General features: G+C 40.9%; 1 protein-coding gene across 1 annotated transcript; it reads right to left on the bottom strand.

Annotated features, from left to right (window-relative positions):
- Nucleotides 1–22,393: 22,393 nt before the first annotated feature.
- On the bottom strand, nucleotides 22,394–30,854 carry irf2bp2b (interferon regulatory factor 2 binding protein 2b). The gene is made up of 2 exons (XM_041784613.1): nucleotides 29,846–30,854; nucleotides 22,394–23,227 (listed from the first exon to the last, which is right to left on the bottom strand). The coding sequence occupies exons 1-2, from the start codon at nucleotides 30,606–30,608 to the stop codon at nucleotides 23,097–23,099; spliced, it is 894 nt and encodes a 297-aa protein (XP_041640547.1). The 5' UTR covers nucleotides 30,609–30,854; the 3' UTR covers nucleotides 22,394–23,096.
- Between the last annotated feature and the right edge of the window lie 41,235 nt (nucleotides 30,855–72,089).

Consider the following 72,089-nt stretch of genomic DNA (forward strand, 5'->3'; position numbering starts at 1 on the left):
TGATGTCATCAGAGCTTATTTAACATTCCGTCCTCTGCCTTTGAAGATTATGTCATCAGAGCTTATTTAACATTCCGTCCTCTGCCTTTGAAGATGATGTCATCAGATCTTATTTAACATTCCGTCCTCTGTCTTTCTAGATTATGTCATCGGATCTTATAAAACATTCCGTCCTCTGTCTTTTTAGATGATGTCATCAGATCTTATAAAACATTCCATCCTCTGTCTTTGAAGATGATGTCATCTACACTTACAAAACATTCCATCCTCTGCCTTTGAAGATTATGTCATCAGATCTTATTTAACATTCCGTCCTCTGTCTTTTTAGATGATGTCATCGGATCTTATAAAACATTCCGTCCTCTGTCTTTTTAGATGATGTCATCAGATCTTATAAAACATTCCGTCTTCTGTCTTTGAAGATGATGTCATCAGAGCTAATTAAACATTCTGTCATCTGTTTTTGAAGATGATGGCATCAGAGCTTATTAAACATTTTGACATCTATCATTGAAGATGATGTCATCAGGGCTTATAAAACATTCCATCCTCTGTCTTTGAAGATGATGTCATCTACACTTACAAAACATTCCATCCTCTGCCTTTGAAGATGATGTCATCAGAGCTTATTTAACATTCCGTCCTCTGCCTTTGAAGATGATGTCATCAGAGCTTATAAAACATTCCGTCCTCTGTCTTTTTAGATGATGTCATCAGCTCTTATAAAACATTCTGTCTTCTGCCTTTGAAGATGATGTCATCAGAGATTATGAATCATTCCATCCTCTGACTTTGAAGATTATGTCATCAGATCTTATTTAACATTCCGTCCTCTGTCTTTTTAGATGATGTCATCAGATCTTATAAAACATTCCGTCTTCTGTCTTTGAAGATGATGTCATCAGAGCTAATTAAACATTCTGTCATCTGTTTTTGAAGATGATGGCATCAGACCTTATTAAACATTTTGACATCTATCATTGAAGATGATGTCATCAGGGCTTATAAAACATTCCATCCTCTGTCTTTGAAGATGATGTCATCTACACTTACAAAACATTCCATCCTCTGCCTTTGAAGATGATGTCATCAGAGCTTATTTAACATTCCGTCCTCTGCCTTTGAAGATGATGTCATCAGAGCTTATAAAACATTCCGTCCTCTGTCTTTTTAGATGATGTCATCAGCTCTTATAAAACATTCTGTCTTCTGCCTTTGAAGATGATGTCATCAGAGATTATGAATCATTCCATCCTCTGACTTTGAAGATTATGTCATCAGATCTTATTTAACATTCCGTCCTCTGTCTTTTTAGATGATGTCATCAGATCTTATAAAACATTCCATCCCCTGTCTTTGAAGATGACGTCATCTACACTTACAAAACATTCCATCCTCTGCCTTTGAAGATTATGTCATCAGATCTTATTTAACATTCCGTCTTCTGTCTTTTTAGATGATGTCATCAGATCTTATAAAACATTCCGTCTTCTGTCTTTGAAGATGACGTCATCAGAGCTTATAAAACATTCTGTCTCTTCCTTGGAACATAAGGCCCCTGGTCTTTGCATACCTTTGCCTGATGATAAACCCACCTTCGTCTTTGACAGCCAGCCTTCTTCAGCCAATGAGAGTGACCAGAACAGAGTCACCAATCAGATGTTTGGTAGTGTTTTAGCTCACAAGTATGTAATCTAATAAAGTATATCTTCTTCTTATTAATGAGGAATGTTTGATAAGTGGCCTCCATGTGAATCGGGGCATTCAGGATGGATTTATTGGAAGGATTTGTCTAACAGTTTGAGTTTCATTCCCAGCAGGTCTGAGGAAGTTTTCCTTGTTTTTTGTGAACAGCCAGTGTTTGTTGTTTGTTGCTGGCTGTGTTTGCTCTTTTTCCCAACCAATCAGTGGAAGACTTCATCCAGGGAAGAGGAGGAAGAGGAGGAGGAGGAGGAGGAAGAGGAGGAGGAGAGCTGTGGGCGAGGGACAGCTGAACAAACAGAGAGAGAGAGGATAAGAGGGGGAGAAAGCCCGTGTTTTTCTCTGAGTGTGCCACGTAACTTGAGCGAGGCCGTTCCTCTCTCTGGGTGTCGAGTTTCAGTGACAGATGAAAAGAAACGAGCTGTCTCGGCTGGAATCTGAAGCCGACCTCACGCCAGAGAGGAACTGACCGGCCTAAGAGAGAGAGAGGGCGGAGGTCTGGATGTGGTTTAGAGCTGCCGTCTGATTGGCTGGCAGACTTCAAAAGGAGCAGCAGACCGAAGCTTTAACCCATCCCAGTGTTTGAGCTGCTTGTTTAGAGGAATGTGAGCGCTGAACTGGGACTCTCTGGAATTCTCCTACCCTGAGAAAAATCCTTCTAGAGGATTCCATCACACCAGAATTTCAAACTTCTATGTCAAATATGCAAAACAGAAAAATATCAACACTAGTTTTGATACCAAGGTGAAAAAGGAGAAGTCCTGGGCCCCAGCATCAGGTTTTTTCTTGATTTATCACCCAAAGATGCAGGCAAACTGTTGAAACCGAACAAAAACACTCCTGTGTTAAAACATTGCTGGTGTTCTTGTGAAATTTAGGCCTTCTGCAGGAACGTGTGTGCGACATCTGATGGATTATTCCTCTACAAAGCTCCTGCGTTCAGAAACAGATGACCTTTTTTAAATCTACTGTATGACTTTAGCAATGACTGAAATGACAGACGTGTTGATTTAGGGTGTGGTATGAACCTCATGTAGCCCCGTAGACCTGACTTTAGCATCTCCTTGTCCTGTTATCGTAAACAAAGACTCCGGCCGACTGTTGAACCTACAGGAGGAACAATGTGGACTCTGTCCTGGTTGTAGGAAAGTGGATCCGCTTTTTCCCCTTGCAGGTCTTCTTCAGGGATCATGGGAGTTTGCTCTATCATGACCCTCAGGGGTTCATGTGGGGGGCTACTGTGGGAGTATGGGGTCCTGAGACCGCTGCGGCGAACCATCAGGTCCCTGTATCACCACAGTGAGAATTGTGTTATTCTCAGCAAAAATTCAGACACTGGCTCTGATTCTGGTTGGGATTTTCACAGACCTGATCTCGAGATGCACCCAGGGAAGGAGGGTTTCTGGTTTGGGGAGGTCAGGGTTTCATCCCTGCTTTTTTCAGATGATGTGGTTCTCCCTCAGCTGGTTGTCTCCAGCAGGCACTGGGACAGTTTGCAGCTGGGATAAGAATGAGACTAATAACACTGCACAAAAGCTTTGGATTAACCGGCCGGTCTTGGTTCCAGCCCTCACCTGTGGTCATAAACTTTGGGTAAGGACTGAAAGAACCCTCTGGAGAGTGTCTGGGCTCAGCCTCAGAGACAGTAGACCTGCTGCTTAGGTGGTTCAGGTGTCTGACTAGGACGCCTCCTGGTCGCCTCAAAGAGATCTTCCTGGTTGGTCCGACTGGGGGGAGACTTCAGGGTAGTCCCTGGACTTGCTGGAGGGATTATATATATCTTATCTGGTCTGGAAATGCCTCAGAATCCCCCAGGAGGGTCTGGAGAACGTCAGTGGGGAGAGGGATGAGGGAGATTAAGAACAGAGTACTGCGAAGGCTCTAGTCAATATAAAAGAGAGGTCCATCAGGACCAGAACCTCTCACTGTAAGAACAGGTTCTTTCCTCTGCTGTCAGCCTCATGAACAGTACTCCGGCCATCCCCCCTGACAGGACCCTGAGGTCCATCAGGACCAGAACCTCTCACTGTAAGAACAGGTTCTTTCCTCTGCTGTCAGTCTCATGAACAGTACTCTGGCCCTCCCCCTGACAGGAACCTGAGGTCCATCAGGACCAGAACCTCTCACTGTAAGAACAGGTTCTTTCCTCTGCTGTCAGCCTCATGAACAGTACTCTGGCCCTCCCCCCTGACAGGAACCTGAGGTCCATCAGGACCAGAACCTCTCACTGTAAGAACAGTTTCTTTCCTCTGCTGTCAGTCTCATGAACAGTACTCTGGCCCTCCCCCTGACAGGAACCTGAGGTCCATCAGGACCAGAACCTCTCACTGTAAGAACAGGTTCTTTCCTCTGCTGTCAGCCTCATGAACAGTACTCTGGCCCTCCCCCTGACAGGACCCTGAGGTCGTTTAGGACCTCCTTAAGATGGTGGATTTTTAAAATGTTACAAAATGATGGAAAACGTAGAAAAGAGTTTGGGGTTAATGGGGGTTAATGTTATTTTCAACTGCTATTTTACTTGTTTTGCACCAAACTCCAAATCAGAAGTCTTGAATACATATATACTGTGTTTGGCTCCAGCTCTGAAATACTGAGGCATAGATCACACTCATGGATAGAAATATCAAGAGAATCATCTGGAAGCTTCCAGATTAAAGACTGAGATATCTATCATGGACAACCATTCAGCCAAAGCCTATCAGATATACTGTCTAAACTCTACGTATGCTGGATATCACCAATGAGCTAAGATTACCCTGCCGCAGCTATAGTCTTCCATTAGGTCCTCATCAGGCTGATACCACAGAGCCCAGTCTGGATGCTTCTGCATGAGCATCTGTTAAGCCCTGACTTTATGTCTTTAAAACACAGAGATCTAAACCAGCCCCTGATCCTCGCCCCCGCCTGTGGAGCGAGGAAAGGGTTAAGGTTTCCTCCTGGCTGCAGCTCTGAATGGCGGCTGAAAGCGACAGGGGCCCGGGCAAAAACACACACAGGTCCCCATTCATCCACTCGCTGTGTGATCAACCCTGAACAGTGGAAGGCGTGTTATTGCAGCAGTGGGTGTGGGGGGGGTGACTCAGGAATTCCACCGAGGAGCACGTGACCTCTGAACAAGGCATTTATATCCTCGCTCTCCCCTTTACGCTCCGGCAGGGGCCTCTCCGCGCGCCTTCGCGTTATTTTTGTTTTTCTGCAGGCAAAAGAAGCTGAACGTGACAGAGGGAGAGAATCCAGCACCTACATACCACAGACAGCCGACACAGAGCCTTAAAGGGCAATTCTGCTTTTTAATGCCAGACTCTGTTTTAACATTTTGGAATTATTCCAAGATAAACCTAAATTAGTATTATAAATATTATTATTACTATCATATTATTATAAATATTATTAATACTATCATCATTATTATTATTGTTGTTATAAATATCATTGTAATTGCTTTCATTATTATTATTCTTGTTCATTCTTTCATCCTGCAGCAACAAAACCAGCTATAATTGGTGCAACATAATCATAAAAATCTGCTGGTTTAGTCACTGACAGGCTCACTTTGCTTTTTTGGTGTCTGACAATATCACAGAAATAATAATGAGCAGATTTTAGATTGAATTTGCCAATAAATTAGCCATTACATAACTAATTTTAGCAGAAATCCAACCATACTGAAACCTTCTTAAATAAAGCAGCAAGCCCCAAAGTCATGTTTGATTTTAGATCCACATTTCTAGTTTGCTTAAAATTTTAAAAATTAAAATGTAAAAATACACAGAATAACAAACCCTGATACGTGGGAGCTGTTGGTCCATGTTACTTTAAAACTGTAGTTCATCATCTCACTCTTATACTGTCGTCTCACAACTAAAGATTTAAAATTCAATGACCCAGTAACACAAAGGAGCAGATTTAAGCAGCAGGAAGTTCTTTTACAGGGTAACTGAAATGGCACTTAGGAGATGTTGTGTATCGTTGCATGTTTCTACTATCATTTTAAACATGTGAATGCAAAAATCCCTCTAAACTACCAACAACCGCCCTGATAAAGGCAGCGGACCACAGAGTCCTTTTATACTGGCTAAAATGAAATCACATGGGAGCTGTTGGACTACCGTTAGCCCTGGTTTTTAACTTTCAGTCATCATGTTACTGAAATATTGTGTCTTCTCCAAACTAAATATTTCACATTCAGAGTCACACAAAAACATCATCAAACCCTGAGATGAGGGCAGCAGCAGACCAGTAAATCCAGTGCTGTCTGGCTACGACCCTGGTGATCTGACTGGTGTATGTATGTGTGAGCCATGAGGCAGCAGATGGGTTTATAATCCTGTTTCCCTCTCTGGGATCCTTTCTGTCATGATGTCAGACACGGAGAAGAACCATGAGAGCGTGATTTAGGGCCAGCCTCTGACAACAATTAGAGCGTCTTTAGCATGGATAGCATGAATATGCTAGAACACTGATAGCATCGTGAGCATATATAGCATATATAGCATTCATAGCATCACTAGCATATATAGCATTTATAGCATTACTAGCATATATAGCATTTATAGCATATATAGCATTACTAGCATATATAGCATATGTAGCATTACTAGCATATATAGCATTTATAGCATTACTAGCATTTATAGCATATATAGCATTTATAGCATTTATAGCATTCATAGCATTACTAGCATATATAGCATTTATAGCATTCATAGCATTACTAGCATATATAGCATTTATAGCATTTATAGCATCACCAGCATATATAGCATTTATAGCATTACTAGCATATATAGCATTTATAGCATTCATAGCATTACTAGCATATATAGCATTACTAGCATATATAGCATTTATAGCATTACTAGCATATATAGCATTTATAGCATTTATAGCATTCATAGCATTACTAGCATATATAGCATTTATAGCATTACTAGCATTTATAGCATTTATAGCATTACTAGCATATATAGCATTTATAGCATTTATAGCATTCATAGCATTACTAGCATATATAGCATTTATAGCATTTATAGCATTACTAGCATTTATAGCATTTATAGCATTACTAGCATTTATAGTATTTATAGCATTTATAGCATTACTAGCATATGTAGCATTTATAGCATCACCAGCATATATAGCATTTATAGCATTACTAGCATATATAGCATTTATAGCATTACTAGCATTTATAGCATTCATGGCATATATAGCATTTATAGCATTACTAGCATTTATAGCATTTATAGCATTACTAGCATATATAGCATTCATAGCATCACTAGCATATATAGCATTTATAGCATTACTAGCATATATAGCATTTATAGCATTACTAGCATTTATAGCATTGATAGCATTTATAGCATTACTAGCATATATAGCATTTATAGCATTAATAGCATTACTAGCATTTATAGCATTCATAGCATATGTAGCATTTATAGCATTCATAGCATTACTAGCATATATAGCATTTATAGCATTACTAGCATTGATAGCATTTATAGCATTTATAGCATTACTAGCATTTATAGGATTACTAGCATATATAGCATTAATAGCATCACTAGCATATATAGCATATATAGCATTTATAGCATTACTAACATATATAGCATATATAGCATTTATAGCATTACTAACATTTATAGCATTACTAGCATTTATAGCATTAATAGCATCACTAGCATATATAGCATATATAGCATTTATAGCATTACTAGCATATATAGCATTTATAGCATTACTAACATTTATAGCATTACTAGAATTTATAGCATTTATAGCATTACTAGCATATGTAGCATTTATAGCATTTATAGCATTACTAGCATTACTAGCATATATAGCATATATAGCATTTATAGCATTACTAGCATTTATAGCATTTATAGCATTACTAGCATATATAGCATTCATAGCATCACTAGCATATATAGCATTTATAGCATTACTAGCATATATAGCATTTATAGCATTACTAGCATTTATAGCATTGATAGCATTGATAGCATTACTAGCATATATAGCATTTATAGCATTAATAGCATTACTAGCATTTATAGCATTCATAGCATATGTAGCATTTATAGCATTCATAGCATTACTAGCATATATAGCATTTATAGCATTACTAGCATTGATAGCATTTATAGCATTTATAGCATTACTAGCATTTATAGGATTACTAGCATATATAGCATTAATAGCATCACTAGCATATATAGCATATATAGCATTTATAGCATTACTAACATATATAGCATATATAGCATTTATAGCATTACTAACATTTATAGCATTACTAGCATTTATAGCATTAATAGCATCACTAGCATATATAGCATATATAGCATTTATAGCATTACTAGCATATATAGCATTTATAGCATTACTAACATTTATAGCATTACTAGAATTTATAGCATTTATAGCATTACTAGCATATATAGCATTTATAGCATATATAGCATTAATAGCATATATAGCATTTATAGCATTCATAGCATTACTAGCATATATAGCATTTATAGCATTACTAGCATTTATAGCATTTATAGCATTACTAGCATTGATAGCATTTATAGCATTACTAGCATATATAGCATTTATAGCATTACTAGCATTAATAGCATTTATAGCATTTATAGCATTTATAGCATTACTAGCATATGTAGCATTTATAGCATTTATAACATTACGAGCATATATAGCATTTATAGCATTTATAGCATTACTAGCATATGTAGCATTTATAGCATTTAAAGCATCAATAGCATGTTTAGCGCCTTTATTATTAGCATTGATAGCATGTTAAATGCTGATAGCATGTTTAGCACCTTTATTTTTAGCATTGATAGCATGTTAAATGCTGATAGCATGTTAAACACTGATAGCATGTTTAGCACCTTTCTTTTTAGCATTGATAGCATGTTAAATGCTGATAGCATGTTAAACACTGATAGCATGTTTAGCACCTTTCTTTTTAGCATTGATAGCATGTTAAATGCTGATAGCATGTTAAACACTGATAGCATGTTTAGCGCCTTTATTTTTAGCATTGATAGCATGTTAAACACTGATAGCATGTTAAATGCTGATAGCATGTTAAACACTGATAGCATGTTTAGCGCCTTTATTTTTAGCATTGATAGCATGTTAAACGCTGATAGCATGTTAAACACTGATAGCATGTTTAGCACCTTTATTTTTAGCATTGATAGCATGTTAAACACTGATAGCATGTTAAATGCTGATAGCATGTTAAACACTGATAGCATGTCTAGCACCTTTATTTTTAGCATTGATAGCATGTTAAATGCTGATAGCATGTTAAATGCTGATAGCATGTTTAGCACCTTTATTTTTAGCATTGATAGCATGTTAAATGCTGATAGCATGTTAAACACTGATAGCATGTTTAGCACCTTTATTTTTAGCATTGATAGCATGTTAAACACTGATAGCATGTTTAGCGCCTTTATTTTTAGCATTGATAGCATGTTAAACACTGATAGCATGTTTAGCACCTTTATTTTTAGCATTGATAGCATGTTAAACGCTGATAGCATGTTAAACACTGATAGCATGTTTAGCACCTTTATTTTTAGCATTGATAGCATGTTAAACGCTGATAGCATGTTAAACACTGATAGCATGTTTAGCGCCTTTATTTTTAGCATTGATAGCATGTTAAACACTGATAGCATGTTAAGCGCCTTTATTTTTAGCATTGATAGCATGTTAAACACTGATAGCATGTTAAATGCTGATAGCATGTTAAACACTGATAGCATGTTTAGCGCCTTTATTTTTAGCATTGATAGCATGTTAAATGCTGATAGCATGTTAAACACTGATAGCATGTTTAGCACCTTTCTTTTTAGCATTGATAGCATGTTAAACACTGATAGCATGTTTAGCGCCTTTATTTTTAGCATTGATAGCATGTTAAACACTGATAGCATGTCTAGCACCTTTATTTTTAGCATTGATAGCATGTTAAACACTGATAGCATGTCTAGCACCTTTATTTTTAGCATTGATAGCATGTTAAACACTGATAGCATGTTTAGCACCTTTATTTTTAGCATTGATAGCATGTTAAACACTGATAGCATGTTTAGCACCTTTATTTTTAGCATTGATAGCATGTTAAACACTGATAGCATGTTAAACACTGATAGCATGTTTAGCACCTTTATTTTTAGCATTGATAGCATGTTAAACACTGATAGCATGTTTAGCACCTTTATTTTTAGCATTGATAGCATGTTAAACACTGATAGCATGTTTAGCACCTTTATTTTTAGCATTGATAGCATGTTAAACACTGATAGCATGTCTAGCACCTTTATTTTTAGCATTGATAGCATGTTAAACACTGATAGCATGTTAAACACTGATAGCATGTTTAGCACCTTTATTTTTAGCATTGATAGCATGTTAAACACTGATAGCATGTTAAACACTGATAGCATGTTTAGCACCTTTATTTTTAGCATTGATAGCATGTTAAACACTGATAGCATGTTTGGCACCTTTATTTTTAGCATTGATAGCATGTTAAACACTGATAGCATGTTTAGCACCTTTATTTTTAGCATTGATAGCATGTTAAACACTGATAGCATGTTTAGCACCTTTATTTTTAGCATTGATAGCATGTTAAATGCTGATAGCATGTTAAACACTGATAGCATGTCTAGCACCTTTATTTTTAGCATTGATAGCATGTTAAATGCTGATAGCATGTTTAGCACCTTTATTTTTAGCATTGATAGCATGTTAAATGCTGATAGCATGTTAAACACTGATAGCATGTTTAGCACCTTTATTTTTAGCATTGATAGCATGTTAAACACTGATAGCATGTTTAGCGCCTTTATTTTTAGCATTGATAGCATGTTAAACACTGATAGCATGTTTAGCGCCTTTATTTTTAGCATTGATAGCATGTTAAACACTGATAGCATGTTTAGCGCCTTTATTTTTAGCATTGATAGCATGTTAAACGCTGATAGCATGTTAAACACTGATAGCATGTTTAGCGCCTTTATTTTTAGCATTGATAGCATGTTAAACACTGATAGCATGTTTAGCGCCTTTATTTTTAGCATTGATAGCATGTTAAACACTGATAGCATGTTTAGCACCTTTATTTTTAGCATTGATAGCATGTTAAACACTGATAGCATGTTTAGCACCTTTATTTTTAGCATTGATAGCATGTTAAACACTGATAGCATGTTTAGCACCTTTATTTTTAGCATTGATAGCATGTTAAACACTGATAGCATGTTTAGCACCTTTATTTTTAGCATTGATAGCATGTTAAACACTGATAGCATGTTTAGCACCTTTATTTTTAGCATTGATAGCATGTTAAACACTGATAGCATGTTTAGCACCTTTATTTTTAGCATTGATAGCATGTTAAACACTGATAGCATGTTTGGCACCTTTATTTTTAGCATTGATAGCATGTTAAACACTGATAGCATGTTTGGCACCTTTATTTTTAGCATTGATAGCATGTTAAACACTGATAGCATGTTTAGCACCTTTATTTTTAGCATTGATAGCATGTTAAACACTGATAGCATGTTTAGCGCCTTTATTTTTAGCATTGATAGCATGTTAAATGCTGATAGCATGTTAAACACTGATAGCATGTCTAGCACCTTTATTTTTAGCATTGATAGCATGTTAAATGCTGATAGCATGTTTAGCACCTTTATTTTTAGCATTGATAGCATGTTAAATGCTGATAGCATGTTAAACACTGATAGCATGTTTAGCACCTTTATTTTTAGCATTGATAGCATGTTAAACACTGATAGCATGTTTAGCGCCTTTATTTTTAGCATTGATAGCATGTTAAACACTGATAGCATGTTTAGCACCTTTATTTTTAGCATTGATAGCATGTTAAACACTGATAGCATGTTTAGCGCCTTTATTTTTAGCATTGATAGCATGTTAAACACTGATAGCATGTTTAGCGCCTTTATTTTTAGCATTGATAGCATGTTAAACACTGATAGCATGTTTAGCACCTTTATTTTTAGCATTGATAGCATGTTAAACACTGATAGCATGTTTAGCACCTTTATTTTTAGCATTGATAGCATGTTAAACACTGATAGCATGTTTAGCGCCTTTATTTTTAGCATTGATAGCATGTTAAACACTGATAGCATGTTTAGCACCTTTATTTTTAGCATTGATAGCATGTTAAACACTGATAGCATGTTTAGCGCCTTTATTTTTAGCATTGATAGCATGTTAAACGCTGATAGCATGTTAAACATTGATAGCATGTTTAGCACCTTTATTTTTAGCATTGATAGCATGTTAAATGCTGATAGCATGTTAAACACTGATAGCATGTCTAGCACCTTTATTTTTAGCATTGATAGCATGTTAAATGCTGATAGCATGTTTAGCACCTTTATTTTTAGCATTGATAGCATGTTAAATGCTGATAGCATGTTAAACACTGATAGCATGTTTAGCACCTTTATTTTTAGCATTGATAGCATGTTAAACACTGATAGCATGTTTAGCGCCTTTATTTTTAGCATTGATAGCATGTTAAACACTGATAGCATGTTTAGCGCCTTTATTTTTAGCATTGATAGCATGTTAAACACTGATAGCATGTTTAGCGCCTTTATTTTTAGCATTGATAGCATGTTAAACGCTGATAGCATGTTAAACACTGATAGCATGTTTAGCGCCTTTATTTTTAGCATTGATAGCATGTTAAACACTGATAGCATGTTTAGCGCCTTTATTTTTAGCATTGATAGCATGTTAAACACTGATAGCATGTTTAGCACCTTTATTTTTAGCATTGATAGCATGTTAAACACTGATAGCATGTTTAGCACCTTTATTTTTAGCATTGATAGCATGTTAAACACTGATAGCATGTTTAGCACCTTTATTTTTAGCATTGATAGCATGTTAAACACTGATAGCATGTTTGGCACCTTTATTTTTAGCATTGATAGCATGTTAAACACTGATAGCATGTTTAGCACCTTTATTTTTAGCATTGATAGCATGTTAAACACTGATAGCATGTTTAGCGCCTTTATTTTTAGCATTGATAGCATGTTAAATGCTGATAGCATGTTAAACACTGATAGCATGTCTAGCACCTTTATTTTTAGCATTGATAGCATGTTAAATGCTGATAGCATGTTTAGCACCTTTATTTTTAGCATTGATAGCATGTTAAATGCTGATAGCATGTTTAGCACCTTTATTTTTAGCATTGATAGCATGTTAAACACTGATAGCATGTTTAGCACCTTTATTTTTAGCATTGATAGCATGTTAAACACTGATAGCATGTTTAGCGCCTTTATTTTTAGCATTGATAGCATGTTAAATGCTGATAGCATGTTAAACACTGATAGCATGTCTAGCACCTTTATTTTTAGCATTGATAGCATGTTAAATGCTGATAGCATGTTTAGCACCTTTATTTTTAGCATTGATAGCATGTTAAACACTGATAGCATGTTTAGCACCTTTATTTTTAGCATTGATAGCATGTTAAACACTGATAGCATGTTTAGCGCCTTTATTTTTAGCATTGATAGCATGTTAAACACTGATAGCATGTTTAGCGCCTTTATTTTTAGCATTGATAGCATGTTAAACGCTGATAGCATGTTAAACACTGATAGCATGTTTAGCGCCTTTATTTTTAGCATTGATAGCATGTTAAACACTGATAGCATGTTTAGCGCCTTTATTTTTAGCATTGATAGCATGTTAAACACTGATAGCATGTTTAGCACCTTTATTTTTAGCATTGATAGCATGTTAAACACTGATAGCATGTTTAGCACCTTTATTTTTAGCATTGATAGCATGTTAAACACTGATAGCATGTTTAGCACCTTTATTTTTAGCATTGATAGCATGTTAAACACTGATAGCATGTTTAGCACCTTTATTTTTAGCATTGATAGCATGTTAAACACTGATAGCATGTTTAGCACCTTTATTTTTAGCATTGATAGCATGTTAAACACTGATAGCATGTTTAGCGCCTTTATTTTTAGCATTGATAGCATGTTAAACGCTGATAGCATGTTAAACATTGATAGCATGTTTAGCACCTTTATTTTTAGCATTGATAGCATGTTAAATGCTGATAGCATGTTTAGCACCTTTATTTTTAGCATTGATAGCATGTTAAATGCTGATAGCATGTTAAACACTGATAGCATGTTTAGCACCTTTATTTTTAGCATTGATAGCATGTTAAACACTGATAGCATGTTTAGCGCCTTTATTTTTAGCATTGATAGCATGTTAAACGCTGATAGCATGTTAAACACTGATAGCATGTTTAGCGCCTTTATTTTTAGCATTGATAGCATGTTAAACACTGATAGCATGTTTAGCGCCTTTATTTTTAGCATTGATAGCATGTTAAACACTGATAGCATGTTTAGCGCCTTTATTTTTAGCATTGATAGCATGTTAAACACTGATAGCATGTTTAGCACCTTTATTTTTAGCATTGATAGCATGTTAAACACTGATAGCATGTTTAGCGCCTTTATTTTTAGCATTGATAGCATGTTAAACACTGATAGCATGTTTAGCACCTTTATTTTTAGCATTGATAGCATGTTAAACGCTGATAGCATGTTAAACACTGATAGCATGTTTAGCGCCTTTATTTTTAGCATTGATAGCATGTTAAACACTGATAGCATGTTTAGCGCCTTTATTTTTAGCATTGATAGCATGTTAAACACTGATAGCATGTTTAGCACCTTTATTTTTAGCATTGATAGCATGTTAAACACTGATAGCATGTTTAGCGCCTTTATTTTTAGCATTGATAGCATGTTAAACACTGATAGCATGTTTAGCGCCTTTATTTTTAGCATTGATAGCATGTTAAACGCTGATAGCATGTTAAACACTGATAGCATGTTTAGCTTTATTTTTAGCATTGATAGCATGTTAAACACTGATAGCATGTTTAGCGCCTTTATTTTTAGCATTGATAGCATGTTAAACACTGATAGCATGTTTAGCACCTTTATTTTTAGCATTGATAGCATGTTAAACACTGATAGCATGTTTAGCGCCTTTATTTTTAGCATTGATAGCATGTTAAACACTGATAGCATGTTTAGCGCCTTTATTTTTAGCATTGATAGCATGTTAAACACTGATAGCATGTTTAGCGCCTTTATTTTTAGCATTGATAGCATGTTAAACACTGATAGCATGTTTAGCGCCTTTATTTTTAGCATTGATAGCATGTTAAACACTGATAGCATGTTTAGCCTTTATTTTTAGCATTGATAGCATGTTAAACACTGATAGCATGTTTAGCACCTTTATTTTTAGCATTGATAGCATGTTAAACACTGATAGCATGTTTAGCGCCTTTATTTTTAGCATTGATAGCATGTTAAACACTGATAGCATGTTTAGCACCTTTATTTTTAGCATTGATAGCATGTTAAACACTGATAGCATGTTTAGCACCTTTATTTTTAGCATTGATAGCATGTTAAACACTGATAGCATGTTTAGCACCTTTATTTTTAGCATTGATAGCATGTTAAACACTGATAGCATGTTTAGCGCCTTTATTTTTAGCATTGATAGCATGTTAAACACTGATAGCATGTCTAGCACCTTTATTTTTAGCATTGATAGCATGTTAAACACTGATAGCATGTTAAACACTGATAGCATGTTAAACACTGATAGCATGTCTAGCACCTTTATTTTTAGCATTGATAGCATGTTAAACACTGATAGCATGTCTAGCACCTTTATTTTTAGCATTGATAGCATGTTAAACACTGATAGCATGTTTAGCACCTTTATTTTTAGCATTGATAGCATGTTAAACACTGATAGCATGTTTAGCGCCTTTATTTTTAGCATTGATAGCATGTTAAACACTGATAGCATGTTTAGCACCTTTATTTTTAGCATTGATAGCATGTTAAACGCTGATAGCATGTTAAACACTGATAGCATGTTTAGCGCCTTTATTTTTAGCATTGATAGCATGTTAAACACTGATAGCATGTTTAGCGCCTTTATTTTTAGCATTGATAGCATGTTAAACACTGATAGCATGTTTAGCACCTTTATTTTTAGCATTGATAGCATGTTAAACACTGATAGCATGTTTAGCGCCTTTATTTTTAGCATTGATAGCATGTTAAACACTGATAGCATGTTTAGCGCCTTTATTTTTAGCATTGATAGCATGTTAAACGCTGATAGCATGTTAAACACTGATAGCATGTTTAGCGCCTTTATTTTTAGCATTGATAGCATGTTAAACACTGATAGCATGTTTAGCGCCTTTATTTTTAGCATTGATAGCATGTTAAACACTGATAGCATGTTTAGCACCTTTATTTTTAGCATTGATAGCATGTTAAACACTGATAGCATGTTTAGCGCCTTTATTTTTAGCATTGATAGCATGTTAAACACTGATAGCACCTTTATTTTTTAGCATTGATAGCATGTTAAACACTGATAGCATGTTTAGCGCCTTTATTTTTAGCATTGATAGCATGTTAAACACTGATAGCATGTTTAGCGCCTTTATTTTTAGCATTGATAGCATGTTAAACACTGATAGCATGTTTAGCGCCTTTATTTTTAGCATTGATAGCATGTTAAACACTGATAGCATGTTTAGCACCTTTATTTTTAGCATTGATAGCATGTTAAACACTGATAGCATGTTTAGCGCCTTTATTTTTAGCATTGATAGCATGTTAAACACTGATAGCATGTTTAGCACCTTTATTTTTAGCATTGATAGCATGTTAAACACTGATAGCATGTTTAGCACCTTTATTTTTAGCATTGATAGCATGTTAAACACTGATAGCATGTCTAGCACCTTTATTTTTAGCATTGATAGCATGTTAAACACTGATAGCATGTTTAGCGCCTTTATTTTTAGCATTGATAGCATGTTAAACACTGATAGCATGTCTAGCACCTTTATTTTTAGCATTGATAGCATGTTAAACACTGATAGCATGTTAAACACTGATAGCATGTTAAACACTGATAGCATGTCTAGCACCTTTATTTTTAGCATTGATAGCATGTTAAACACTGATAGCATGTCTAGCACCTTTATTTTTAGCATTGATAGCATGTTAAACACTGATAGCATGTTTAGCACCTTTATTTTTAGCATTGATAGCATGTTAAATGCTGATAGCATGTTAAACACTGATAGCATGTCTAGCACCTTTATTTTTAGCATTGATAGCATGTTAAATGCTGATAGCATGTTTAGCACCTTTATTTTTAGCATTGATAGCATGTTAAATGCTGATAGCATGTTAAACACTGATAGCATGTTTAGCACCTTTATTTTTAGCATTGATAGCATGTTAAACACTGATAGCATGTTTAGCGCCTTTATTTTTAGCATTGATAGCATGTTAAACACTGATAGCATGTTTAGCCTTTATTTTTAGCATTGATAGCATGTTAAATCCTGATAGCATGTTTAGCACCTTTATTTTTAGCATTGATAGCATGTTAAACGCTGATAGCATGTTAAACACTGATAGCATGTTTAGCACCTTTATTTTTAGCATTGATAGCATGTTAAACACTGATAGCATGTTTAGCGCCTTTATTTTTAGCATTGATAGCATGTTAAACACTGATAGCATGTTTAGCACCTTTATTTTTAGCATTGATAGCATGTTAAACACTGATAGCATGTTTAGCACCTTTATTTTTAGCATTGATAGCATGTTAAACACTGATAGCATGTTTAGCACCTTTATTTTTAGCATTGATAGCATGTTAAACACTGATAGCATGTTTAGCACCTTTATTTTTAGCATTGATAGCATGTTAAACACTGATAGCATGTTTAGCGCCTTTATTTTTAGCATTGATAGCATGTTAAATGCTGATAGCATGTTAAACACTGATAGCATGTGTAGCACCTTTATTTTTAGCATTGATAGCATGTTAAAAACTGATAGCATGTTTAGCACCTTTATTTTTAGCATTGATAGCATGTTAAATGCTGATAGCATGTTAAACACTGATAGCATGTTTAGCACCTTTATTTTTAGCATTGATAGCATGTTAAACACTGATAGCATGTTTAGCGCCTTTATTTTTAGCATTGATAGCATGTTAAACACTGATAGCATGTTTAGCGCCTTTATTTTTAGCATTGATAGCATGTTAAACACTGATAGCATGTTTAGCGCCTTTATTTTTAGCATTGATAGCATGTTAAACGCTGATAGCATGTTAAACACTGATAGCATGTTTAGCGCCTTTATTTTTAGCATTGATAGCATGTTAAACACTGATAGCATGTTTAGCGCCTTTATTTTTAGCATTGATAGCATGTTAAACACTGATAGCATGTTTAGCACCTTTATTTTTAGCATTGATAGCATGTTAAACACTGATAGCATGTTTAGCACCTTTATTTTTAGCATTGATAGCATGTTAAACACTGATAGCATGTTTAGCACCTTTATTTTTAGCATTGATAGCATGTTAAACACTGATAGCATGTTTAGCACCTTTATTTTTAGCATTGATAGCATGTTAAACACTGATAGCATGTTTAGCGCCTTTATTTTTAGCATTGATAGCATGTTAAACACTGATAGCATGTTTAGCACCTTTATTTTTAGCATTGATAGCATGTTAAACACTGATAGCATGTTTAGCGCCTTTATTTTTAGCATTGATAGCATGTTAAACGCTGATAGCATGTTAAACACTGATAGCATGTTTAGCACCTTTATTTTTAGCATTGATAGCATGTTAAACACTGATAGCATGTTTAGCGCCTTTATTTTTAGCATTGATAGCATGTTAAATGCTGATAGCATGTTTAGCACCTTTATTTTTAGCATTGATAGCATGTTAAATGCTGATAGCATGTTTAGCACCTATATTTTTAGCATTGATAGCATTTTAAAAACTGATAGCATGTTTAGCGCTTTATTTTTAGCATTGATAGCATGTTATTAAACACTGATAGCATGTTTAGCACCTTTATTTTTAGCATTGATAGCATGTTAAACACTGATAGCATGTTTAGCGCCTTTATTTTTAGCATTGATAGCATGTTAAACACTGATAGCATGTTTAGCACCTTTATTTTTAGCATTGATAGCATGTTAAACACTGATAGCATGTTTAGCACCTTTATTTTTAGCATTGATAGCATGTTAAACACTGATAGCATGTTTAGCACCTTTATTTTTAGCATTGATAGCATGTTAAACACTGATAGCATGTTTAGCACCTTTATTTTTAGCATTGATAGCATGTTAAACGCTGATAGCATGTTAAACACTGATAGCATGTTTAGCGCCTTTATTTTTAGCATTGATAGCATGTTAAACACTGATAGCATGTTTAGCGACTTTATTTTTAGCATTGATAGCATGTTAAACACTGATAGCATGTTTAGCACCTTTATTTTTAGCATTGATAGCATGTTAAACACTGATAGCATGTTTAGCACCTTTATTTTTAGCATTGATAGCATGTTAAACACTGATAGCATGTTTAGCGCCTTTATTTTTAGCATTGATAGCATGTTAAACACTGATAGCATGTTTAGCGCTTTATTTTTAGCATTGATAGCATGTTAAACACTGATAGCATGTTTAGCCTTTATTTTTAGCATTGATAGCATGTTAAACACTGATAGCATGTTTAGCGCCTTTATTTTTAGCATTGATAGCATGTTAAACACTGATAGCATGTTTAGCGCCTTTATTTTTAGCATTGATAGCATGTTAAACACTGATAGCATGTTTAGCGCCTTTATTTTTAGCATTGATAGCATGTTTAACACTGATAGCATGTTTAGCGCCTTTATTTTTAGCATTGATAGCATGTTAAACACTGATAGCATGTTTAGCGCCTTTATTTTTAGCATTGATAGCATGTTAAACACTGATAGCATGTTTAGCACCTTTATTTTTAGCATTGATAGCATGTTAAACACTGATAGCATGTTTAGCGCCTTTATTTTTAGCATTGATAGCATGTTAAACACTGATAGCATGTTTAGCACCTTTATTTTTAGCATTGATAGCATGTTAAACACTGATAGCATGTTTAGCACCTTTATTTTTAGCATTGATAGCATGTTAAACACTGATAGCATGTCTAGCACCTTTATTTTTAGCATTGATAGCATGTTAAACACTGATAGCATGTCTAGCACCTTTATTTTTAGCATTGATAGCATGTCTAGCTAAGCATGTTAAACACTGATAGCATGTCTTAGCATCAGTATTTTTAGCATTGATAGTTCATGTTAAAACTGATAGCATGTTTAGCGCCTTTATTTTAGCATCCATCTGATACTGTTAAACTGTCTGATCATGTTAATACACTGATAAGCATGTTTAGCGAAAACGTTTTATTTTTAGCATTGATAGCATGTAATAAGCACTGATAGATCCATGTTTAGCACTCAGTTTATTTTTTTGATTGATAACTGTTAAAACTAAATAAATCAGATGAAAATCTTCATTTAGATAGCATGATTTAAACACTGATAGCATGACTGTGTTAGTCGCTTTGTTTTTAGATGTACTGATGTGTTAAAACGGGCATGATGGCATGTTCAGTACTGCAGCCTGACAGCCTGCTCCATGTTTTAGCATTGATAGCATGTTAAACACTGATAGCATGTTTAGCACCTTTATTTTTAGAACAGAGAGCATGTTAAACACTGATAGCATGTTTGGAGAGCCAGAGGAGAGATAGCATCCCTGTTAAACAGGAGCCATTTGGTCTGATGAAGCAACTTTGTTGTGGAGCAGGATTCGTAAACAGAGCCGGATAGCATGTTTAGCATCCTGTCAGCGTGACGGGGCGATAGCATGTTAAATTCAGCTGACTAGCATGTTTAGCACCTTTATTTTTAGCATTGATAGCATGTTAAACACTGATCGGCCTGTTTTCGCTGGAATTTTAGCGTCGGTGATAGCATGTCTGGTCTGCTGCCATGTTCTTTACCATGTCAGAGGAGGCGGATAGCACAGGCTCAAACGTCCCGTCACAATGATAGCATGTTTAGCATCGCGTTATTTTTAGCATTGATAGCATGTTAAATCTCCATAGCATGCTAAGGCCACGAGGCTGTTTAGCGACCTTTATTTTTAGCATTGATAGCATGTAAAACGTTTATGCAAGCATGTTTAGCGCGCCTTTATTTTTAGCATTGATAGCATGTTAAACACTGATAGCATGTTTAGCGCCTTTATTTTTAGCATTGATAGCATGTTAAACACTGATAGCATGTTTAGCTGGCCCAGTGTGGAAAAGAAGCAAACCACAGACACTGAGGTATTATTACAACGTCTGAAACTGTATTTGGCAAGATTCTCTTAAACAAGCATTGATAGCATGTTAAACAGCTGATAGCATGTTTGTTTTTTTTAGCATTGATAGCATGTTTTTAAACACTGCTCAGATGTTTAGCATTCTATGATTTTTAGCATTGATAGCATGTTAAACACTGATAGCATGTTTAGCACCTTTATTTTTAGTACGTTTGATGCATGTTAAACACTGATAGCATGTTTAAAGCTCCTTTATTTTTAGGATGATAGCATGTTAAACACTGATAGCATGTTTAAAGCTCCACACGGTATTTTTAGCATTGACAGGATGGAGTTAAACACTGATGGCATGTTTAGCTCCACATTTTAGCATTGATAGCATGTTAAACACTGATAGCATGTTTAGCGCTTTATTTTTAGCATTGATAGCATGAAGTTAAACACTGATAGCATGTTTAGCACCTTTATTTTTAGCATTGATAGCATGTTAAAGCTCCACAGGATGGAGTTAAAGCTCCACTGATAGCATGTTTAAAGCTCCACACGCATTGATAGCATGTTAAACACTGATAGTTAAAGCTAGCGTGAAGTTAAAGCATTGATAGCATGTTAAACACTGATAGCATGTTTAAAGCACCATTTTTAGCATTGATAGCATGTTAAAGCTGATAGCATGTTAAAAGCTTCACACGGTGAAGTTAGCACCGGTGATTAGCATTGATAGCATGGAGTTAAACACTGATAGCATGTTTAGCGCTCCACAGGATGGAGTTAAAGCTCCACACGGTGAAGTTAAAGCTCCACACGGTGAAGTTAAAGCTCCACAGGATGGAGTTAAAGCTCCACACGGTGAAGTTAAAGCTCCACACGGTGAAGTTAAAGCTCCACACGGTGAAGTTTTAGCATTGATAGCATGTTAAACACTGATGGAGTTAGCTCCACCTTTATTTTTAAAGCATTGATAGCATGTTAAAGCTCCACTGATGAGGATGTTTAGCACTTTATTTTTAGCATTGATCTGCAGCTTGTTGACTTTCAGCCTGTTACTCCTGGACCTATTTCTAGTTAGCAGGCAGTGAAGACCAGCTAACTCTAGACCGGCTACTCTAGACCAGATATAGCAGTCCTCGTGTTAGTTGGTGTTAAACCCTGAAAAGCATGTTTGCAAAGCTGGTTTCATTTTTAGCATTGATAGCATGTTAAACACTGATAGCATGTTTAGCTCCTTTAAGAGCATTGATAGCATGTCTCTTCCATAGCATGTTTAGCGTTTATTTTTAGCATTGATAGCATGTTAAACACTGACTAGTCCACATCCTCTGCACCAGACAATTTTACAGCCGATTTTTAGCCAGATTTAACCTCCACATGATTTTCAAGGCTTGCTCCAAAATATCATGGACCCCCCTACATGTTAGTCTTTTTTTCTGAAGTCTCGTTTGATCCTGGGTTTCTGTGAGACGTCATGTCTGTGGAGTCAGGACTACAGAAGCAGGGTTGTGGTCTGAGGGTCTAGCTGAACAGTCTGAAATAATCCATGCTAGCTCTGTGGTCCATGCTGATGACTATGAGACATCTTCTAGAGTTCTGGGTCAGAGACCGGCTAAGAACCTGCAGAATGTCTAGCCCAGATCCAGAACCGACTCTGGGGCATGCATGCACAGATATCCGTCTGTATTATCTAGGTGTACTGGTCTAAATCCACTTCTGAGTCCAGTTGTAGTTGAACATTATTGAGACTTTTCCTGCCTGCATGTAAACGCACTGAGAGAGAAAGGGCTGATGGGAGTTCTGACGAGTACAGAGCTTTATCTTCAAAATCATAGAAACACAACGTCATGAAAAAGAAAATCTAAGAAATTATACAGCCATGTTCACCAAGTGTTCACTTCCCTTGTGTCCATATGTACATGTCCGCTGGTTGAGTCTGTCGGGTGTTTTGTCCTGATGTTGTTGCCGTAGTCGGGTTAGAAAAGGAGAAAGTTCCAGAGAAGACAGCTGGTTTTATGGGTCCCTCTCCTTTTTGACCTTTATGTCTCCGGCCAAGATGGTGGCTATTTCCCCCTGCATGAAGGCCCAGGGCACGTTGGAGCCCACCAGGGGGCACCGCTCCAGTGGTGTGCTCTGAAGCAGAACTGTGACAGATTCAGACAGAACCACTGTTTGTTTCTGCTTGTGCACGCCACAGGTACAGAGGCCAGCTGGTGTCAACGCTCAGCGCTATAGAGCACGCCAGTTTAAACCACGGACGACCAGCCCTCCAACACACCGCTCTCACTTTAGGACCACCTCAAATATCAACAGAACAAAATGTGGACTGAAAGAACTGAAGCTGAGCCTCCAGAGCAGGACGCTAACATGCTAACGGCAGAAAGAACCCTCTAGAAGGAGCTGATTCCTGCTCCTCAGTAAACACGCTAGAGGTGCACAACAGGCCTGATCCTGATCCTGGTCCGATACAGATCAGTGTAGGGCTGGGCAATTAACCGCAAATTAGATTAAATCGCAATATGGTCTGCCGCAATTTTCCAATCACAGAGGGTGCAATATTTCCTTCAGCTCAAATTTGTGCTCAGCACTTTTCTGCAGCAGAGATGTTCTGCATTGCATGTCATGCAAGAAAAGTGTACAAAAAAACCCTATTTTCTTCATTTTCTGTATGTTTTTCTCAGTAAATATTAGAATTATATTGAAATGATCACTCCCTTTAACACAACAGCTCATATCCAATTTCAAAAATGAGTCAAAATCATCACAGTTTTTTCTAAATGGTCCAACCCTGGTTGAATCTAATCCTGTAGAGTAGAGAATGAATTATTCCTTGTTCTTGTTGGAAAATGCACCCGATTAAGAACTTAAGATATAGTCGCATTTTAAATCCCAATATTGGGTAAAAAATGGCAGTTACATCATTTTCCCCAATGGTCAGGCCTAGATCAGTGGATCCCTACTGGTCTGGCACCAGGACCCTCCGCCCCCTGATGAGAACCTGACACTAGTGTAGAAAAACTCTTACATCAGTTTAATGAAAACACGGCCGTTTAGACTTTAGTTCAAGGTTGCACAATCAGTTTTCCCCGTGGACCACATGTCCACATCTCCACCCCTGCATGTCTGGAGTTTGTCCTGTGTAGATAAAGCTCCTTTAGAATAACAAGAACTGAACGTTTACAGGGACCGTTCTAGTCTAGTCTAGGATCTTCTAGTCTGGTGTTGCGGGAGAAGCACGTCCACAGAAATCCACATACAGCTGAAACCACGTGGATGCTTTATTTACAGCTTCATCTGACAGTTTTACACTTTTCCTAACATGATGATTAAATTTAACGTTCCACCACGGCTTAGAGCGGGTCGGCTAACTGGCTCTGGTGGGAAAAACCTGGCCCGTGGGCTGCTGTTTGGGAACGTTGGCCTTAAATGGAACAAAACCACTGAAAGCATGCACACGTTCATCTGAACTGCTGAGGAACTCAAGCACTCAAGCATGTGTCCACTTAGGGCTTCCGTACGTCATAGACCTGGTTTCCTCCAGTAACTCCTTCACCACCGTCTGGAAAGAGCTCCACTACCCACCTTCAGGTCCTGACCCCAGCAGAGATCCACTGGTATGGACAAGATCCTGCATCCCTGATCAATGAACCTTTAGTCCTCGTCAGTACTAGACCTGATAGACCTGATACCACTGTCAGTACTAGACCTGATACCACTGTCAGTACTAGACCTGATACCACGGTCAGTACTAGACCTGATACCACTGTCAGTACTAGACCTGATACACGGTCAGTACTAGACCTGATACCACTGTCAGTACTAGACCTGATACCACTGTCAGTACTAGACCTGATACCACTGTCAGTACTAGACCTGATACCACTGTCAGTACTAGACCTGATAGACCTGATACCACTGTCAGTACTAGACCTGATACCACTGTCAGTACTAGACCTGATACCACTGTCAGTACTAGACCTGATAGACCTGATACCACTGTCAGTACTAGACCTGATACCACTGTCAGTACTAGACCTGATACCACTGTCAGTACTAGACCTGATACCACTGTCAGTACTAGACCTGATAGACCTGATACCACTGTCAGTACTAGACCTGATACCACTGTCAGTACTAGACCTGATACCACTGTCAGTACTAGACCTGATACCACTGTCAGTACTAGACCTGATAGACCTGATACCACTGTCAGTACTAGAGCTGATACCACTGGCAGTACTAGACCTGATACCACTGTCAGTACTAGACCTGATACCACTGTCAGTACTAGACCTGATAGACCTGATACCACTGTCAGTACTAGACCTGATAGACCTGATACCACTGTCAGTACTAGACCTGATAGACCTGATACCACTGTCAGTACTAGACCTGATAGACCTGATACCACTGTCAGTACTAGACCTGATACCACTGTCAGTACTAGACCTGATACACGGTCAGTACTAGACCTGATACCACTGTCAGTACTAGACCTGATACCACTGTCAGTACTAGACCTGATAGGCCTGATACCACTGTCAGTACTAGACCTGATACCACTGTCAGTACTAGACCTGATACCACTGTCAGTACTAGACCTGATAGACCTGATACCACTGTCAGTACTAGACCTGATACCACTGTCAGTACTAGACCTGATACCACTGTCAGTACTAGACCTGATAGACCTGATACCACTGTCAGTACTAGACCTGATACACGGTCAGTACTAGACCTGATACCACTGTCAGTACTAGACCTGATACCACTGTCAGTACTAGACCTGATAGACCTGATTCCACTGTCAGTACTAGACCTGATACCACTGTCAGTACTAGACCTGATACACGGTCAGTACTAGACCTGATACCACTGTCAGTACTAGACCTGATAGACCTGATACCACTGTCAGTACTAGACCTGATACCACTGTCAGTACTAGACCTGATACACGGTCAGTACTAGACCTGATACCACTGTCAGTACTAGACCTGATACCACTGTCAGTACTAGACCTGATAGACCTGATACCACTGTCAGTACTAGACCTGATACCACTGTCAGTACTAGACCTGATAGACCTGATACCACTGTCAGTACTAGACCTGATAGACCTGATACCACTGTCAGTACTAGACCTGATACCACTGTCAGTACTAGACCTGATAGACCTGATACCACTGTCAGTACTAGACCTGATACCACTGTCAGTACTAGACCTGATAGACCTGATACCACTGTCAGTACTAGACCTGATAGACCTGATACCACTGTCAGTACTAGACCTGATAGACCTGATACCACTGTCAGTACTAGACCTGATACCACTGTCAGTACTAGACCTGATACACGGTCAGTACTAGACCTGATACCACTGTCAGTACTAGACCTGATACCACTGTCAGTACTAGACCTGATAGACCTGATACCACTGTCAGTACTAGACCTGATACCACTGTCAGTACTAGACCTGATAGACCTGATACCACTGTCAGTACTAGACCTGATAGACCTGATACCACTGTCAGTACTAGACCTGATACCACTGTCAGTACTAGACCTGATAGACCTGATACCACTGTCAGTACTAGACCTGATACCACTGTCAGTACTAGACCTGATAGACCTGATACCACTGTCAGTACTAGACCTGATAGACCTGATACCACTGTCAGTACTAGACCTGATAGACCTGATACCACTGTCAGTACTAGACCTGATAGACCTGATACCACTGTCAGTACTAGACCTGATAGACCTGATACCACTGTCAGTACTAGACCTGATAGACCTGATACCACTGTCAGTACTAGACCTGATACCACTGTCAGTACTAGACCTGATAGACCTGATACCACTGTCAGTACTAGACCTGATACCACTGTCAGTACTAGACCTGATAGACCTGATACCACTGTCAGTACTAGACCTGATAGACCTGATACCACTGTCAGTACTAGACCTGATACCACTGTCAGTACTAGACCTGATAGACCTGATACCACTGTCAGTACTAGACCTGATACCACTGTCAGTACTAGACCTGATAGACCTGATACCACTGTCAGTACTAGACCTGATAGACCTGATACCACTGTCAGTACTAGACCTGATAGACCTGATACCACTGTCAGTACTAGACCTGATAGACCTGATACCACTGTCAGTACTAGACCTGATAGACCTGATTCCACTGTCAGTACTAGACCTGATACCACTGTCAGTACTAGACCTGATACCACTGTCAGTACTAGACCTGATACCACTGTCAGTACTAGACCTGATAGACCTGATTCCACTGTCAGTACTAGACCTGATACCACTGTCAGTACTAGACCTGATACACGGTCAGTACTAGACCTGATACCACTGTCAGTACTAGACCTGATAGACCTGATACCACTGTCAGTACTAGACCTGATACCACTGTCAGTACTAGACCTGATACACATGAAAGTACTCGACCTCATAAACGCACAGAACTAGACATGATACCACTGTCAGTACTAGAACTGATACCACTGTCTGTACTAGACATGATAGAACTGATTCCACTGTCAGTACTAGACCTGATACCACCGTCAGTACTAGACCTGATAGACCTGATACCACTGTCAGTACTAGACCTGATAGACCTGATACCACTGTCAGTACTAGACCTGATACCACTGTCAGTACTAGACCTGATAGACCTGATACCACTGTCAGTACTAGACCTGATACCACTGTCAGTACTAGACCTGATAGACCTGATACCACTGTCAGTACTAGACCTGATAGACCTGATACCACTGTCAGTACTAGACCTGATACCACTGTCAGTACTAGACCTGATAGACCTGATACCACTGTCAGTACTAGACCTGATAGACCTGATACCACTGTCAGTACTAGACCTGATACCACTGTCAGTACTAGACCTGATAGACCTGATACCACTGTCAGTACTAGACCTGATACCACTGTCAGTACTAGACCTGATAGACCTGATACCACTGTCAGTACTAGACCTGATAGACCTGATACCACTGTCAGTACTAGACCTGATACTACAGCAGTCAGAGTTTAACCCCTAATGCTATCATGAGTCTTTGTGCTCAGTTATCACTGATAATGGTTTCAGGTGGGTCCTTACTCAAAAACAAAGGAGCTTCAATAGTGGCATTACTGTGAACTTAAAGGCTTTCCTGCAAGCATTCATGTAAACATTTCAAGTTCTACTTCATGCAAAAATAATTGCAGCCTTTTATGTAATTCTGTAATTGCACAGCCTGAAGTGGGGATTGTGAATATTTGAACCGTGCAGCGCTGGTTAATATGATAGAAAAGTAAAGAACCTAGAGATAACATTAGCTATGAATCAGCACTATCAAAGAGAAGACTGATCTATAAACAGAGCTTAACAAATGTATTAGACCACCCTAACCCTAACCACAGTCAGGTTTCTGCCCTGCTGCCCTACATTAACAGCATTGGTAATTACCAAAATCATTGTTGATGTTTCTGCAATGGTTAATACACCAATATGTAGAAGCTCTTTAACCCAAATGATATTTTTAACGCTAAAATAGAATTATTATTGTTATCCACGAATTTCAAATCTACTAATTCACAAAAAACCTGAATAAATAGTAAAGCACATTAATATTTCTGATGAATATGTCAGATTATAGTTATCTACTGCCATTCCTGAAGAGAAAAATGAGTTTTAGTGGTTGAATGTTATGCTTGATTCATTTCTGACTTCTCAGAGAAGCCCAGTGAGCCGGCTCAGATTTGGGTGAATTCAGTTTGAAATCCCTCATTCCTGTTCAAAATGGTAAAACGTGGAGAGCTGACTGAAAATGAAAGAGTCTGCATTAAAGCACTTCATGATGCTGGATGGTCTCTGAGACAGATATGACAGCTGGTCTAATACATTCTGCAGGATCATTTCTGCAGATATTTTGGCAGTAAAATTCTGTTTATATTCACTGTAAATATTAGAAATATGAACAAATAAGACGATGTGGTTTTAGTCTGGACCTATGTCATTCATTACACTTTAAAGTCTGTTTCTAGGGCTCAAATGTAGAAATATTTTCATCCTCAAACTCTGAATTGTGCGTCTTCCAGACTGAGCTACATCTGAATATTAGTATCAGCTAATATCACGCATCCCTTATGTGCAATGTATGAAAAGTAAATACGTATATTTATTTATATTTTATTATTGATTTCTGAAAGACATTCACAAATATATTTGGCTGTAATGGTTCCAGTAAAACTGTTTGGGAAGGTCTACAAGCTTCTAAAAGAATGAGAAATTAAAGTCAAATGTCCCTGAAATACCAGTCACTGTGAACCTGATGTGACTTTATATGTTAAGCTAAGATAAATTCAGCATTTCTGTTCTAATTTCAGTTCGAAAATATGAATGTAAAATAAGAAACATGTTATAAAGTAGTGTTTATTTTAGCATGACAGGTTCAAGCATATAAAAATATAAATCCTGATATTTAGTTGATGGTAGTTAAATCATTTTATGGTAGAGATAATAAACACATGTAGCTTCTGGTCATAATCTGATAGTTGTTTTCTCAGCTGTTTAACGTCGATATCGATATCGTACCGATAATATCGCTGTCCCCAGTAAAGGGTTAAACACGTCAGCAGCCATGAAAAGTGCTGACACATTATTTCTGCTGTGTTGTGTTCCTGTTTTCATTCAGTGTGTCAGATACTGGTCTCAGATCCGGATCAACCAGAAATATTCTCACCTGTCTTTGAGGAAGTGGCGCTCGTGTCGTATCCCATGACTCTTTGCTGCATGGCCGCGTGCTCCTTCTTAAACCTGGAGTCGAAGGTGTGCAGCGCCATCAGGTCCCTGACGGTTTTACCTTTACCCATCCACTCCTTGTGGCTGTCCGACATGTCCTGCAGGCTGTCCGGCCTGTGTTTGTCTTTCAGGTCCTTCCCGTGGTCCCCTGGGCCCGGTGCAGACAGAACCCCGGGCAGACCCATCTGACCCGGGCGGCCGTTGAGCGGGTGTCCGGCGGGTATGCCGCCGTTCACCAGAGGCACCAGGCTGGGAGGAACCGCGCTAGTCCTGCGGGGGTTGGGGCTCTGGCGGTTCAGCTCAGGAGGTTCGTCCGGTTTTGGAAATCCGTTCGGTACCGGGAGGCCGTTGGCCTGCCTCCCCGCCTGGTACTCCGGGCCGAGGCGGGGCGGCCGCTCTGTCAGCGGGTATCTGTCCAAAGGCTGCGGGGGACGGGAGCCCGGCTCTCCGGCCGAGTGGTTCATCTCCTTCCCGCCGTGCTGGGGCTTCCCCGGGCCCGGAGAGCGGCCATCCTGGAAGCCGTGGGCTCTCTTCAGCTGCCGAGCGGTCTCGATAACAAACTCAATCCGGTCAGCACCCTCGTAGTTCACGCATCCGCGGCACACGGCCTCGGTAAAATCCCAGATCATCGCCCACGGCATGCGGGGCAGGTCGCACAGATAGCACGACTGCCTTCTCGAGGCAGCAACCGCCGCGGAGGACATGCTGGAACCCCGTAGCGACGGACAGACTCTCCAAAGTGTTCCGTGTGTTTGTTTGCGTCGCCGAAAAGAAGAAATCACCCGGAAATGAGTAAAAATGGAGTCGTATTTTCCCTCAGAAAGCAGCGGGCTCCCAGGATCTGCTCATCCTAGCTCCGTCCTTCTCCTCGGCGCGCCTCCGTCTGACGCTCGCGCTTACAATTCAGCTCGAGCTCTCAATGTAGGGCCGTGACGTCAGCGCCGACACTCGGCTCGTGCTCTAGGCTTCTATTTACTGGATTCTTCGACGACCCCTCGGGCGCATGCTCACCGTTTCTCTATCTTTATCTGGAGAGCTTACACTCAGAGATCGTCTATGTCTGAGAAGAGGCGTCACTCCGTGCAGTTTTACAGTACCACATCATTAGAGCTGGCTGCGAAGAGTTTTACTAATGCTATTATATGGAGTTTTGTACCAACCAAGAACTGACAAAAGCACATGGTTCCCTTTCGTTCTAAAGTTAGAATCAATGTGATTTCCAAAGTTTGGAATGATCAATTAAAAAATCAACCTCATGGTGTCGCTCCAAAAATGGCATGTGTAAGGACGGGCCATACTCAATGTCAAACTTAAGTTGAGATGCTCAGATGTTTTCAGTATGAACTTTTGTTGAACCAGTAGTTGGTTGTTCAGTGAGAAGATTCTGACAGCAGATTTTCTATTTAGTGATTAGAAATCACCAGTCCTTGTGAAAATGAGCATCTAAAAGCCACAGACATGAGAGAGAGGGATTATAGGTGGTGTGGGAGGGTTCTACCCATGCCTGGTAAAAAGAAAACCCAGAGACTGGACCCTGAGAAACCCAGAGACTGGACCCTGATAAACCCAGAGACTGGACCCTGAGAAACCCAGAGACTGGACCCTGATAAACCCAGAGACTGGACCCTGAGAAACCCAGAGACTGGACCCTGATCGACCCAGAGACTGGACCCTGATAAACCCAGAGACTGGACCCTGAGAAACCCAGAGACTGGACCCTGAGAAACCCAGAGACTGGACCCTGAGAAACCCAGAGACTGGACCCTGAGAAACCCAGAGAATGGACCCTGATTGACCCAGAGACTGGACCCTAATAAACCCAGAGACTGGACCCTGAGAAACCCAGAGACTGGACCCTGAGAAACCCAGAGAATGGACCCTGATTGACCCAGAGACTGGACCCTGATAAACCCAGAGACTGGACCCTGATAAACCCAGAGACTGGACCCTGAGAAACCCAGAGACTGGACCCTGAGAAACCCAGAGACTGGACCCTGAGAAACCCAGAGAATGGACCCTGATTGACCCAGAGACTGGACCCTAATAAACCCAGAGACTGGACCCTGATAAACCCAGAGACTGGACCCTGATTGACCCAGAGACTGGACCCTGATAAACCCAGAGACTGGACCCTGATAAACCCAGAGACTGGACCCTGAGAAACCCAGAGACTGGACCCTGATAAACCCAGAGACTGGACCCTAAGAAACCCAGAGACTGGACCCTGATTGACCCAGAGACTGGACCTTAAAAATCCAGAGACTGGACCCTGAGAAACCCAGAGACTGGACCTTGAGAGACCCAGAGACTGGACCCTGATAAACCCAGAGACTGGACCCTGATAAACCCAGAGACTGGACCCTGATTGACCCAGAGACTGGACCCTGAGAAACCCAGAGAATGGACCCTGAGAAACCCAGAGACTGGACCCTGATTGACCCAGAGACTGGACCCTGAGAAAACCAAGGGACTGGACCCTGATAAACCCAGAGACTGGACCCTGATTGACCCAGAGACTGGACCCTGATAAACCCAGAGACTGGACCCTGATTGACCCAGAGACTGGACCCTGAGAAACCCAGAGACTGGACCCTGAGAAACCCAGAGACTGGACCCTGATTGACCCAGAGACTGGACCCTGAGAAACCCAGAGACTGGACCCTGATAAACCCAGAGACTGGACCCTGATTGACCCAGAGACTGGACCCTGATAAATCCAGAGATTGGACCCTGATAAACCCAGAGACTGGACCCTGATTGACCCAGAGACTGGACCCTGAAAAATCCAAAGACTGGACCCTGATTGACCCAGAGACTGGACCCTGATAAACCCAGAGACTGGACCCTGATAAACCCAGAGACTGGACCCTGATTGACCCAGAGACTGGACCCTGATAAATCCAGAGACTGGACCCTGATAAACCCAGAGACTGGACCCTGATTGACCCAGAGACTGGACCCTGATAAACCCAGAGACTGGACCCTGAGAAACCCAGAGACTGGACCTTGAAAAACCCAGAGACTGGACCCTGAGAAACCCAGAGACTGGACCCTGAGAAACCCAGAGACTGGACCCTGATTGACCCAGAGACTGGACCCTGATTGACCCAGAGACTGGACCCTGATTAATCCAGAGACTGGACCCTGATTGACCCAGAGACTGGACCCTGATAAACCCAGAGACTGGACCCTGAGAAACCCAGAGACTGGACCCTGATCGACCCAGAGACTGGACCCTGATAAACCCAGAGACTGGACCCTGATTGACCCAGAGACTGGACCCTGATAGACCCAGAGACTGGACCCTGATAAACCCAGAGACTGGACCCTGATTGACCCAGAGACTGGACCCTGATAAATCCAGAGACTGGACCCTGATAAACCCAGAGACTGGACCCTGAGAAACCCAGAGACTGGACCCTGATAAACCCAGAGACTGGACCCTGATAATCCCAGAGACTGGACCTGGAAAAACCCAGAGACTGGACCCTGATAAACCCAGAGACTGGACCCTGATAAACCCAGAGAATGGACCCTGATAAACCCAGAGACTGGACCCTGATTAATCCAGAGACTGGACCCTGATTGACCCAGAGACTGGACCCTGATAAACCCAGAGACTGGACCCTGATCGACCCAGCGACTGGACCCTGATAAATCCAGAGACCGGACCCTGATTGACCCAGAGATGTTTTACAAGCTGGTGTCTGCTTTGTGGTCCAAGGAGTCTGTGGAATTTGAGACAGAGTGAGGGCTCTAGCCTTCATTTCCTCATCTCTGTCTGAAGGGAACCAAAGATCTTTTATAAATACCAAAGCAGAGCAGAGTTCAGCTGACACACGCTTTATTGTGAAGTTAAACAAGTGGTCCAACCGCAGACTTTATTTTGAAATATGACTCATAGCTTATTTTATCTCACTTATTTTTATTTAAACATGTTCACTTCCTGTCTGTGAGAGAGAGCACATGGAAATGAAACTGCAGTTTGTCATTAAAGTTATTTTCAGCTCTAAACAGACTGAAACAGCAGAAACGAAGGTCTTCAACCTGCAGGCCCAGTCTCTCTGCCGTGTTGCTGCTGAATTCCAAGCCCCGTGCCGGCTACCGTGACGTCACAAAGCGAGCAGCCAATCAGAGAATTCAGCCGTTGTTACTAAGCGAAGTGTAACTCTCCCTCCCTCCATTCAGACTGCTGAGCTAAGCTGACTGTACACAGAGATAAAACCTGAGCCAGTGTCTGGATTCATGCCACATGTAGGACAAGTTTGACCCTGGGAAGGTTTTAGACTGTTTACACCAAAGGTAAATACATTTACTCTACTGTGATACCTGTCACTGTTTACATCTCTGTGGAGGAATGTTGTCCCATTCTTCTCTTCAGAATAGCTGGATTTCAGCCTCATTGGAGGGTTTAAGGCCACAGCATCTCAGTCAGATCTAAGTCCAGACTCTGACTAGACCACTCCAGGACCTTCATGTGGTCTTTAGTCCATTCAGAGGTGGACTTGCTGGTGTGTTTGGGATCATGGTCCTGTTCCTAGTCGGTCATTGATGGGAACTTTTGGTAAAGTGGGTGGAACTGTAGAGGAGCGAGGGTTAGGGTTAGGGTCAGTCCTCAGAATATTTCCCAGAAGTCTTTGGGATCATCAGGATGTTTTCAGTCTAATGTGAGACGAGCCTTTGTGTTCTTGTTGCTCAGCAGTGGTTTTGGTCTCGGAACTCTCCCATGATGCCGTTGTTGCCCAGTCTCTTTGTGATTGTTGAAACATGACCTCTGACCTTAACTGAGTCAGTGAGGTCTGCAGGTCTTTAGATGTGGTTCTGGGTTCTTCTGGGACCTCCTGGATGAGTCGTCCATGTTCTCTTGGAGTCATGTTGGTAGGCCGGCCCCTCCTGGGAAGGTCCACCATTGTTCAGTTTTCCCCTGTTGTGGATAATGGCTCTCAGAGTGATTGGCTGGAGTCCCAAAGCCTTAGAAATGTCTCTGTAACCCTGAAATTGAACTGAACGTTCCCAAAAATGTGTGATGACAGTAAATGTATGATTTAAGTAGGGGGCGATGGCTGTTTCTCATAGGACCAGGTAGGTTTGGAGGATGTCCCCTTAATAATAAAATCCTCATTTAAACTCTGACTTTAGTCACCCAGGTTATGTCTGTCTGATGTAATCATCAGTCTGAAGTGACGTGGGGGTCTCATTCCCCCTCAGAGGGCTCAGGTGAAGGAGCCGAGGCTTTATTTTGGTGGTCCTGTCGTCCCTCCAGTGAGTCAGCAGCATCGTCTCTTACTCACTGCTGTATCACCACCGCTCGTCTCCACTCGTCCCTCTGCTGTCGGGCGCCATGACCTGGCCTGCCTCGCTCTCAGCTGATGGAAAAAAGAGAGGAAGAGGAAGCCAAACACGACCTGTTTTTTCCAGCATGGCCTCAGCGGCTGCAGGCAAATGAGGCGGAGCAGAGAGCTGTTTGCATCCTGGAGAGAGGTGAGCTTTATTCAAATCTACCCAGACAGAGGAGATGGAGAGGTCAGGGAGGGAAAAGCCAGTCAGTCTGACTTTACTGCAACATCTGAGCTTCACATTCATTTATTTAGTCCTCTATTTCAGCCTTTCTCCTCAGGACCCTTTATAACCCACAGATTTAACCCCATAAATCCCCCGTCAGCTGACTGATCATCCCGTCTCCCTCCCACGGCGCCAGGCAGATCCTCATGTGACTTCTAAGCGGAAACACAAACATGAGCGTTCCCACATCAGTCATTCAGCAGTTTAAACACCTACAAACACACCCCTGACGCCGCATTTTAGCGTTCAGAGCCGAGCTTTTATAGGAGCGGGGATGTTAAAGGATGCTCTTCTGCTGGGGGTGAACATTTCAGCCATACTGTGACTGGCTGCAGGAATTATGGGACAGTCTGACCCTGAATGTGCTTCTGCCTTTATTTTGGTAGGACAGATGAAGAGAGACAGGAAATGTAGAGAGAGACAGGGGGGAAGATGTGAACAGCTCCAGAATCCAGATTCAGTCCTGAAACCGGTCTGTGGAGGACTGTAGCCTCTGTCAAACCCGAACCCTCATCTACCGGCCTTTATGTTGAAAGGGTCTTCCTGTCCATAGAGATGAAGCTGGGTTTTATTTTGAAAGGGTCTTCCTGTCCATATAGCTGAGTTCTGTGTAGAATGAGACGTTCAGGGCCGTGGTAGCCAATCATCAGTCATCAGCAGGTAGATCTCATATAAAAGGTAACGCCCCCTAGAGCAGACCTCAGGTCCACCAACAGTCACATGGTCAGTCTCTCTCCTGTCTCAGGTGTTTGAAGTGGTCTGAGGTTGGACCTGGAGGTGAACCCTCTCCAGATCCAGTATCCTGGTGTCACGCTCACTCCTCTGCTCCGTCAGCGCCTCTTTAAATAAACCTCCCTCCCCGTGGGACGCTCACAGGGAGCTTTGCAGACTCGGCTTCGTGTCTTCAGGGGTCGACCGAGTCCGTTTATGCAGCTTAGTAGATTCACACGAGGGGAGGGGGAGGGCGGGGGTCTGTTGATGGGAAACCAGCCCAGAGAGACTCAGAGATGGAGGTCATACAGAGGTCAAACTGGAGCTGTTAACTGTTTACAGCTGCAGAAACTCGCCATGACCAAAATGTCCTTCGCCGAGTCCTCAGCTCCCTTCATCAGTAACATTTCTATAAGTTCATGACCTCCCTGCAGGGGTCTAAGACCCGAAAACATCTGATCAGGTTTCTGATCAGCTGAGCAGCGACACGGACACACTGGGACGTCCTAAAGAGGCGCCAACATCCCCTTCTAACAACAAGAACTATGGGTAATAATCAGTCTGTCCTGCAGAACAGAAGCACGTCCTGAACAGCCAAACCATCCTCAGGATGTAGGCGAGCACGCTGGATCTGCTGGACAGGGGTCAGGGGACTTCCTCATCTGGTCCATACATCTCCCCCGCTGCTGCTGAGGTCTAGGTAGGAAATAGGAACAGCACTGCTGCAGGAGTCCAAGTCCAGGATCCTCAACAGCTGTAGTCCATCGTTAGTCCAGTTTTAGTACTCTACAGTCCAGATTTAGTCCAGTACTAGAAACTTGAATCTCCATCAGACTGGCTGAGTTAAATCACTGTAGTTAAATCACTGTAGTTAGTTCATGTAGTTAAATCACTGTAGTTAGTTCATGTAGTTAAATCACTGTAGTTAGTTCATGTAGTTAAATCACTGTAGTTAGTTCATGTAGTTAAATCACTGTAGTAAGTTCATGTAGTTGAATCACTGTAGTTAGTTCATGTAGTTAAATCACTGTAGTTAGTTCATGTAGTGAAATCACTGTAGTTAGTTCATGTAGTTAAATCACTGTAGTTAGTTCATGTAGTTAAATCACTGTAGTTAGTTCATGTAGTGAAATCACTGTAGTTAAATCATTGTAGTTAGTTCATGTAGTTAAATCACTGTAGTTAGTTCATGTAGTTAAATCACTGTAGTAAGTTCATGTAGTTGAATCACTGTAGTTAGTTCATGTAGTTAAATCACTGTAGTTAGTTCATGTAGTTAAATCACTGTAGTTAGTTCATGTAGTGAAATCACTGTAGTTAAATCATTGTAGTTAGTTCATGTAGTTAAATCACTGTAGTTAGTTCATGTAGTGAAATCACTGTAGTTAAATCACTGTAGCTAAATCACTACAGTTAAATCACTGTAGCTAAATTCATGTAGTTAAATCACTGTAGTTAAATCACTGTAGTTAAATCACTGTAGCTAAATCATTGCAGTTAAATCACTGTAGTTAAATCCATGTAGTTAAATCACTGTAGTTAAATCACTGCAGTTAAATCACTGTAGTTAAATCACTGTAGTTAAATCACTGTAGTTAATTCATGTAGTTAAATCACTGTAGTTAAATTCATGTAGTTAAATCACTGCAGTTAAATCATTGTAGTTAAATTCATGTAGTTAAATCACTGTAGTTAAATCACTGTAGTTAAATCACTGTAGCTAAATCATTGCAGTTAAATCACTGTAGTTAAATCACTGTAGTTAAATCACTGTAGCTAAATCATTGCAGTTAAATCACTGTAGTTAAATCCATGTAGTTAAATCACTGTAGTTAAATCACTGCAGTTAAATCACTGTAGTTAAATCACTGTAGTTAAATTCATGTAGTTAAATCACTGTAGTTAATTCATGTAGTTAAATCACTGTAGTTAAATTCATGTAGTTAAATCACTGCAGTTAAATCATTGTAGTTAAATTCATGTAGTTAAATCACTGTAGTTAAATCACTGTAGTTAAATCACTGTAGCTAAATCATTGCAGTTAAATCACTGTAGTTAAATCCATGTAGTTAAATCACTGCATTTAAATCACTGCAGTTAAATCACAGTAGTTAAATTCATGTAGTTAAATCACTGTAGTTAAATTCATGTAGTTAAATCACTGCAGTTAAATCATTGTAGTTAAAATCATGTAGTTAGTTCATGTAGTTAAATCACTGTAGTTAAATCACTGTAGTTAATTCATGTAGTTAAATCACTGTAGTTAAATCCATTTAGTTAAATCACTGTAGTTAAATCACTGTAGTTAAATTCATGCAGTTAAATCACTATAGTTAGTTCATGTAGTTAAATCACTGTAGTTACATCACTGTAGTTAAATCACTGCAGTTAAATCACTGTAGTTAAATCACTGCAGTAAAATCACTGTAGTTAAATCACTGTAGTTAAATCACTGTAGTTAATTCATGTAGTTAAATCACTGTAGTTAAATTCATGTAGTTAAATCACTGTAGTTAATTCATGTAGTTAAATCACTGTAGTTAAATTCATGTAGTTAAATCACTGCAGTTAAATCATTGTAGTTAAATTCATGTAGTTAAATCACTGTAGTTAAATCACTGTAGTTAAATCACTGTAGCTAAATCATTGCAGTTAAATCACTGTAGTTAAATCCATGTAGTTAAATCACTGCATTTAAATCACTGCAGTTAAATCACAGTAGTTAAATTCATGTAGTTAAATCACTGTAGTTAAATTCATGTAGTTAAATCACTGCAGTTAAATCATTGTAGTTAAAATCATGTAGTTAGTTCATGTAGTTAAATCACTGTAGTTAAATCACTGTAGTTAATTCATGTAGTTAAATCACTGTAGTTAAATCCATTTAGTTAAATCACTGTAGTTAAATCACTGTAGTTAGTTCATGTAGTTAAATCACTGTAGCTAGTTCGTGTAGTGAAATCACTGTAGTTAAATCACTGTAGTTAAATCACTGTAGTTAAATCACTGTAGCTAAATTCATGTAGTTAAATCACTGTAGTTAAATCACTGCAGTTAAATCACTATAGTTAGTTCATGTAGTTAAATCACTGTAGCTAGTTCGTGTAGTGAAATCACTGTAGTTAAATCACTGTAGTTAAATCACTGTAGTTAAATCACTGTAGCTAAATTCATGTAGTTAAATCACTGTAGTTAAATCACTGTAGCTAAATCATTGCAGTTAAATCACTGTAGTTAAATTCATGTAGTTAAATCACTGTAGTTAAACCACTGCAGTAAAATCACTGTAGTTAAATCACTGTAGTTAAATCACTGTAGTTAAATTCATGTAGTTAAATCACTGCAGTTAAATCACTGTAGTTAAATCACTGCATTTAAATCACTGCAGTTAAATCACAGTAGTTAAATTCATGTAGTTAAATCACTGTAGTTAAATTCATGTAGTTAAATCACTGCAGTTAAATCATTGTAGTTAAATTCATGTAGTTAAATCACTGTAGTTAATTCATGTAGTTAAATCACTGTAGTTAAATCCATTTAGTTAAATCACTGTAGTTAAATTCATGTAGTTAAATCACTGCATTTAAATCACTGCAGTTAAATCACTGTAGTTAAATCACTGCAGTTAAATCACAGTAGTTTAATTCATGTAGTTAAATCACTGCAGTTAAATCACTGTAGTTAAATCACTGCAGTTAAATCACTGTAGTTTAATTCATGTAGTTAAATCACTGCAGTTAAATCACTGTAGTTAAATCACTGCGGTTAAATCACAGTAGTTTAATTCATGTAGTTAAATCACTGTAGTTAAATCACTGTAGTTAAATCACTGTAGTTAATTCATGTAGTTAAATCACTGCAGTTAAATCACTGTAGTTAAATCACTGCATTTAAATCACTGCAGTCAAATCACAGTAGTTAAATCACTGCAGTTAAATCATTGTAGTTAAATTCATGTACTTAATAATGTAGTTAAATCACTGTAGTTAAATCACTGTAGTTTATTCATGTAGTTAAATCACTGTAGTTAAATCCATTTAGTTAAATCACTGTAGTTAAATTCATGTAGTTAAATCACTATAGTTAGTTCATGTAGTTAAATCACTGTAGTTACATCACTGTAGTTAAATCACTGCATTTAAATCACTGTAGTTAAATCACTGCAGTTCAATTCATTTTTTAAAATCACTGTAGTTAAATCACTGTAGCTATATCACTGCAGTTAAATCACTTTAGTTAAATTCATGTAGTTAAATCACTGTTGTTAAATCACTGCAGTTAAATCAATGTAGTTAGTTCATGTAGTTAAATCACTGCATTTAAATCACTGCAGTTAAATCACTGTAGTTAAATTCATGTAGTTAAATCATTTTAGTCAAATTAATTAAGTTAGTTCATGTAGTTAAATCACTGTAGTTAAATCACTGTAGTTAAATTCATGTAGTTAAATCACTGCTGTTATATTCATTTAGTTAAATCAATATAGTTAAATCACTGTAGTTAAATCACTGTAGTTAAATCACTGTAGTTAAATTCATGTAGTTAATTCATGTAGTTAAATCACTGCAGTTAAATCACTGTAGTTAAATCACTGCAGTTAAATCACTGTAGTTAATTCATGTAGTTAAATCACTGTAGTTAAATCACTGTAGTTAAATCACTGCAGTTAAATCACTGTAGTTTAATTCATGTAGTTAAATCACTGCAGTTAAATCACTGTAGTTAAATCACTGCGGTTAAATCACAGTAGTTTAATTCATGTAGTTAAATCACTGTAGTTAAATCACTGTAGTTAATTCATGTAGTTAAATCACTGCAGTTAAATCACTGTAGTTAAATCACTGCATTTAAATCACTGCAGTCAAATCACTGTAGTTAATTCATGTAGTTAAATCACTGCAGTTAAATCACTGTAGTTAAATCACTGCAGTTAAATCACTGTAGTTAATTCATGTAGTTAAATCACTGTAGTTAAATCACTGTAGTTAAATCACTGCAGTTAAATCACTGTAGTTTAATTCATGTAGTTAAATCACTGCAGTTAAATCACTGTAGTTAAATCACTGCGGTTAAATCACAGTAGTTTAATTCATGTAGTTAAATCACTGTAGTTAAATCACTGTAGTTAATTCATGTAGTTAAATCACTGCAGTTAAATCACTGTAGTTAAATCACTGCATTTAAATCACTGCAGTCAAATCACAGTTGTTAAATCACTGCAGTTAAATTCATGTACTTAGTTCATGTAGTTAAATCACTGTAGTTAAATCACTGTAGTTTATTCATGTAGTTAAATCACTGTAGTTAAATCCATTTAGTTAAATCACTGTAGTTAAATTCATGTAGTTAAATCACTATAGTTAGTTCATGTAGTCAAATCACTGTAGTTACATCACTGTAGTTAAATCACTGCATTCAAATCACTGTAGTTAAATCACTGCAGTTCAATTCATTTTGTTAAATCACTGTAGTTAAATCACTGTAGCTATATCACTGCAGTTAAATCACTTTAGTTAAATTCATGTAGTTAAATCACTGTTGTTAAATCACTGCAGTTAAATCAATGTAGTTAGTTCATGTAGTTAAATCACTGCATTTAAATCACTGCAGTTAAATCACTGCATTTAAATCACTGCAGTTAAATCACTGTAGTTAAATTCATGTAGTTAAATCATTTTAGTCAAATTAATTAAGTTAGTTCATGTAGTTAAATCACTGTAGTTAAATCACTGTAGTTAAATTCATGTAGTTAAATCACTGTAGTTATATTCATTTAGTTAAATCAATATAGTTAAATCACTGTAGTTAAATCACTGTAGTTAAATCACTGTAGTTAAATTCATGTAGTTAATTCATGTAGTTAAATCACTGCAGTTAAATCACTGTAGTTAAATCACTGCATTTAAATCACTGCAGTTAAATCACAGTCGTTAAATTCATGTAGTTAAATCATTTTAGTCAAATTAATTAAGTTAGTTCATGTAGTTAAATCACTGTAGTTAAATCACTGTAGTTAAATTCATGTAGTTAAATCACTGTAGTTATATTCATTTAGTTAAATCAATATAGTTAAATCACTGTAGTTAAATCACTGTAGTTAAATCACTGTAGTTAAATTCATGTAGTTAATTCATGTAGTTAAATCACTGCAGTTAAATCACTGTAGTTAAATCACTGCATTTAAATCACTGCAGTTAAATCACAGTCGTTAAATTCATGTAGTTAAATCATTTTAGTCAAATTAATGTAGTTAGCTTATGTAGTTAAATCACTATAGTTAACTCACTGTAGTTAATTCATGTAGTTCAATCACTGCTGTTATATTCATTTAGTGAAGTCAATATAGTTAAATCACTGTAGTTAAATCACTGTAGTTAAATTCATGTAGTTAAATCACAGTAGTTAAATCACTGTAGTTAAATCATTGCAGTTAAATCACTGCAGTTAAATCGCAGTAGTTAAATTCATGTAGGTAAATCACTGTAGGTAAATCACTGTAGTTAAATCACTGTAGTTAATTCATATAGTTTAATCACTGCAGTGAGATTCATTTAATTAAATCACTGCAGTTAAATCACAGTAGTTAAATCACTGTAGTTAAATTCATGTAGTTAAATCACTGTAGTTAAATCATTGTAGTTAAATCACTGCAGTTAAATTCATGTAGTTAAATCACTATAATTAAATTCATGTAGTTAAATCACTGTAGTTAAATCATTGTAGTTAAATCACTGTAGTTATATTCATGTAGTTAAATCACTGCAGTTAAATCAATGTAGCTAAATCATTGCAGTTAAATCACTGTAGTTAGTTTATGTAGTTAAATCACTGTAGTTAAATCACTGTAGTTAAATTCATGTAGTTAAATCAATGTAGCTAAATCATTGCATTTAAATCACTGTAGTTAAATTCATGTAGTTAAATCACTGTAGTTAAATCACTTTAGTTAATTCATGTAGTTAAATCACTGTAGTTAAATCACTCCATTTAAATCACTGCAGTTTAATCACAGTAGTTAAATCCATGTAGTTAAATCAGTGTAGTTAAATTCATGTAGTTAAATCACTGCAGTTAAATCATTGCAGTTAAATTCATGTAGTTAGTTCATGTAGTTAAATCACTGTAGTTAAATCACTGTAGTTAATTCATGTAGTTAAATCACTGTAGTTAAATCCATTTAGTTAAATCACTGTAGTTAAATCACTGTAGTTAGTTCATGTAGTTAAATCACTGTAGTTACATCACTGTAGTAAAATCACTGCAGTTAAATCACTGTAGTTAAATCACTGCAGTTCATTTCATTTTGTTAAATCACTGTAGCTGTATTCCTGTAGTTAAATCACTTTAGTTAAATTCATGTAGTTAAATCACTGCAGTTAAATCACAGTAGTTTAATTCATGTAGTTAAATCACTGTAGTTAAATCACTGCAGTTAAATCAATGTAGTTAGTTCATGTAGTTAAATCACTGCATTTAACACACTGTAGTTAAATCACTGTAGTTAAATCACTGTAGTTAATTCATGTAGTTAAATTAATGTAGTTAGTTCATGTAGTTAAATCACTGTAGTTAGATCACTGTAGTTAAATTACTGTAGTTAAATCACTGCATTTAAATCACTGCAGTTAAATCACAGTAGTTAAATTCATGTAGTTAAATCACTGTAGTTAAATCATTGTAGTTAAATCACTGTAGTTATATTCATGTAGTTAAATCACTGCAGTTAAATCAATGTAGCAAAATCATTGCAGTTAAATCACTGTAGTTAGTTCATGTAGTTAAATCACTGTAGTTAAATCACTGCAGTTAAATTCATGTAGTTAAATCAATGTAGCTAAATCATTGCATTTAAATCACTGTAGTTAAATTCATGTAGTTAAATCACTGTAGTTAAATCACTTTAGTTAATTCATGTAGTTAAATCACTGTAGTTAAATCACTCCATTTAAATCACTGCAGTTAAATCACAGTAGTTAAATTCATGTAGTTAAATCAGTGTAGTTAAATTCATGTAGTTAAATCACTGCAGTTAAATCATTGTAGTTAAATTCATGTAGTTAGTTCATGTAGTTAAGTCACTGTCGTTAATTCATGTAGTTAAATCACTGTAGTTAAATCCATTTAGTTAAATCACTGTAGTTAAATCACTGTAGTTAGTTCATGTAGTTAAATCACTGTAGTTACATCACTGTAGTAAAATCACTGCAGTTAAATCACTGTAGTTAAATCACTGCAGTTCAATTCATTTTGTTAAATCACTGTAGCTGTATCCCTGTAGTTAAATCACTTTAGTTAAATTCATGTAGTTAAATCACAGTAGTTTAATTCATTTAGTTAAATCACTGTAGTTAAATCACTGCAGTTAAATCAATGTAGTTAGTTCATGTAGTTAAATCACTGCATTTAAAACACTGCAGTTAAATCACTGTAGTTAAATCACTGTAGTTAATTCATGTAGTTAAATTAATGTAGTTAGTTCATGTAGTTAAATCACTGTAGTTAAATCACTGTAGTTAATTCATGTAGTAAAATCAATGTAGTTAGTTCATGTAGTTAAATCACAGTAGTTAGATCACTGTAGTTAAATTACTGTAGTTAAATCACTGCATTTAAATCACTGCAGTTAAATCACAGTAGTTAAATTCATGTAGGTAAATCACTGTAGTTAAATCACTGCAATTAAATCACAGTTGTTAAATCACTGTAGTTAAATTCATGTAGTTAAATCACTGTAATTACATTCATGTAGTTAACTCACTGTAGTTAAATCACTTTAGTTAAATCACTGTAGTTAATTCATGTAGTTTAATCACTGCAGTTAATTCATGTAGTTAAATCCCTGTAGCTTAATCGCTGTAGTTCAATCCCTGTAGCTTAGTCACTGTAGTTAAATCACTGTAGCTAAATTCCTGTAGTTAAATCCCTGTAGCTAAATTCCTGTAGTACAACCCCTGTAGTTAAATCCCTGTAGCTTAATAGCTGTAGTTTAATCCCTGTAGCTAAATCCATGTAGTTAAATCCCTGTAGCTTAGTCACTGTAGTTCAATCCCTGTAGCAAAATCCTTTTAGTTTAATCCCTGTCGTTAAATCCCCGTAGCTAAATCCTTGTAGTTAAATCCTTGTAATTAAGTCCCTGTGGTTAAATTCCCGTTGCTAAACCCCTGTAGCTACATTGCTGTAGCTAAATTGCTGTAGCAGGTCTCTGCGCTGACAGACATCATCAATCGCTGGCAGATAACAGCCATATCAAACCTTTCTGGGCTCCCAGAGGACTGCTGTTGCTAATCTGATTCCCTTTTTGAATTTGAGGCCCTTTTTTAATTTTGTGGACCGCTGACAGTCGCCACTGACTGAGGCCGGATCAAACAATCCCTGAATCCATCGCGTGTTTGTCGTCATCAAAGATGGAGGTGGGTGCACGCTGCAGCTTCATTCAGTGATGGCTGTTGAAAAATTAAAATTAGCACATCAAAGCTGTTGGTTCTGTGTGAATAAACGCGGCATCATGGCGAGGATTCCCTCACTGTAAACCGGTAAAGCAGCAGCTCCAGATCCAGGACCTGATGAGTGAACCTTCAGAGGTCACTGAGACCCAGACCAGTGGAGAAAGACCCTGAAGCAGTCTTCTGGTGGTTTTTAGTCTTTTAAGGAGTGAATGCACCAACGCTTAAATCAACAGAGCCCCCTCCATCGCTGCAGCGCCCCCTGGGTTACCGCTGTACCCTCCTCTCTGCAGATGGTAAAAAGGGGAGGGCCCATGATGTCATCAGATATCATCAGTAATGGAGAGCTTCCTGGTTACTGATGTTCTCTTCTTCTCCTCTTCCAGCTGCAGGACGGTTGGCTCAGCTCCAACAACAGTCGCCATCTCCACGCTGAGCCTCTCCATGGAGGCCGGCCTCTGTGAGCACAAACGCCGCGTCGGACCCTCAAGGCCGGCCTCTGTGAGCACAAACGCCGCGTCGGACCCTCAAGGCCGGCCTCTGTGAGCACAAACGCCGCGTCGGACCCTCAAGGCCGGCCTCTGTGAGCACAAACGCCGCGTCGGACCCTCAAGGCCGGCCTCTGTGAGCACAAACGCCGCATCGGACCCTCAAGGCCGGCCTCTGTGAGCACAAACGCCGCGTCAGACCCTACAGCTGGCCTCCTGAGGACGCAGACTGGAGAAAGAGCTGGGCGGTGATGGAGCTGCAGGAGGAGATCAATGAGAGTCTGAAGGAAACAGTCGCTGTGTTCTCTGAAGGATGCTTTTACATTTTCACACAGCCAGGTTCACCAGAACCGGCTCCAGGCTCTCGGTTCTGACTGAGGAACCGGCTGATGTTTGTCCGTTAGAGAAGAACGGTCAGGCATGTTTGGGCTGAAGGAGAGCCTGGAGGCCGGGAGTTAGCCGTCCTCCAGGTGTCCTGGTTTATTCTCCTCTGGTCCTGAAGGCCTCGCACCCCCTCATGTCTGTCAGTGTTTTTACAGCGCACACATTCATCGTCAACCAGAGCGACGACCTCTGACCTTTCAGGAAGTTCTAACAGAGATGAAATGAAAATGTTTTTTTTTTAAGTTTCTTAATCCCGTTATTTTTGTTTCCAGGGTCACAGCACAGAACACTAGTGATGCAACATTCTTTTATTCACCACAGCTGCAGCAGGACACCTGTTAGGAGGAGAATGTTACCGTCCCAGTGTTACGATCAGAAAAGCAGGTTTGGTTTCAGTCGAACTGAAGCGTCTGAAGGAGGAGTTTACAGGTCTGAGTTTGAATTCAGTTTAAACGTAGAAACAGGACGTTTTTAAAACAAACTTTTATTTATTTTATTTTCTCGTTCCCCTAAAAATGTGAAAAAGTGAAAAACATTTCTTCATGTTGTCAAAGAAGGGAAATCTGGAGATGTAACATTCTTTTCTTTCACAACACATCAGAAATATAGGAGGAAAAGAATGTTACATTCTTAAACATGGACTTCTGAAGCCAGCCGGTCTAAAGATCGCCGTTCTGAAGATCGCCGTCTGCTCCCCGCTAAAACACACGGGTGTGATGGCGGACAGCTGTTTATCTCTCTGACGGCCTCCTGCCCTCTCTGGCCCGTTTGAAGAGTCTGCTATTTGTCAGTGTTACGGAACGCCTAAGACGCCATTTTGGGCGTTCCCACCCCCCATGCCACCTCTCCAGGAGTCAGACGTTTATAAAATGGACGTCCAAGTCAGAAAAGCTCTTGTGGACGCCATGCATCTGGAACCGAAGCAGCGATGATGTCACTGCGAGGAGACAAGAGGAAAACAACGAGGCTCTCTTTTTCCCCCATAATCCTCTTTGCAGGCCTGCAGGGAGAGCCGGGCTGACCGCCAAGGCAAGGGCTGCTGGGAAAACGTGGCGGCTGCCAAGTGGGAGCGGCGGTGGCGGCAGTGTGGCACTCAGCTTTGTTCTGCCAGAGGCCTGGATTCAGACTTTATGGTCGGACTGGAGCGGTGCCAGACCCAAGCCCCGCCCACCTCTCGCTCTCACTCCGTGTTGTTTACCCACTTTAACTCTGTCACACACTTTTCTGCTCTCTCTCTCCTCTCTGCGGCTCATACTCGTTCGCCCCGGCTCACTGCCAAGGACTTCCTGCCAAACATTCGTCAGTTGCCATGGCGGCAGTGAGCGAGGGAGCAGAGCGGGAGAGCGAGCCAAGAATAATGAGTCAGTCCTGGAGCCAGATGTGCCACATCTGCAGCCATGAGGGCTCTGTCTGTAATGGGGGGGGGGGGGTAAACCAGAATTTCGAAATAAACCCGCCGACTGTTGGGGGGGGGGGGGGGCGCTCCAGAGGGGAAATGATCGGAATTTCCCTGGAAGAAAGAAAGAGAACGCTCTAAAGCAGCTGGGAGGGGACAACGGCTGGGAAACGCCATGTTAGCGTGCTGACATGACGATGAGGACGATGAAGATGAAGAGGAGTCTGGACCAGAGCCAGAATCACTCACAGGGACACGGTCCAGACCACAGACCGTTTAAAGAGAGAGAGTGTCGACACTGAATAGAGCATCAGCATAGCGGTCTGAAGCTAGGGTCAGGGTCAGGGTCAGGGTCACTGAACCACAGACAGAAGACACTCACTCCTTTAGCCACCAACAACTACACTACCCACAATCCTAGAGGGCCACAGCCACGTCTCTGATTGGTAGAGCCTAGAGTAGTGTAGGTCATGGTAGGGGTGTAACAGTTTCTGGACCCGTCCTGAACCGAAGGTTTGGTGCTCCCGTGAAGACGGGTTCTTCCTCCGTCATAGATGGCGGGGTCCCGCCAACAGGGGGCAGTAGCGCTCTTGAGTGTTAGCTTAACTTTTAAACAACCATCGACGGAGCAGGAAGAACAAACACCAACGAAGAAGAAGAGTGTAACAGAGCCGACATCTCAGCGCTGTTTTTAAAGCAGACGGTAGATCTACGCTAACACGTTTTCAAGGTCACACACGGATATGCAGAAGAAGAGAGGACAGCAGCTCCAGGTGCTGAGACTGTTCAAACCCCCATCCTGGACTCAGCAGGACTCTAGCGGCTCACCTGACCCTGACCCTGACCCTAACCTGTTTAATAACAGCTGTGTGACAGCCTCATGGTCATGTGACCACAAACACATCACTCAGCAGCCAAGGTCAAGCTCAACGGCATCTCTCTCCACCTCTGGTTATCCACCATAACCCCTACCTGGACAGTACCCTAGGCCCCACCCATTACTCAGCCCCAGACTTGCAGACTTGATTCATTTCTAGTGCCGCCAAATATGCGAGGACATCCAGAGCGCCACGGGGGTATGTCACACTCCCCCGACGGCGCCCTAAGGTGGGCCATGTCTGAACCGGACCGCAGCCTCAGACTTCTAAAAGTTCTCCTGTAAATGTTGAGAACGGTGTCTGGTCAGGGTCTTTGTGGAGTGAGGGTCCTCGTCTCTGGGTCTGCAGCTGGACAACAGCAGAAAAAGAGGTGGGACTAAATCCAAACCTGGTTTTCTGCTCTAAAGGGGTCTGAGGGTTCAGTTTCTTAGATCCTGGTCTGTGAAAGCGTTCAGAGCCCTCTCAAACTTGAGTTTTTCCGTCTCCTTCAGTTTTTCCGACAGCGTCTGCAGGGAGAAGCTGCTAAAGTCATCAGGGGAGCGTCTACCTCTAACAGCCTGCACGGTCCAGGTTCCTCTCTACCCCTCTTCCCCCTCCCCCTCCCCCTCCTCCTCAGCGCCATGCCCGCCCTCCTCCATTCAGGTGCTGCTTCGCCAAAAATAACTCCAGCGCCACTCGGCAGAGTTCAACCGTGATGTAACCGAGGCCCCCGCAGCAAGAGGCTGCAAATAATGACGACTTACGTAACGTCCCGACAAAACCACAACCAAACCGCAGGCTCAGACCTCTGCCAGGCTGCTGACATCAAACGCCGAGCTCACCACGAGTTCAAAGGCAGCGAGCGGCGGCTGAAGGCAGGCGGTTGGGTATTAGAGGGAGTTTCTGCTCAGTAAACATCCTTGAAAGCTGCAGAAGAAGAGTGCAGCTGCTTTTGAAGATTCATGAGATCTAACGGCTCATGGCGTCCGTCAGAGCAGCGGCGTGATGCTACACTTCATCAAACAGACTCAGAGTGTGAGTCAGACTCCTCATTGATCTCTGATTGGAGGATTTTAAACTCCAATAGAAGGTTTTAGGAGAAAAACATGTAAAAATAGAGAAATACTCTCTTCATCAAAGCCTCAGCAGAGGATCTTCCTCTCTGTCACACCAGAAACACAAACAGAAGAACTGCATCTCTGGAAAACGCCAGAATGTTCCATTAAGTCTGTTTGGATTGGTATTAGTCTGTCCCTGCAGCTACTTCCTGTCTGCATGGTGTTCAAGTCAGCTTATCTGTTGTGAGTGCCTGAAAATGGGCGTGTGCCAAAAAAACCGTTCTGATTTCTCGGTACCTTTCAAAGGAAGCTGGACCGCTCCTGGAGCCTCCGTTCATCATAACGGCTAGGCTAGCCGATGTAGCTATAGGTAGCTAGGCTAGCTTAGCATCTACTTCAGGATGCAGCGGGCATGCTCAGATAAATCAGGATTAATGTTAGTACTGATGGACAGACGGACCCTCATCCATACAGGTGGATTAGGGTCCACCTGTATCTGAGTCTGTGCTCTGGTCTGAGGGTCCACCTGTATCTGAGTCTGTGCTCTGGTCTGAGGGTCCACCTGTATCTGAGTCTGTGCTCTGGTCTGAGGGTCCACCTGTATCTGAGTCTGTGCTCTGGGTCTGAGGGTCCACCTGTATCTGAGTCTGTGCTCTGGGTCTGAGGGTCCACCTGTATCTGAGTCTGTGCTCTGAGTCTGAGGGTCCACCTGTATCTGAGTCTGTGCTCTGGGTCTGAGGGTCCATGAGTATCTGAGTCTGTGCTCTGGTCTGAGGGTCCACCTGTATCTGAGTCTGTGCTCTGGGTCTGAGGGTCCACCTGTATCTGAGTCTGTGCTCTGGTCTGAGGGTCCACCTGTATCTGAGTCTGTGCTCTGGGTCTGAGGGTCCACCTGTATCTGAGTCTGTGCTCTGGGTCTGAGGGTCCATGAGTATCTGAGTCTGTGCTCTGGGTCTGAGGGTCCATGAGTATCTGAGTCTGTGCTCTGGGTCTGAGGGTCCATGAGTATCTGAGTCTGTGCTCTGGTCTGAGGGTCCACCTGTATCTGAGTCTGTGCTCTGGGTCTGAGGGTCCATGAGTATCTGAGTCTGTGCTCTGGTCTGAGGGTCCACCTGTATCTGAGTCTGTGCTCTGGTCTGAGGGTCCACCTGTATCTGAGTCTGTGCTCTGGGTCTGAGGGTCCACCTGTATCTGAGTCTGTGCTCTGGTCTGAGGGTCCACCTGTATCTGAGTCTGTGCTCTGGTCTGAGGGTCCACCTGTATCTGAGTCTGTGCTCTGGGTCTGAGGGTCCACCTGTATCTGAGTCTGTGCTCTGGGTCTGAGGGTCCACCTGTATCTGAGTCTGTGCTCTGGTCTGAGGGTCCACCTGTATCTGAGTCTGTGCTCTGGTCTGAGGGTCCACCTGTATCTGAGTCTGTGCTCTGGGTCTGAGGGTCCACCTGTATCTGAGTCTGTGCTCTGGGTCTGAGGGTCCACCTGTATCTGAGTCTGTGCTCTGGTCTGAGGTCCACCTGTATCTGAGTCTGTGCTCTGGTCTGAGGGTCCACCTGTATCTGAGTCTGTGCTCTGGGTCTGAGGGTCCACCTGTATCTGAGTCTGTGCTCTGGTCTGAGGGTCCACCTGTATCTGAGTCTGTGCTCTGGTCTGAGGGTCCACCTGTATCTGAGTCTGTGCTCTGGTCTGAGGGTCCACCTGTATCTGAGTCTGTGCTCTGGTCTGAGGGTCCACCTGTATCTGAGTCTGTGCTCTGGGTCTGAGCCGCCCCCCCTTGCTCTCAGACTGCTTATCTGTGCTCACAGTCACCGTGGGTCAGAGTACACTGGGTGCCCTTGGCGAGACAGATAAGCCGGCTTTATGTGATTACGCAGCTCGCCATTGTGCAACCTCATGACTCAGAGCTCTGATTGGAGACAGCAGAGAGAGTTTAACAAAATAAAAGCCCCGTATGTCCACGACAATGATCTTATTTTGAAATCTCCGACAGTGTCATTCTAGTGTTAGCCCCTTTTATCAGTCATCCACAGACCTTTCTGAGCTAGAGTCCCTGTAAGAATCACTGATCAGGATCTGGTCTCAGAGTCCATCAGTCCTTCTGTGGTGAAAGTTACACCTTTAATCCTCTCTTAATCACACGTTCTCATTTTAGGGCCTAATTATAATCAGGCTTTGGTCTTTAATCAGGATACCCATAAATCTGATATATGTGAACATCTATGACTTCAGTGTCTCTCTACTGTTTATCATATGCTGACTGTCACATTAACCCTTGCTGTTTTGTATAATATGGCATGGGTCACTGTCACATCTGTGATGGTGTGGGGGTGTATTAGTGTCTATGGCATGGGTCACTGTCACATCTGTCATGGTGTGGGGGTGTATTAGTGTCTATGGCATGGGTCACTGTCACATCTGTGATGTGTGGGGGTGTATTAGTGTCTTTGGCATGGGTCACTAGTACATCTGTGATGTGTGGGGGTGTATTAGTGTCTTTGGCATGGGTCACTGTCACATCTGTGATGTGTGGGGGTGTATTAGTGTCTATGGCATGGGTCACTGTCACATCTGTGATGTGTGGGGGTGTATTAGTGTCTATGGCATGGGTCACTGTCACATCTGTCATGGTGTGGGGGTGTATTAGTGTCTATGGCATGGGTCACTGTCACATCTGTCATGGTGTGGGGGTGTATTAGTGTCTATGGCATGGGTCACTGTCACATCTGTGATGGTGTGGGGGTGTATTAGTGTCTATGGCATGGGTCACTGTCACATCTGTGATGTGTGGGGGTGTATTAGTGTCTATGGCATGGGTCACTGTCACATCTGTCATGGTGTGGGGGTGTATTAGTGTCTATGGCATGGGTCACTGTCACATCTGTCATGGTGTGGGGGTGTATTAGTGTCTATGTTGTAACATTCAATGACATGCACACATACAAAAATGTGTCTGGACCCTTTTTCAATGACAGATAAATGCAGGAGGTCTCTGCTCTGGGGTTTTTTTTTTTTTTGCATCAGTTTCTCTTGTCTGTGGGTCAATATGTTTGAATTATGAGGTAAAACCCTATAAAGGCCACGCCCCTCTCTGTGTATAGGTCACACAGTAAGAAGGTCAAATGTTCACACAAGCAAACATTTCAGTAATATTTTTTAACAGAGTGTAACATCCTGTCTATGTTTCCCGTCTGTGCGACACTGTGGCCCATTTCAAAGCCCTCCTGCTCTCAGCTGATGTCACCGTCAGTGAGGTCGGCGTCCACGTTGTAAGCTCCCATTCATGGGTCCATAATAGTCCACACACCAGTGAGCGCTGACTCTGTTTGTGGAGCCAGAATAGAGGATGAGCTCATTGTTCCCTCCATCAATGGTCCGTTTGAAACAAAAAAAAAAGCATCTGGAAAAAAGCTCGACCCAATCAGGCCCAGCTCCTGTGGGACGGCCTGCACAGAGCCAGTGTTTGTGCTGGATTTCCTGCCATTGGCTCACTGACAGCAGGTGACCAGCTGCTCCCGTACACCTTAGCCTGCTCCGCCAAACAATCAACCACAATGACAGGAAGAGGCCGAGGAGGTCAGCACCGCCTCACTGCTGGTTTCCTTCTCTGAGTCCACGTCTCAAAAACATCAGACTCCAGAGGTCGGCTGTTTACACTTCTATGTCCGACAGACCCAAAATGCCATGACCTCTGACCCTAACAGCCCCCCCCCCCCAAGGCATAGGCTCTAACCCTAAAAACTTAATTTACACATGAAAACATCAAAAAACTTAATTTACACATGAAAACATCAAAAAACTTTATTTACACATGAAAACATCAAAAAACTTAATTTACACATGAAAACATCAAAAAACTTTATTTACACATGAAAACATCAAAAAACTTTATTTACACATGAAAACATGAAGATTCACAAAAAAACAGACAGGAAATAAACACAGCAGATCAGAGAAAAGAAGAAATGGTCATGAAAATAAAGAAATTTGGTGCTGGACAAAAGCAGTACAAAATACATGATGAGATACTACAGTCAGATAAAGTCCCAGGTTGAGAGGTGCTACAGTCAGATAAAGTCCCAGGTTGAGAGGTGCTACAGTCAGATAAAGTCCCAGGTTGAGAGGTGCTACAGTCAGGTAAAGTCTCAGGTTGAGAGGTGCTACAGTCAGATAAAGTCCCAGGTTGAGAGGTGCTACAGTCAGATAAAGTCCCAGGTTGAGAGGTGCTACAGTCAGATAAAGTCCCAGGTTGAGAGGTGCTACAGTCAGGTAAAGTCCCAGGTTGAGAGGTGCTACAGTCAGATAAAGTCCCAGGTTGAGAGGTGCTACAGTCAGGTAAAGTCCCAGGTTGAGAGGTGCTACAGTTAGATAAAGTCCCAGGTTGAGAGGTGCTACAGTCAGATGAAGTCTCAGGTTGAGAGGTGCTACAGTCGGATAAAGTCTCTGGCTAAGAGGTGCTACAGTCAGATGAAGTCCCAGGTTGAGAGGTGCTACAGTCAGATAAAGTCCCAGGTTGAGAGGTGCTACAGTCAGATAAAGTCCCAGGTTGAGAGGTACTACAGTCAGATAAAGTCTCAGGTTGAGAGGTGCTACAGTCAGATTAAAGTCTCAGGTTGAGAGGTGCTACAGTCGGATAAAGTCTCTGGCTAAGAGGTGCTATAGTCAGATGAAGTCTCAGGCTGAGAGGTGCTATAGTCAGTTCGATGACATCCTGTGTTTCAGAGCTAATGATCTGTTGTCGGGGTGTAGTTCAGGCGTGTTGTTTGGGTGTTGTTCAGGTGTTGTTTGGGTGTTGTTGGGGTGTTATTCGGGTGCGTCGCGTGTATTTGGGTGATGTTTTGGTGTTGTTGGGGTGTTGTTTTGGTGTTGTTGGGGTGTTGTTTTGGTGTTGTTTGGGTGATGTTTTGGTGTTGTCGGGGTGTTGTTTTGGTGTGGTTGGGGTGTTGTTTTGGTGTTGTTGGGGTGTTGTTTTGGTTCTGTTGGGGTGTTGTTGGGGTGATGTTTTGGTGTTGTTGGGGTGATGTTTTGGTGTTGTTGGGGCAATGTTTTGGGTGTTGTTTGGGTGTTGTTGGGGTGTTGTTAGGGTGTTGTCAGGGTGTTGTTGGGGTGTTGTTTTGGTGTTGTTGGGGTGATGTTTTGGTGTTGTTGGGGTGATGTTTTGGTGTTGTTGGGGTGTTTTGGTGTTGTTGCGGTGTTGTTTGGGTGTTGTTGGGGTGTTGTTTGGGTGATGTTTTGGTGTTGTTGCGGTTTTGTTGGGGTGTTGTTTGGATGTTGTTTGGGTGATGTTTTGGTGTTGTTGGGGTGTTGTTTGGGTGTTGTTGGGGTGTTGTTTTGGCATTGTTGGGGTGTTGTTATGGTGTTGTTTGGGTGTTGTTGGGGTGTTGTCAGGGTGTTGTTGGGGTGTTGTTTTGGTGTTGTTGGGGTGTTGTTTTGGTGTTGTTGGGGTGTTGTTGGGGTGATGTTTTGGTGTTGTTGGGGTGTTGGTTTGGTGTTGTTGGGGCATTGTTTTGGGTGTTGTTTGGGTGTTGTTGGGGTGTTGTTAGGGTGTTGTTTTGGTGTTGTTGGGGTGTTGTTTTGGCGTGTTGTTGGGGTGTTGTTTTGGTGTTGTTGGGGTGTTTTATGGGGTGATGATTTGGTGTTGTTGGGGTGTTGTTTTGGTGTTGTTGGGGCAATGTTTTGGGTGTTGTTTGGGTGTTGTTGGGGTGTTGTTAGGGTGTTGTTTGGGTGTTGTTGGGGTGTTGTTTTGGAGTGTTGTTGGGGTGTTGTTTTGGGTGTTGTTGGGGTGTTGTTTGGGTGTTGTTGGGGTTTTGTTTTGGTGTTGTTTTGGTGTTGTCGGGGTGTTGTTTGGGTGATGTTTTGGTATTGTTGGGGTGTTTTTTGGGTGTTGTTTGGGTGTTGTTTTGGTGTTGTTGGGGTGTTGTTTTGGCGTGTTGTTGGGGTGTTGTTTTGGTGTTGTTGGGGCAATGTTTTGGGTGTTGTTTGGGTGTTGTTGGGGTGTTGTTAGGGTGTTGTTTTGGTGTGGTTGGGGTGTTGTTTTGGTGTTGTTGGGGTGTTGTTTTGGTTCTGTTGGGGTGTTGTTGGGGTGATGTTTTGGTGTTGTTGGGGTGATGTTTTGGTGTTGTTGGGGCAATGTTTTGGGTGTTGTTTGGGTGTTGTTGGGGTGTTGTTAGGGTGTTGTCAGGGTGTTGTTGGGGTGTTGTTTTGGTGTTGTTGGGGTGATGTTTTGGTGTTGTTGGGGTGATGTTTTGGTGTTGTTGGGGTGTTTTGGTGTTGTTGCGGTGTTGTTTGGGTGTTGTTGGGGTGTTGTTTGGGTGATGTTTTGGTGTTGTTGCGGTTTTGTTGGGGTGTTGTTTGGATGTTGTTTGGGTGATGTTTTGGTGTTGTTGGGGTGTTGTTTGGGTGTTGTTGGGGTGTTGTTTTGGCATTGTTGGGGTGTTGTTCGGGTGTTGTTTTAGTGTTGTCGGGGTGTTGTCGGGGTGTTGTTTTGGTGTGGTTGGGGTGTTGTTTTGGTGTTGTTGGGGTGTTGTTTTGGTGTTGTTGGGGTGTTGTTGGGGTGATGTTTTGGTGTTGTTGGGGTGTTGGTTTGGTGTTGTTGGGGCATTGTTTTGGGTGTTGTTTGGGTGTTGTTGGGGTGTTGTTAGGGTGTTGTTTTGGTGTTGTTGGGGTGTTGTTTTGGCGTGTTGTTGGGGTGTTGTTTTGGTGTTGTTGGGGTGTTTTATGGGGTGATGATTTGGTGTTGTTGGGGTGTTGTTTTGGTGTTGTTGGGGCAATGTTTTGGGTGTTGTTTGGGTGTTGTTGGGGTGTTGTTAGGGTGTTGTTTGGGTGTTGTTGGGGTGTTGTTTTGGAGTGTTGTTGGGGTGTTGTTTTGGGTGTTGTTGGGGTGTTGTTTGGGTGTTGTTGGGGTTTTGTTTTGGTGTTGTTTTGGTGTTGTCGGGGTGTTGTTTGGGTGATGTTTTGGTATTGTTGGGGTGTTTTTTGGGTGTTGTTTGGGTGTTGTTTTGGTGTTGTTGGGGTGTTGTTTTGGCGTGTTGTTGGGGTGTTGTTTTGGTGTTGTTGGGGCAATGTTTTGGGTGTTGTTTGGGTGTTGTTGGGGTGTTGTTAGGGTGTTGTTTTGGTGTGGTTGGGGTGTTGTTTTGGTGTTGTTGGGGTGTTGTTTTGGTTCTGTTGGGGTGTTGTTGGGGTGATGTTTTGGTGTTGTTGGGGTGATGTTTTGGTGTTGTTGGGGCAATGTTTTGGGTGTTGTTTGGGTGTTGTTGGGGTGTTGTTTGGGTGTTGTCTGGGTGTTGTTGGGGTGTTGTTTTGGTGTTGTTGGGGTGATGTTTTGGTGTTGTTGGGGTGATGTTTTGGTGTTGTTGGGGTGTTTTGGTGTTGTTGCGGTGTTGTTTGGGTGTTGTTGGGGTGTTGTTTGGGTGATGTTTTGGTGTTGTTGCGGTTTTGTTGGGGTGTTGTTTGGATGTTGTTTGGGTGATGTTTTGGTGTTGTTGGGGTGTTGTTTGGGTGTTGTTGGGGTGTTGTTTTGGCGTTGTTGGGGTGTTGTTGGGGTGTTGTTTTAGTGTTGTCGGGGTGTTGTCGGGGTGTTGTTTTGGTGTGGTTGGGGTGTTGTTTTGGTGTTGTTGGGGTGTTGTTTTGGTGTTGTTGGGGTGTTGTTGGGGTGATGTTTTGGTGTTGTTGGGGTGTTGGTTTGGTGTTGTTGGGGCATTGTTTTGGGTGTTGTTTGGGTGTTGTTGGGGTGTTGTTAGGGTGTTGTTTTGGTGTTGTTGGGGTGTTGTTTTGGCGTGTTGTTGGGGTGTTGTTTTGGTGTTGTTGGGGTGTTTTATGGGGTGATGATTTGGTGTTGTTGGGGTGTTGTTTTGGTGTTGTTGGGGCAATGTTTTGGGTGTTGTTTGGGTGTTGTTGGGGTGTTGTTAGGGTGTTGTTTTGGTGTTGTTGGGGTGTTGTTTTGGAGTGTTGTTGGGGTGTTGTTTTGGGTGTTGTTGGGGTGTTGTTTGGGTGTTGTTGGGATGTTGTTTTGGTGTTGTTGGGGTTTTGTTTTGGTGTTGTTTTGGTGTTGTCGGGGTGTTGTTTGGGTGATGTTTTGGTATTGTTGGGGTGTTTTTTGGGTGTTGTTTGGGTGTTGTTTTGGTGTTGTTGGGGTGTTGTTTTGGCGTGTTGTTGGGGTGTTGTTTTGGTGTTGTTGGGGCAATGTTTTGGGTGTTGTTTGGGTGTTGTTGGGGTGTTGTTAGGGTGTTGTTTTGGTGTTGTTGGGGTGTTGTTTTGGGTGTTGTTGGGGTGTTGTTTGGGTGTTGTTGGGATGTTGTTTTGGTGTTGTTGGGGTTTTGTTTTGGTGTTGTTTTGGTGTTGTCGGGGTGTTGTTTGGGTGATGTTTTGGTATTGTTGGGGTGTTTTTTGGGTGTTGTTTGGGTGTTGTTTTGGTGTTGTTGGGGTGTTGTTTTGGTGTTGTTGGGGTGTTGTTTTGGTTGTTGTTGGGATGTTGTTTTGGTTGTTGTTGGGGTGTTGTTTGGGTGTTGTTTTGGAGTTGTTAGGGTGTTGTTTGGGTGTTGTTGGGGTGTTTTTTGGGTGTTGTTTGGGTGATGTTTTGGTGTTGTTGGGGTGATGTTTTGGTGTTGTTGGGGTGTTGTTTTGGTGTTGTTTGGGTGTTGTTGGGGTGTTGTTTGGGTGTTGTTGGGGTGTTGTTTGGGTGATGTTTTGGTGTTGTTGGGGTGTTGTTTGGGTGATGTTTTGGTGTTGTTTGGGTGTTGTTTTGGTGTTGTTGGGGTGTTGTTTGGGTGTTGTTGGGGTGTTGTTTGGGTGATGTTTTGGTGTTGTTGGGGTGTTGTTTGGGTGATGTTTTGGTGTTGTTTGGGTGTTGTTTTGGTGTTGTTTGGGTGTTGTTTGGGTGTTGTTTTGGTGTTGTTTGGGTGTTGTTGGGGTGTTGTTTGGGTGTTGTTTGGGTGATGTTTTGGTGTTGTTGGGGTGTTGTTTGGGTGTTGTTGGGGTGTTGTTTGGGTGATGTTTTGGTGTTGTTTTGGCATTGTTGGGGTGTTGTTCGGGTGTTGTTTTAGTGTTGTCGGGGTGTTGTCGGGGTGTTGTTTTGGTGTGGTTGGGGTGTTGTTTTGGGGTTTTTGTGGGGTGTTGTTGTGGTGTTGTTGGGGTGTTGTTGCGGTGCTGTCTTGGGGATGTTGGGGTGATGGTTTGGTGTTGGTGGGGCATTGGTTTGGGTGTTGTTTGGGTGTTGTTGGGGTGTTGTTAGGGTGTTGTTTTGGTGTTGTTGGGGTGTTGTTTTGGCGTGTTGTTGGGGTGTTGTTTTGGTGTTGTTGGGGTGTTTTATGGGGTGATGATTTGGTGTTGTTGGGGTGTTGTTTTGGTGTTGTTGGGGCAATGTTTTGGGTGTTGTTTGGGTGTTGTTGGGGTGTTGTTAGGGTGTTGTTTGGGTGTTGTTGGGGTGTTGTTTTGGAGTGTTGTTGGGGTGTTGTTTTGGGTGTTGTTGGGGTGTTGTTTGGGTGATGTTTTGGTGTTGTTTTGGTGTTGTTTGGGTGTTGTTGGGGTGTTGTTTGGGTGATGTTTTGGTTTTGTTGGGGTGTTTTTTGGGTGTTGTTTGGGTGTTGTTTTGGTGTTGTTGGGGTGTTGTTTTGGCGTGTTGTTGGGGTGTTGTTTTGGTGTTGTTGGGGCAATGTTTTGGGTGTTGTTTGGGTGTTGTTGGGGTGTTGTTAGGGTGTTGTTTTGGTGTGGTTGGGGTGTTGTTTTGGTGTTGTTGGGGTGTTGTTTTGGTTCTGTTGGGGTGTTGTTGGGGTGATGTTTTGGTGTTGTTGGGGTGATGTTTTGGTGTTGTTGGGGCAATGTTTTGGGTGTTGTTTGGGTGTTGGGGTGTTGTTAGGGTGTTGTCAGGGTGTTTTGGGGTGTTGTTTTGGTGTTGTTGGGGTGATGTTTTGGTGTTGTTGGGGTGATGTTTTGGTGTTGTTGGGGTGTTTTGTTGTTGTTGAGGTGTTGTTTGGGTGTTGTTGTGGTGTTGTTTGTGTGTTGTTTTGGTGTTGTTGGGGTTTTGTTGGGGTGTTGTTTTGTTGTTTGGGTGATGTTTTGGTGTTGTTGGGGTGTTGTTTGGTTTTTGTTGGTGTGTTGTTTTGGCATTGTTGGGGTGTTGTTGGTGTTGTTTTAGTGTTGTCGGGTGTTGTCGGGGTGTTGTTTTGGTGTGGTTGGGGTGTTGTTTGGTGTTGTTGGGGTGTTGTTTTGGGGGGGTTGGGGTGTTTTTTTGGGGGTTGTTTTGGTGTTGTGGGGGTGTTGTTTTGGTGTTGTTGGGGCTTTGTTTTGGGTGTTGTTTGGGTGTTGTTGGGGTGTTGTTAGGGTGTTGTTTTGGTGTTGTTGGGGTGTTGTTTTGGAGTTTTGTTGGGGTGTTGTTTTGGTGTTGTTGGGGTGTTTTATGGGTTGATGATTTGGTGTTGTTGGGTTGTTGTTTTGGTGTTGTTGGGGGAATGTTTTTGGTGTGGTTTTGGGTTTGTTGGGTTGTTGTTAGGTTGTGGTTTTGGTGTTGGTTGGGTGTTGTTTTGGAGTGTTGTTGGGGTGTTGTTTTGGGTGTTGTTGGGGTGTTGTTTGGGTGTTGTTGGGGTGTTGTTTTGGTGTTGTTTTGGTGTTGTCGGGTGTTGTTTGGGTGCTGTTTTGGTATTGTTGGGGTGTTTTTTGGGTGTTGTTTGGGTGTTGTTTTGGTGTTGTTGGGGTGTTGTTTTGGCGTGTTGTTGGGGTGTTGTTTTGGTGTTGTTGGGGTGTTGTTTTGGGTGTTGTTGGGGTGTTGTTTGGTTGTTGTTTGGGTGATGTTTTGGTGTTGTTGGGGTGTTGTTTTGGCGTGTTGTTGGGGTGTTGTTTTGGTGTTGTTGGGGTGTTTTATGGGGTGATGATTTGGTGTGGTTGGGGTGTTGTTTTGGTGGTGTTGGGGCAATGTTTTGGGTGTTGTTTGGGTGTTGTTGGGGTGTTGTTAGGGTGTTGTTTTGGTGTTGTTGGGGTGTTGTTTTGGTGTTGTTGGGGTGTTGTTTTGGTGTTGTTGGGGTGTTGTTTTGGTGTTGTTGGGGTGTTGTTGGTGTTGTTGGGGTGTTGTTTGGGTGTTGTTGGGGTGTTGTTTGGGTGTTGTTGGGGTGTTGTTTGCGGTTTTGTTGGGGTGTTGTTTGGATGTTGTTTGGGTGATGTTTTGGTGTTGTTGGGGTGTTGTTTGGGTGTTGTTGGGGTGTTGTTTTGGCGTTGTTTGGGTGTTGTTGGGGTGTTGTTAGGGTGTTGTTTTGGTGTTGTTTTGGTGTTGTTGGGGTGTTGTTTTGGTGTTGTTGGGGTGTTGATTGGGTGATGTTTTGGTCTTGTTGGGGTGTTGTTTGGTGTTGTTGGGGCATTGTTTTGGGTGTTGTTTGGGGTGTTGTTGGGGTGTTGTTAGGGTGTTGTTTTGGTGTTGTTGGGGTGTTGTTTGGGTGTTGTTGGGGTGTTGTTTTGGTGTTGTTGGGGTGTTGTTTGGGGTGATGATTTGGTGTTGTTGGGGTGTTGTTTTGGTGTTGTTGGGTGTTGTTGGGGTGTTGTTGGGTGTTGTTTTGGTGTTGTTTGGGTGTTGTTTTGGGGTTGTTAGGGTGTTGTTTGGGTGTTGTTGGGGTGTTGTTTGGGTGTTGTTGGGGTGTTGTTTGGGTGTTGTTGGGGTGTTGTTTTGGTGTTGTTTTCGTGTTGTCTGGGGTTTGTTTGGCTGAGGTTTTGGTATAGTTGGGGTGTTTTTTTGGTGTTGTTTGGGTGTTGTTTTGGTGTTGTTGGGGGGGTGTTTTTTTGGCGTGTTGTTGGGGTGTTGCTTTGGTTTTGTTGGGGTGTTGCTGGGGGTGTTGTTGGGGTGTTGTTTGGGTGTTGTTGGGATGTTGTTTTGGTGTTGTTGGGGTGTTGTTTGGGTGTTGTTGGGGTGTTGTTTGGGTGTTGTTGGGGTGTTGTTTGGGTGTTGTTGGGGTGTTGTTTTGGTGTTGTTTTGGTGTTGTCGGGGTGTTGTTTGGGTGATGTTTTGGTATTGTTGGGGTGTTGTTTGGGTGTTGTTGGGGTGTTGTTTTGGTGGTGTTGGGATGTTGTTTTGGTGGTGTTGGGGTTTTGTTTTGGTGTTGGTTTGGTGTTGTGGGGGTGTTGTTTGGGTGTTGTGTTGGTGTTGTTGGGGGGTTTTTTGGGTGTTGTTTGGGGGTTGTTTTGGTGTTGTTTGGGTGATGTTTTGGTGTTGTTGGGGTGTTGTTTTGGTGTTGTTGGGGTGTTGTTTGGGTGTTGTTGGGGTGTTGTTTGGGTGTTGTTTGGGTGATGTTTTGGTGTTGTTGGGGTGTTGTTTGGGTGTTGTTGGGGTGTTGTTTGGGTGATGTTTTGGTGTTGTTGGGGTGTTGTTTGGGTGTTGTTGGGGTGTTGTTTGGGTGATGTTTTGGTGTTGTTTGGGTGATGTTTTGGTGTTGTTGGGGTGTTGTTTGGGTGATGTTTTGGTGTTGTTTGGTTGTTGTTTGGGTGTTGTTTTGGTGTTGTTTGGGTGTTGTTGGGGTGTTGTTTGGGTGTTGTTTGGGTGATGTTTTGGTGTTGTTGGGGTGTTGTTTGGGTGTTGTTGGGGTGTTGTTTGGGTGATGTTTTGGTGTTGTTTGGGTGATGTTTTGGTGTTGTTGGGGTGTTGTTTGGGTGTTGTTGGGGTGTTGTTTGGGTGATGTTTTGGTGTTGTTTGGGTGTTGTTTGGGGTGTTGTTTTGGTGTTGTTGGGGTGTTGTTTTGGAGTGTTGTTGGGGTGTTGTTTTGGGTGTTGTTGGGGTGTTGTTTGGGTGTTGTTGGGATGTTGTTTTGGTGTTGTTTGGGTGTTGTTTGGTGTTGTTTTGTTGTTGTGGGTGATGTTTTGGTGTTGTTGGGGTGATGTTTTGGTGTTGTTGGGGTGTTGTTTTGGTGTTGTTTGGGTGTTGTTGGGGTGTTGTTTGGGTGATGTTTTGGTGTTGTTTGGGTGATGTTTTGGTGTTGTTTGGGTGTTGTTTGGGGTGTTGTTTTGGTGTTGTTGGGGTGTTGTTTGGGTGTTGTTGGGGTGTTGTTTGGGTGTTGTTTGGGTGATGTTTTGGTGTTGTTTGGGTGATGTTTTGGTGTTGTTTGGGGTGTTGTTTTGGTGTTGTTGGGGTGTTGTTTGGGTGTTGTTGGGGTGTTGTTTGGGTGATGTTTTGGTGTTGTTGGGGTGTTGTTTGGGTGATGTTTTGGTGTTGTTTGGGTGTTGTTTTGGTGTTGTTTTGGTGTTGTTTGGGTGTTGTTTTGGTGTTGTTGGGGTGTTGTTTGGGTGTTGTTGGGGTGTTGTTTGGGTGATGTTTTGGTGTTGTTGGGGTGTTGTTTGGGTGTTGTTGGGGTGTTGTTTGGGTGATGTTTTGGTGTTGTTTGGGTGATGTTTTGGTGTTGTTTGGGGTGTTGTTTTGGTGTTGTTGGGGTGTTGTTTGGGTGTTGTTGGGGTGTTGTTTGGGTGTTGTTGGGGTGTTGTTTGGGTGTTGTTTGGGGTGTTGTTTTGGTGTTGTTGGGGTGTTGTTTGGCTGTTGTTGGGGTGTTGTTTGGGTGTTGTTGGGGTGTTGTTTTGGTGTTGTTTGGGTGATGTTGGGGTGTTGTTTTGGTGTTGTTTGGGTGTTGTTGGGGTGTTGTTGGGGTGTTGTTGGGGTGCTGTTCGGTTGTTGCAGGTTTCCTGTGTCAGCGTCCTGACTGATAAATCATTGAGACAGTTTTTAGGTGTGGATTTCTCTTCATTGGTGCATTTTTCTGTCTAGTTGTGATTTTCCGTCGTTGTTCCTCTGCTTTCGGTCATATCGTGACAGTCTTTGGTCCATCAAAGTAACGGTGTAAAATCAACTTTTCTACCGTGTCCTGTCAGAATGAGGTCAGCGTCTGAGGGCGGGCTGGCGCCCCACCTCCTGTGATGTTAGCAGAGCCTCACACTGCTTGGGTTTGTTCAGCAGCCTCACAAAGCGCCACGTCTTCTGTTACAAACCGTCACTCTCTCTGCAGACCGAACCCGAGACTCTCACATGGCTCCATGGCCCTCTGACGGATCCCGGTCCTCTTCAATGCGCCGTCTGTCTCTCTCTTCCTGTCCACGCTGTCCCGGGCCTCTCTCCTGTCCCGCTCCCTTTGTCCCACCACAATTGAGGGAAGGAGCGTAAACCAACACTGGCGTTCCCATTCAGGTTCAATATGGCCGAGACCTGACACCATGTGAAGCGCCGGCTCGGCTTCTCTCAGACAGATCTGGTTTCTGAGGGGGAGGAGCAAGAGGGACCGTCTCCAGCCTCAGACATGAGAAACAGCTGATTAGAATGAGCAGCCTCAGAATCACACCCACAGAGAGTACAGCTTCTTAAATATGACCACCAATCAGCTGTTTCCTCTCTGCACGGCCTCAGGACGCTCAGGACGGAAGCCAAAGTCTCGCTGCTGGAGATCAATGAACCAGGACGCTCGGTGAAGTCAGTGAAGAAGATTTACCAGAGTAGTTCAGGATTCTGCACAGAGCAGGATCTTTACAGTCTGACTACGACAGTACAACAACAGGATGTGATACCATAGGAGCCAACCAGAAGTACTGACCTCTGGTTCTCTGATAGACCAGATTCATGGTGGACTACGCTGCTGCCGGTCTGGGCCAAAAGATTTTATTCTGAGACGTTTTCTGGTTGAATAAAACTTTAATAAAGTAACATTTAAACATTAAAACAGTCTGGCTCCAGTTTAGTTCAGATGGTAGACCAGGCACCCAGAAACACAGACTTCAGTCCTAGACAGACCGGGCACAGGGGCAGATCTTGATCCAAATGCTGGTCTCTTCATCCACCCTGATAGAGAAACAAGCCCAGATCTTCATCTCTAAAGGAAGTTATATAAATATGACATGAAACATACCTTAGAGTCTGACATGAGAGGAAACAGGAGTCAGAAGCTCTGAACAGTTAGGACCCAGAGAAAGTCCAGCAGAGTGGGGTCCTAGGATGATGACTCTGGTTCTGCAGGAGCTTCCACATCCACAGCTGCTCTAATGAAGGGAATTCTTCCTGCTCAGAACTTTCCCTCTTCCTCTGCTGGCTCTCTGTTGGAGACGCTGTGACTGACATGTTTTGGACAAATGTGTAGAAAAATAAAAACACTGGAAAACGCCAGACTGTCTCAGAGACGCTCCACGTGTGGCCCAGTTGGCCAGCGTGGAGGAATAAAGCTGCACTTTCCACTGAGACCTGCTGACGGCTGCATGTTAGATTAAATGCTGGAGAAATTCCTGATTTCATCAAAGATCAGCTGATCAGAGAGGACAGACTGCAGCTGAAACATCAAGGTGGCGTGAAGGTCAACCACGAATATTAAACATTCCTTTCTCATTTTTTAAAGGGGATTTTTGAGCGTTTTTATCTGGTATAAAAGTCAGCATTTAAACCTGGTATCACAGCAGGAAGTGACTCTGACCTCCTCAATATGCAGCATCCTCTCAGTGACCCCATCATTGATAATCCACCAGCAGAGCTCCAGGAGAGCCGTCAGGCCTGAGCAGGGGATACGGGAGCTCCTGTTACCCATGATGCATTATTTAGCCAGCTGATACTGAGCTGGGTCGGGGGGGTAGCAGGTTAAGTAAAGCCTGATTTATGCTTCTGCAGCGCGTCGAGGGCGTAGCTATGCGTAGCTCTCTGTGCCGACGCAGACCCCTACGCCGTAGCCTGACGCGCACCTCCAAAAAATCCTAACGATGCATCACGGCGACGCGGACCGCAAGGGCTGTGATTGGTCCGCTCAAAATGTCATTCCTTCATCCAGGTCTCTCAGTGGGAGAACCAGTGTGGTAAATTCACCCGTTCTCAGACTGGTTTAGTGGTGGTACGGACCACCTCCACAAACGTCTTCCCTGTCGCCTGCACTTCAACATTTGCAACAAGAGAATTTGTTCGTCGATATCGATGAGCTCCAACTCCAAACACACCCAGCAGAAGCAGAAGCATAAATCAGGCTTAAGTCCACCCAGACATCTCTTTTCCCAGCCACACTTTCCAACTCTTTCTGGGGAATCCCGAGGCGTTCCCAGACCAGACAGGATATACATTCCCTCCAGCGCCTTCTGGGTCTTCCTGAGGTCTCCTCCCAGTGCCCGAACCACCTCAGCTGGCTTTGGATGTGAAGGAACAGCGGCTCTACTCCTACACAGCAAAATCGCCAGTGTTAGATTAACACTGAGAGTGTTAAATCTAACACTAGAAAAGTGTGTGTATGTGTCCACTCTTTTGAGTGTTAATTTAACACTTTTCAAAGTGTTACTTTTTTTTACACTGAACCAGTGTTACTGCAACACTGTAGGGTGTTAAAAATTTACCCTGGTGAACTCTGAGTAGTGCTGATAGTACTCCACACTGGCATCAGTGTTAAAAATCCTAACTATGCAGACAACTACACTCATGGTGCAAAAGTGTTTATGCATCAAAAACTTAGGAACTCAAGATAATTCAAGAAACATGTGCTAGTGAATCCCAGCAGTGACCCCTGTACAACAGGCCACATCTAAACACAGCTAATCATCTAAATACATCTAAAACATCTGAACCCAGCTTAACACTCTGCACCAAGGCATGATGGGAAAACTCTGCCCCCCAGATTTGAATTTGCAGTAGGCGGGGCTTGGATCAACTGACTCTACAGTGCTGGAATAATACTGTCAGATAACTCCAACACTGAAGACCATTTACTCTGAATGGAGTTAAAATAACACTCTGAGTGTTAAAATCAACACTGAGAATTCAACTCTCCAGTTTTTGCTGTGTAGCTCCTCTGGATGTCTGAGCTCCTCACCCTACCCCTAAGGCTGAGCCCAGACTCCCTCCGGAGGAAACTCATGTCAGCCGTTTGTATCCATGATCTCATTCCTCTGGTCATTACCCAGAGTTCATGACTGTAGGTGAGGGTTTGGAGGTAAATTGAGAGCTTTGCCTCCCGGCTCAGCTCCATCTTCACCACGACGGTCCGGCACACCGCCCACAGTACTGCTGATGCTGCGCCAATCCACCTGTCAGTCTCACGCTCCCTTCTACCCTCACTCATGAACAAGACCCCAAGATACTTGAACTCCTTCACTTGGGGCGAAGACTCACTCCCCACCTGGAGGAAGCAACCCACCATTTTCAGCAGAGAGCCATGGCCTCAGATGTGGAGGTGCTGACTCTCATCCCAGCTGCTTTCACTCGGCCATGAACCGTCCCAGTGCCTGCTGGAGGTCCTCAGCTGAGGATGTCCCTGACTTTGTCCTGATGATGGGGACACCACTCTCATTTGGTAATACAGGGCCCAAAACCCCCCCCCCCCCCCCCCCATACCCCACAATGGAGACAATCGTAGGCCTTCTCCAAGTCCACAAAACACATGTTGAATGGATGAGCAAACTCCCATGCTCCCTTTAAGAAGTCCTGCAAGGGTAAAGAGGCGGTCCACTGTCCCATGGCCAGGCCGGGATCCGCACTGTTTCTCCTGAATCCGAGGTTCAACAGTCAGTCTCCTTTACTGGACCCCTGGAGTGAACTTTTCCTCCTGAGGAGTGTGATACCTCGATAATTCAAGCACACCCTCCAATCCCCCTTTTTGAAAATGGGGACCACCATCCTGGTCTGCCTCTCCACAGGGACTGTCCCCGACCTCCACGCAACATTGAAAAGGCGTTCCAGCCATGACAGCCCAACAACACTGACAGCCTTCAGCATCTCAGGGCGAATGTCATCTACAGCTGGCGCCTTACCACTACTACCTCAGTGACCTTGGACAAGGACATAGATGAGCCTTCCCCTGGACCCTCAGACTCTGCCTCCTCCTTGGAGAATGCATGGGCCGGATTAAGGAGTTCCTCAAAGTGTTCCCAAAAACATTCCCAGTCCAGGTCAGCAGTTCCCCACTCCTGCTAAGACCAGTCTTAGAAGAGCCCTGCTTTCCCCTCCTGAGTCATCAGAGGGTTTGAGGGCTTTCGGTCTTTGGGACCGACTGAAAGTCCTTGTCCATAGCCTCCAAGAACTCTTATCACACCTGGATTTTTGCAGCCCTCCAAGCCACCCAGTACCTGTCAGCTGCTCCCAGAGAACCCTGGGCAAGCCATGTCTGAAAGGCCTCTCTTCAGCCTGACAGCTTCCTTCACCGCTGGAGCCCACCAGCAGGTTCCCAGGTCACCACCATGACGGGCACCGATAGTCTTTGAGCCACAGCTCCTAACAGCCGCTTCCACGATGCAGGATTTGAACACGGACCACTCCGATTCCATGTCCCCAGCCTCCCCAGGGATGGACAAGAAGTTCTTCAGGAGATGGGTGTTGAAGATCCCACGGACAGGGGCCTCTGCCAGACGTTCCCAGTTCACCAGCACTACACGTTTAGGTCTACCAGGTCAGTCCGGCAGCTTCCCCCGCCATCTGATCCAACTCACCATCAGGTGGTGATCAGCTGACTGCTCCGCTCCTCTCTTCACCCCAGTGTCCAGGACGTACGGTCGCCGATCTGATGAAACAGCTACAAAGTGGATCATAGATCTTTGGCCTAGGGTGCTCTGGTACCAAGAACCAGTACCAAGTATCCTGTTTAAGGGTTAGTTTATCCTGTTTAAGGGTTAGTTTATCCTGTTTAAGGGTTGGTTTATCCTGTTTAAGGGTTGGTTTATCCTGTTTAAGGGTTAGTTTATCCTGTTAAAGGGTTGGTTTATCCTGTTTAAGGGTTGGTTTATCCTGTTTTAAGGTTAGTTTATCCTGTTAAAGGGTTAGTTTATCCTGTTTAAGGGTTGGTTTATCCTGTTTAAGGGTTAGTTTATCCTGTTTAAGGGTTGGTTTATCCCGTTTTAAGGTTAGTTTATCCTGTTAAAGGGTTATTTTATCCTGTTTAAGGGTTGGTTTATCCTGTTTAAGGGTTAGTTTATCCTGTTTAAGGGTTGGTTTATCCTGTTTTAAGGTTAGTTTATCCTGTTTAAGGGTTGGTTTATCCTGTTTGAGGGTTGGTTTATCCTGTTAAAGGGTTGGTTTATCCTGTTTAAGGGTTGGTTTATCCTGTTTAAGGGTTAGTTTTTCCAGCTTTACGGTTACTTTATCCTGATTTAGGGTTACTTTATCCTGTTTATGGTATATTTTATCCTGTTTTTGGTATATTTTATCCTGTTTTTGGTATATTTTTATCCTGTTTTTGGTATATTTTATCCTGTTTTTGGTATATTTTTATCCTGTTTTTGATATATTTTTATCCTGTTATTGGTATATTTGATCCTGTTTTTGATATATTTTTATCCTGTTTTTGGTATATTTTTATCCTGTTTATGGTATATTTTTATCCTGTTTTTGGTATATTTGATCCTGTTTTTGGTATATTTTTATCCTGTTTTTGGTATATTTTTATCCTGTTTTTGATATATTTTTGTCCTGTTTTTGGTATATTTTTGTCCTGTTTTTGGTATATTTTTATCCTGTTTTTGATATATTTTTATCCTGTTTTTGGTATATTTTTATCCTGTTTTTGATATATTTTTATCCTGTTTTTGATATATTTTATCCTGTTTTTGGAATATTTGATCCTGTTTTTGGTATATTTGATCCTGTTTTTGGTATATTTTTTTCCTGTTTTTGGTATATTTTTATCCTGTTTTTGGTATATTTTTGTCCTGTTTTTGGTATATTTTTATCCTGTTTTTGATATATTTTATCCTGTTTTTGGTATATTTTGATCCTGTTTTTGGTATATTTTTATCCTGTTTTTGATATATTTGATCCTGTTTTTGGTATATTTTTATCCTGTTTTTGGTATATTTGATCCTGTTTTTGGTATATTTTTATCCTGTTTTTGATATATTTTTATCCTGTTATTGGTATATTTGATCCTGTTTTTGATATATTTTTATCCTGTTTTTGGTATATTTGATCCTGTTTTTGGTATATTTTTATCCTGTTTTTGATATATTTTTATCCTGTTATTGGTATATTTGATCCTGTTTTTGATATATTTTTATCCTGTTTTTGGTATATTTTTATCCTGTTTTTGATATATTTTTATCCTGTTTTTGATATATTTTTATCCTGTTTATGGTATATTTTTATCCTGTTTTTGGTATATTTGATCCTGTTTTTGGTATATTTTTATCCTGTTTTTGATATATTTTTATCCTGTTTATGGTATATTTTTATCCTGTTTTTGGTATATTTGATCCTGTTTTTGGTATATTTTTGTCCTGTTTTTGGTATATTTTTATCCTGTTTTTGATATATATTTATCCTGTTTTTGGAATATTTGATCCTGTTTTTGGAATATTTGATCCTGGTTTTGGTATATTTTTTTCCTGTTTTTGGTATATTTTTATCCTGTTTTTGGTATATTTTTATCCTGTTTTTGATATATTTGATCCTGTTTTTGGTATATTTTTATCCTGTTTATGGTATATTTTTATCCTGTTTTTGGTATATTTGATCCTGTTTTTGGTATATTTTTATCCTGTTTTTGGTATATTTGATCCTGTTTTTGGTATATTTTTATCCTGTTTTTGATATATTTTTATCCTGTTATTGGTATATTTGATCCTGTTTTTGGTATATTTTTATCCTGTTTTTGGTATATTTTATCCTGTTTTTGGTATATTTTTATCCTGTTTTTGATATATTTTTATCCTGTTTATGGTATATTTTATCCTGTTTTTGGTATATTTTATCCTGTTTTTGGAATATTTTTATCCTGTTTATGGTATATTTTATCCTGTTTTTGGTACATTTTTATCCTGTTTTTGATATATATTTATCCTGTTTTTGGAATATTTGATCCTGTTTTTGATATATTTTTATTCTGTTTATGGTATATTTTATCCTTTTTTTGGAATATTTTATCATGTTTTTGGAATATTTGATCCTGTTTTTGATATATTTTTATCCTGTTTTTGGAATATTTGATCCTGTTTTTGATATATTTTTATCCTGTTTTTGATATATTTTTGTCCTGTTTTTGATGTATTTTTATCCTGTTTTTGATATATTTTTGTCCTGTTTTTGATGTATTTTTATCCTGTTTTTGATATATTTTTATCCTGTTTTTGATATATTTTTATCCTGTTTTTGGAATATTTGATCCTGTTTTTGATATATTTTTATCCTGTTTTTGATATATTTTTGTCCTGTTTTTGATGTATTTTTATCCTGTTTTTTGGTATATTTTTATCCTGTTTTTGGTTTATTCTATCCTGTTTTTGGTATATTTTTATCCTGTTTTTGGTATATTCTATCCTGTTTTTGGTATATTTTATCCTGTTTTTGGTATATTTTTATCCTGTTTATGGTATATTTTATCCTGTTTTTGGTATATTTTTATCCTGTTTTTGATATATTTTTATCCTGTTTTTGGTATATTTGATCCTGTTTTTGGTATATTTTTATCCTGTTTATGGTATATTTTATCCTGTTTTTGGTATATTTTATCCTGTTTTTGGAATATTTTTATCCTGTTTATGGTATATTTTATCCTGTTTTTGGAATATTTTTATCCTGTTTATGGTATATTTTATCCTGTTTTTGGTACATTTTTATCCTGTTTTTGATATATATTTATCCTGTTTTTGGAATATTTGATCCTGTTTTTGATATATTTTTATTCTGTTTATGGTATATTTTTTTCCTGTTTTTGATATATTTTTATCCTGTTTTTGGAATATTTGATCCTGTTTTTGATATATTTTTATCCTGTTTTTGGTTTATTTTTATCCTGTTTTTGATATATTTTTATCCTGTTTTTGGTTTATTTTTATCCTGTTTTTGATATATTTTTGTCCTGTTTTTGATGTATTTTTATCCTGTTTTTTGATATATTTTTAACCTGTTTTTGGTATATTTTATCCTGTTTTCACGTATATTTTTATCCTGTTTTAGTTAGATTTTTTTTTCCTGTTTTAGGTATATTTCAATCTTGTTTTTTTTTTTTTTTTTACAGTAATCTTGATTCTGTTTTTGCAGAGGCCCTAGTTTTTTTTGTCATCTCTGTCAGAAAGAGGCGGAGCATCCATCGTTGTCATGCTTCATGTCAGCTGCAGGTTTCGTGCTCTCTGCCCTATCTTTAGGAGAGCTTGGCCCCGCCCCTGGTGTGTCTGTGTTTCCCATCATGCATCAGTCACGGTCAGGCCTGTGGTCGTGTTGGTCGGCGCACCCAGCGGCCACGCCTTCGTGTTTCTGTTTATTTATGAAGCGAGTCGGCACAAGTAGGTCAGAGCGGAGCGGGACAACCAGACGAGGTCAGCAGGAAGCGTGTGTCCATGTTCGCTTCCTTCTACTGTCAAACAGAGAGAGAGGAGCGTCACTCGCCCTCCACACTAAACT

This window comes from Cheilinus undulatus, linkage group 4 (genome assembly GCF_018320785.1).
Source record: "Cheilinus undulatus linkage group 4, ASM1832078v1, whole genome shotgun sequence".
NCBI classification, from domain to species: domain Eukaryota; kingdom Metazoa; phylum Chordata; class Actinopteri; order Labriformes; family Labridae; genus Cheilinus; species Cheilinus undulatus.

Excerpts from the sequence above, each read along its gene's own strand:
- irf2bp2b (XM_041784613.1), bottom strand. The coding sequence starts at position 30,608 with ATGTCCTCCGCGGCGGTTGCTGCCTCGAGAAGGCAGTCGTGCTATCTG. Across the intron at positions 23,228-29,845 it reads CGCCACTTCCTCAAAGACAG|TTCTGCTTCAGAGCACACCA; the intron begins GTGAGAATATTT and ends AATCTGTCACAG.